The sequence below is a fragment of the Calidris pugnax genome, unplaced genomic scaffold (assembly GCF_001431845.1).
Source record: "Calidris pugnax isolate Ruff unplaced genomic scaffold, ASM143184v1 scaffold206, whole genome shotgun sequence".
In the NCBI taxonomy this organism is placed as follows: Eukaryota; Metazoa; Chordata; class Aves; order Charadriiformes; family Scolopacidae; genus Calidris; species Calidris pugnax.
In genome coordinates, this window is record NW_015090957.1 from 350,436 (window position 1) to 421,715 (window position 71,280).

Here is a 71,280-nt window from a genome sequence, read left to right on the forward strand (position 1 = left end):
CTGCAGGATGATCTATGGGCAGGTTTCTGGGGATCAGCAGAAAAGTGAAATACGACGGCGGCTTCTCCGGCCGGCTCTAATCTCCCCCCACTCCCACGTCCCCTCCCCGCCAGCAGCTCCACCCGGCTGTCTGCCATCACCCAGCCCACGCCACCAGCACCACCTCAATGACTTCTCTGTGCCTCATGGATGCTTCTCTTGGGTGGCCCGTCAAGGAGCGCCTGGATGAGGTCTCCCCTCAGCCTCCTCTTCTCCAAACGGAACTGGGCATGTTTAGTTTGGAGAAGAGGAGGCTGAGGGGAGACCTCATTGCCCTCTACAACTACCTGAAAGGAGGGTGTAACCATCACAGAAAGTTTGCTCTCGCTGCAACGTTGTGTGGTGTAAATGTCTAGTGATGGACTTGGGGATGCTCCGTCTTAACCCGGCTTAGCCCTGAGTTACCAGCTCAGGGAAGTGTCCTCCTCACCCCAAATCAAAGGCAGTGAGGAGAAGCTACAGTCTGGGATATGGGAGAATTGACCTTTAAACCTGAATTTCTGCTAAATCCTGTCAGAGGTGGATAAGAGAAGTGAACCCCTTGGAAATGCTCAACTCAGGTTTGTTCTGTAAAGCTGGAAACTGGAGCAGAGTTGGACTAGATGATCTCTGTGGTCCCTTCCAACTCTAAAAATTCAGTGAAATTCAGTGAAATTTGTCTTTTGGCCCATTTCCATGTGAAAGATGGGGAAACTGACTGTAACGCTCAGCACGTGGGATGTGCTGCTCCATCGCCCGATATCTCTGTGGGGATGCAGGAGGCTCCTGCTCCTCGGCCGGGTGCTATCTCACTGGAAACCAGGGAAAGAAAGCGAAAAGTGAAGCCCCAAGCTTCCCCTTCCTCCCACTCAGCCTCCTCCGAAATCTCCGTGGTGCTCCTGTGCCTTGATCCCCCACCACGACCAATGGATCCTGGCTCTTTTTTTATGGAGACTCCCCACCGAGGTAGACGCTAGTTAAAAGGTTACTACCCAGCTGTGAAATATGTAGACAGGGTAACAGCTAAATGGCGGAGTGACCTCATATCTCATATTTATTGACTAAATGTGGCTTGAACTAGTCACCACTAGTAAAATAAACCACAGCCCCGAGTACTGCAGGAATATTCCATAGCAGACACACTCCTCGTTCCTTGTCACCCTCTTTCACTTGAAATTAAAAAGAGGGCAAAAAGTTTGTTACTAAATCTCATTTCATTTAGAAGGTAGGTCCTGCTGAAACCCTTTCGGTACAAGCTTACTTTTTCCTATGAGAAGAGCTGGGGATCTCTTTGGTTTTGCACTGAAAGAGAGGGAGATAGTGAGCCTCTGGATTATACTTTTGCCAACATTCCCCTCAAGAAAAACCTTGGTCAGACTAGGAGAGGCGTGTTGGGCTTTAACAGGGAGGGAGGGGGTCAGGCAGCTTTTTTGTGATGTCTTTTTCCATGTCACACGTGCCGTCGCAGGGATGAGAAATAGCTCTGAAAAATCAGGCAACTGCCTTAGGTTTTGTCTGCCTGAAGAAACTGATGTGGTTTGAAGGTAAAGTGATTAATTTCTTACTCCTGCCGTGAATCAAACCCGTTCAGCATCAGAGATGTTTTCCTGAGCATCCCCAGCTGGTCGCACCCCTCTGAAGGTGGGAGTCGCTGTGTCACGGGTATTAGGACCCCGGTAAATGCTCTGGAGGGTGCAGAGGGGAGCAGAGCAGATGAGGTACGGTGATAATTCTCCCAGAAATGGGAAAACAGCACTTTCACAGCGCTGTGGGGCCGCTCACCTTCAGCTGCCTTTGCAGGGCACCCAGCAGAGATGGGGGAGAGCTGGGAAGAGGTGCAAGGGCTTGTTTTTAGTCGCTTAAAGAAACAGGAGAAAGCTGTAACTGAAATGTTTGGAAGTAGCAGTAAGAGAGAGTTTGTGATTCTTGGTGCTGTTCAAGCAAAAGGAGACATTTCTCCCATTCCCTGGCACTCTATTTGCTCTTGGCATCTTTCTCTTGATGTGGCACGTGCCCTTTCCACCAGCTGAGCCAGGCCCGGGGGGCTGTGGGCAGGCACGGCATCGCCTTCCCTGGTCCCCCCCAAAATCGCTGGCCCGGGTGACCCGTTTCTTATTGCCTCGTGACCCAAAAAGCCTGCGGGGTGTTGTAAACCGTCTGTGTTTGGGGCTTATGAGCTGACGGCCGTCTGCGGGTGCCGGGGGGGTGTTGGGAGCCCCGTGCCACCAGAAGGGCAGTCTGGGCTGGAGCAGCCGCCGCGCGTTGCAGGTGTTGCTATAACATACTGCCCAGGATTACCTTTTTGGTCAAAACCCATGATGCAGTGTTTCCCTTTGGAGATTTACATGCACATGGGGGAGATGCCGAGTCTTGGAAAAAGAAAAAAAAAGTCCAACTTGGCACTGGGATGGGATACAGATGTTACAGCCGTGATCCCACGTCAACACGGGCTGGAGGCTGCAGGCTGGGAGCCCCACAGCTCGATGAGGCTGCCTTTGGGTAGGGTCAGGGTGCAGAAATCCCCTCCCTCACCCATCCTTCCCCTCCCCACCCACCTGAGAGGCTCAAAATTCAAGGGCTGGTTGATGGAGAGTGATTGTTTGGAGGTTCCTAGTGATGCGCAGGGTTGATATGGAGATGGGTCAAAAGTCTTCTTGGTCATGTCACCTGGGATCTTATGCTGATTGTTATTGTGGTTAGCTTTTCCAAGGTAATATGAGGATAGATAACGAGGGTCAGAGGAAGGAGAGGAAATTGCCTCGTTAATGCTCTGTAGAGATAATCATTCCTACTTCTGGCTGGGGGGAGCTTTGCCAGCAGAGACCAACAGAAGCATCTTTCCCTGCTGGTGTGACACCCGTTCTTCCCAAGAAAATTGCATCCCTGAGACTGAGGCCCTCTCCCTTTCCTCTTTTTTTTTTTTTAATAGAAAAAAAAAGTATGTCTCCTACTGTCTATGATAATATTTTGATAGGGGAATAAGCATTAAACTGCCATTATAAATGTCCTGAAATACCATAGAACTGTTGCAGAATTCTGCGTTTGGGGAAAAACTGCTCACAGATGGTGATGCTAGTGAATTGCTACCCTTCAATCAGAAAAAAATAACTTCATTGCTTGCTTTCCCTTATTATTCTTTGATTTGTTTAATTTCCCGTTGCTGACTCGGGCAGGACACAGGTTTGATTTGTGCATCAGCTACGTTTACTCACCACACGACGAGCAGGGTTTGAAGGCTTTGTTGGGAGACGTGTTGGTGCTGTTTAACTTCTCGCTGTCCCGGTCCTTCGGCACCCAAACCCCTGGGCTGGGGCAAAGGACCATCCTCTGGTTTGGGGCTGAAGCCATGGCCTTTCATGGTTTCCACCTGAGGTCGTAAATCACGCCTGAATTGGACTGAAGCTTGGGTTAGATTCCCTGGCAGTTTTGCTGTTTTCACTGAACCTTGCAGTGATTTGGACGTGAGCTGAAGATTTATGCGTATTTGCAGAGCCCACGGTTCCAGGTCAGAGCTCGGACTGAGGCATTACCAGGGAATCATTGCTTCCCCAAACGTCTTTGGTGGCCTCATCTGAGGCAAGAGGCATCGCTAGGAAAACGCATCCAGCGCTTATCTCCCTGCTGAGTCTCCTTCTGAGGAGTGAGAGACTCGATAAAACAAGCCCCCAGAAATGCTGATATAAACATTGTTCAGGAAAAATGTGATCTGCCCTCGTTGTTCTTCACTCAGGCAACATCAGAGCCTGCATGGAACGGCGCTGGGAAGAGCATATGGGCAGATCACGGGCAGAAAATTAAAAGTGGAACTGAACACAGGTTTTATTTTCCTTTTCTAATCTCCATATGTGCAAACGGAGTCATGGATGGATGGGATGTCTCAGGGAAACCCCAGCTCTGTGTCCCTGACATCAAGTTTAGTGGGCTGATATGATACTGGTGCTTGAACCAGGGTGATATCTTCCAAAATGTCCTGTCCCAGGTCCCTTTCTCCTGGGAAAGGTAATTTGGATGACCTGTTTGTTACAGCTGTTCCCTCTGGATTTGCGGAGCGGTTCCCTGACGTGATGCACATCGCCTTGTAAACGTGGCCATAATTTTCCTTTCTGTATTCATCTGGAGATCGTTGTCAGAGCTGGGACCACAGGTGAGACCTTGTTTCAGCCTGTGGGCAGGGGAGATTGGGCTTCACGTGTTCCCTTGGGATGCTGTGACCGGAGACCTGCCAGCCCAGGTACACGCACACGCCTTCCCTCGCCGGCCGATCTCCAAACCCGCTCTGGAGGAATTGGAGCCATAACAATATGGCAGTAAAAAATAATGAAATGCCATCATAAAAAAAAGATGTGGAGCAGCAATTATTTATTTATACCTAGGGAACTAGGAATAATACACCTGTTTCGTAGGGATGGCTGGCACAAAGCTGGCATTGCATAGTGGTACTTAATAATTTTTTACCGCACTTTATAGGCTCTTTCCTGCAATTAATGCTAAATAAAATCAACATTTCTCCAACTTGTGTTTCTGGCTCTCGTTAACTCCCCTCTTGCCGTTCACCATCTCTTTCCCTCTCGGTATCTTTTCTTCTGTCGTGTTTTTCTAAATTTTTCTTCGCTCTTCACTTCTCGTAAGCTCCAGTGTGTGGCAGCTTCCAAGAGCAGGACCTGCTCTCTAATTGAATTAACTGAGATTTCCCAGCCTGGTGCCAGATTGTTCCAAACCATAGGGCTTAGCAAGGGCAGCTCTTCCAGGTGGAGCAGAGATGTTTCTCCTCAGTGTGGGGATGAGCCCACAACAGGGAGAGCAGCAAAGAAGCTTGAACCACCAAAAAAACCTACGGAGGACCTGATTTACAGCCGGTGGGTGGCAATGCAGAAGGAAGGCTGGAAATTTAGACCATCAAATGCTATTTATTATTGTTAATAGCAAAATGCTATTGATGGTGGTGGGAGGTGATTTCAGGACAAACCTGGTTCTGAGCTCTGCGCTGAATTAATCATCTTTCTCTATTTTTTAGGAAGGAGAAACTTCAAGGACTCACAGCAATGGAGAGCCACCTAGAAGTGCTGGAAGCTCTTGGTCATGAAATGTTTGTCCAGGTCTCAGATGATGTGAGTCCTCTTGCTGTCCTGCTTTTGCCCCCATCCCCAAATTTCCAGCTGATTTCAAATTATGGGATTTCAACATTTTCCTTTGTTGTGAACCCAGAAGGCAATGCTCCCTGCCAGCAATGCTGGCAATGGGTAGGATGGAAATTATGAAGAAATAGAAATCTTCTTAAGGGTCCATTTCAGACTTTTTACATTTTCATGGAGGTTTCAAATCAGGGCAGGGGCAGGGCTGGGGATGCAGCTTTTAGTCCTTGTTACGCTTGGGACCATCACAGAAAGTTTGCTCTCGCTGCAACGTTGTGTGGTGTAAATGTCTAGTGATGGACTTGGGGATGCTCCGTCTTAACCCGGCTTAGCCCTGAGTTACCAGCTCAGGGAAGTGTCCTCCTCATCCCAAAGCAAAGGCAGCGAGGAGAAGCTACAGTCTGGGATATGGGAGAATTGACCTTTAAACCTGAATTTCTGCTAAATCCTGTCAGAGGTGGATAAGAGAAGTGAACCCCTTGGAAATGCTCAACTCAGGTTTGTTCTGTAAAGCTGGAAACTGGAGCAGAGTTGGACTAGATGATCTCTGTGGTCCCTTCCAACTCTAAAAATTCAGTGAAATTCAGTGAAATTTGTCTTTTGGCCCATTTCCATGTGAAAGATGGGGAAACTGGCTGTAAGGCTCAGCACGTGGGATGTGCTGCTCCATCGCCCGATATCTGCGTGGGGATGCAGGAGGCTCCTGCTCCTCGGCCGGGTGCTATCTCACTGGAAACCAGGGAAAGAAAGCGAAAAGTGAAGCCCCAAGCTTCCCCTTCCTCCCACTCAGCCTCCTCCGAAATCTCCGTGGTGCTCCTGTGCCTTGATCCCCCACCACGACCAATGGATCCTGGCTCTTTTTTTATGGAGACTCCCCACCGAGGTAGACGCTAGTTAAAAGGTTACTACCCAGCTGTGAAATATGTAGACAGGGTAACAGCTAAATGGCGGAGTGACCTCATATCTCATATTTATTGACTAAATGTGGCTTGAACTAGTCACCACTAGTAAAATAAACCACAGCCCCGAGTACTGCAGGAATATTCCATAGCAGACACACTCCTCGTTCCTTGTCACCCTCTTTCACTTGAAATTAAAAAGAGGGCAAAAAGTTTGTTACTAAATCTCATTTCATTTAGAAGGTAGGTCCTGCTGAAACCCTTTCGGTACAAGCTTACTTTTTCCTATGAGAAGAGCTGGGGATCTCTTTGGTTTTGCACTGAAAGAGAGGGAGATAGTGAGCCTCTGGATTATACTTTTGCCAACATTCCCCTCAAGAAAAACCTTGGTCAGACTAGGAGAGGCGTGTTGGGCTTTAACAGGGAGGGAGGGGGTCAGGCAGCTTTTTTGTGATGTCTTTTTCCATGTCACACGTGCCGTCGCAGGGATGAGAAATAGCTCTGAAAAATCAGGCAACTGCCTTAGGTTTTGTCTGCCTGAAGAAACTGATGTGGTTTGAAGGTAAAGTGATTAATTTCTTACTCCTGCCGTGAATCAAACCCGTTCAGCATCAGAGATGTTTTCCTGAGCATCCCCAGCTGGTCGCACCCCTCTGAAGGTGGGAGTCGCTGTGTCACGGGTATTAGGACCCCGGTAAATGCTCTGGAGGGTGCAGAGGGGAGCAGAGCAGATGAGGTACGGTGATAATTCTCCCAGAAATGGGAAAACAGCACTTTCACAGCGCTGTGGGGCCGCTCACCTTCAGCTGCCTTTGCAGGGCACCCAGCAGAGATGGGGGAGAGCTGGGAAGAGGTGCAAGGGCTTGTTTTTAGTCGCTTAAAGAAACAGGAGAAAGCTGTAACTGAAATGTTTGGAAGTAGCAGTAAGAGAGAGTTTGTGATTCTTGGTGCTGTTCAAGCAAAAGGAGACATTTCTCCCATTCCCTGGCACTCTATTTGCTCTTGGCATCTTTCTCTTGATGTGGCACGTGCCCTTTCCACCAGCTGAGCCAGGCCCGGGGGGCTGTGGGCAGGCACGGCATCGCCTTCCCTGGTCCCCCCCAAAATCGCTGGCCCGGGTGACCCGTTTCTTATTGCCTCGTGACCCAAAAAGCCTGCGGGGTGTTGTAAACCGTCTGTGTTTGGGGCTTATGAGCTGACGGCCGTCTGCGGGTGCCGGGGGGGTGTTGGGAGCCCCGTGCCACCAGAAGGGCAGTCTGGGCTGGAGCAGCCGCCGCGCGTTGCAGGTGTTGCTATAACATACTGCCCAGGATTACCTTTTTGGTCAAAACCCATGATGCAGTGTTTCCCTTTGGAGATTTACATGCACATGGGGGAGATGCCGAGTCTTGGAAAAAGAAAAAAAAAGTCCAACTTGGCACTGGGATGGGATACAGATGTTACAGCCGTGATCCCACGTCAACACGGGCTGGAGGCTGCAGGCTGGGAGCCCCACAGCTCGATGAGGCTGCCTTTGGGTAGGGTCAGGGTGCAGAAATCCCCTCCCTCACCCATCCTTCCCCTCCCCACCCACCTGAGAGGCTCAAAATTCAAGGGCTGGTTGATGGAGAGTGATTGTTTGGAGGTTCCTAGTGATGCGCAGGGTTGATATGGAGATGGGTCAAAAGTCTTCTTGGTCATGTCACCTGGGATCTTATGCTGATTGTTATTGTGGTTAGCTTTTCCAAGGTAATATGAGGATAGATAACGAGGGTCAGAGGAAGGAGAGGAAATTGCCTCGTTAATGCTCTGTAGAGATAATCATTCCTACTTCTGGCTGGGGGGAGCTTTGCCAGCAGAGACCAACAGAAGCATCTTTCCCTGCTGGTGTGACACCCGTTCTTCCCAAGAAAATTGCATCCCTGAGACTGAGGCCCTCTCCCTTTCCTCTTTTTTTTTTTTTAATAGAAAAAAAAAGTATGTCTCCTACTGTCTATGATAATATTTTGATAGGGGAATAAGCATTAAACTGCCATTATAAATGTCCTGAAATACCATAGAACTGTTGCAGAATTCTGCGTTTGGGGAAAAACTGCTCACAGATGGTGATGCTAGTGAATTGCTACCCTTCAATCAGAAAAAAATAACTTCATTGCTTGCTTTCCCTTATTATTCTTTGATTTGTTTAATTTCCCGTTGCTGACTCGGGCAGGACACAGGTTTGATTTGTGCATCAGCTACGTTTACTCACCACACGACGAGCAGGGTTTGAAGGCTTTGTTGGGAGACGTGTTGGTGCTGTTTAACTTCTCGCTGTCCCGGTCCTTCGGCACCCAAACCCCTGGGCTGGGGCAAAGGACCATCCTCTGGTTTGGGGCTGAAGCCATGGCCTTTCATGGTTTCCACCTGAGGTCGTAAATCACGCCTGAATTGGACTGAAGCTTGGGTTAGATTCCCTGGCAGTTTTGCTGTTTTCACTGAACCTTGCAGTGATTTGGACGTGAGCTGAAGATTTATGCGTATTTGCAGAGCCCACGGTTCCAGGTCAGAGCTCGGACTGAGGCATTACCAGGGAATCATTGCTTCCCCAAACGTCTTTGGTGGCCTCATCTGAGGCAAGAGGCATCGCTAGGAAAACGCATCCAGCGCTTATCTCCCTGCTGAGTCTCCTTCTGAGGAGTGAGAGACTCGATAAAACAAGCCCCCAGAAATGCTGATATAAACATTGTTCAGGAAAAATGTGATCTGCCCTCGTTGTTCTTCACTCAGGCAACATCAGAGCCTGCATGGAACGGCGCTGGGAAGAGCATATGGGCAGATCACGGGCAGAAAATTAAAAGTGGAACTGAACACAGGTTTTATTTTCCTTTTCTAATCTCCATATGTGCAAACGGAGTCATGGATGGATGGGATGTCTCAGGGAAACCCCAGCTCTGTGTCCCTGACATCAAGTTTAGTGGGCTGATATGATACTGGTGCTTGAACCAGGGTGATATCTTCCAAAATGTCCTGTCCCAGGTCCCTTTCTCCTGGGAAAGGTAATTTGGATGACCTGTTTGTTACAGCTGTTCCCTCTGGATTTGCGGAGCGGTTCCCTGACGTGATGCACATCGCCTTGTAAACGTGGCCGTAATTTTCCTTTCTGTATTCATCTGGAGATCGTTGTCAGAGCTGGGACCACAGGTGAGACCTTGTTTCAGCCTGTGGGCAGGGGGATTTGGCTTCACGTGTTCCCTTGGGATGCTGTGACCGGAGACCTGCCAGCCCAGGTACACGCACACGCCTTCCCTCGCCGGCCGATCTCCAAACCCGCTCTGGAGGAATTGGAGCCATAACAATATGGCAGTAAAAAATAATGAAATGCCATCATAAAAAAAAGATGTGGAGCAGCCATTATTTATTTATACCTAGGGAACTAGGAATAATACACCTGTTTCGTAGGGATGGCTGGCACAAAGCTGGCATTGCATAGTGGTACTTAATAATTTTTTACCGCACTTTATAGGCTCTTTCCTGCAATTAATGCTAAATAAAATCAACATTTCTCCAACTTGTGTTTCTGGCTCTCGTTAACTCCCCTCTTGCCGTTCACCATCTCTTTCCCTCTCGGTATCTTTTCTTCTGTCGTGTTTTTCTAAATTTTTCTTCGCTCTTCACTTCTCGTAAGCTCCAGTGTGTGGCAGCTTCCAAGAGCAGGACCTGCTCTCTAATTGAATTAACTGAGATTTCCCAGCCTGGTGCCAGATTGTTCCAAACCATAGGGCTTAGCAAGGGCAGCTCTTCCAGGTGGAGCAGAGATGTTTCTCCTCAGTGTGGGGATGAGCCCACAACAGGGAGAGCAGCAAAGAAGCTTGAACCACCAAAAAAACCTACGGAGGACCTGATTTACAGCCGGTGGGTGGCAATGCAGAAGGAAGGCTGGAAATTTAGACCATCAAATGCTATTTATTATTGTTAATAGCAAAATGCTATTGATGGTGGTGGGAGGTGATTTCAGGACAAACCTGGTTCTGAGCTCTGCGCTGAATTAATCATCTTTCTCTATTTTTTAGGAAGGAGAAACTTCAAGGACTCACAGCAATGGAGAGCCACCTAGAAGTGCTGGAAGCTCTTGGTCATGAAATGTTTGTCCAGGTCTCAGATGATGTGAGTCCTCTTGCTGTCCTGCTTTTGCCCCCATCCCCAAATTTCCAGCTGATTTCAAACTATGGGATTTCAACATTTTCCTTTGTTGTGAACCCAGAAGGCAATGCTCCCTGCCAGCAATGCTGGCAATGGGTAGGATGGAAATTATGAAGAAATAGAAATCTTCTTAAGGGTCCATTTCAGACTTTTTACATTTTCATGTTACAAATATCAGGCAGAAATGCCTGATGGTGAAAACATCCCCAGTTTGGGTGATACTTTCTGTGTTACTTCACTTCATCAGGCAACTTGTCTTTCTGCTGCTTCCCACCTCCACACCCTAAATAACTTCTATTAACTCCCACCCCTAAAAGAAAAGAGAGAATTTTTTTGCTTCCTTAATCCCTCCCTTCTGATTTTAAAATTGCAGATTTTCTGGCTTCATTTTCTATTATTTTAAACAAAAAGACTCCTGATTTTTCGCACAGAAAAGCATTTTGGATGAAATGCTCTTCTCCTCTCAAAAATCTCCTACCCTTAAATGCACGGATTTATTCCTAATGCCACTGAAATTATTTAATGCATTTAATATTTGTTTAAGTAGATAAAGTGAGCTGGGAGAGTAATTAAAAGGCAGGTTTTTCCTGGAAGGATAGTAAAAAAATTTGGGAACGGATCCTTAACTGGTCTAATGACTGCAGCCCTGAGCTGCTTTGCCAGTGAAGCCCAGGGGAGAAACTGGCCCAAAACTTCAAAGGCAGGAGAGACCCAGCTCCAAGGACAGACAGACACCGGAGTCACCCAGGCCCTTGGGGACGGTGTGGGGAGCCCTCCAGAGCCTTGCATTCATTACGAGAGGGGTTTTTTTCTTTTCTTTTCTTTTTTTTAATGAAGAGCAGTTGCAAACATGGCTCAGATCGCAGGATGACTTTATCTGCCATCTAATTCAGATGTGGGGAGGGTGGGGGGAAATAGGACCCACATGTTATCAGCTGATAGATGAAATAGAGAGAGGATTATTAAGGAGGATAAAGGCGATGAGGAAAGAGGAGCTGTGCCTGCTGCCGAGACCCATCTCTCCCTCCTCTCCCTCTTCCCCACAAACTCCAGTTAAATGATGAAAAGGCCGGTGTCAAGGCTTGGGGATTTATGTGGATAATGGCGCAGCGAGGCCTGGCATTAGAGAATTAGATCCACGTGTTGCTCCTGCAGGATGATCTATGGGCAGGTTTCTGGGGATCAGCAGAAAAGTGAAATACGACGGCGGCTTCTCCGGCCGGCTCTAATCTCCCCCCACTCCCACGTCCCCTCCCCGCCAGCAGCTCCACCCGGCTGTCTGCCATCACCCAGCCCACGCCACCAGCACCACCTCAATGACTTCTCTGTGCCTCATGGATGCTTCTCTTGGGTGGCCCGTCAAGGAGCGCCTGGATGAGGTCTCCCCTCAGCCTCCTCTTCTCCAAACGGAACTGGGCATGTTTAGTTTGGAGAAGAGGAGGCTGAGGGGAGACCTCATTGCCCTCTACAACTACCTGAAAGGAGGGTGTAGAGAGGCAGGTGTTGGCCTCTTCTCCCAAAGGACGAACGACAAGACCAGAGGAAATGGTCTGAAGTTGGGGCAGGGGAGATTTAGATTAGATATTAGAAAGAACTACTTTACTGAGAGAGTGGTCAGGCCCTGGAACAGCCTGCCCAGGGAGGTGGTGGAGTCACCATCCCTGGAGGTATTTAAGAAACGTATAGACATGGCTCTTCAGGGCATGCTCTAGTGCCCAAGGTTATTGGTTTATGGTGAGGTGTTGAGTGTGGGGTTTAGTTGGTGGGTGCGGTGTTTTTGGTGGGCGTTTGGTGTGGTGTGTTTTGTATTTGTTTGGTTATTGGTTTTTTTTTGTTTGTTTTTTGGTTTTTGTTTTTTTTTTGTGGTTGGACTCGATGATCTTAGAGGTCCCTTCCAACCCCTAAGAGTCTGTGATTCTGTGATGCTGCATCCCAGGACAGGCTGGACCCCATGGAGAGGTCGGGAGTCTGCACAGCACCATGGGGTAAGACCATTTTGAGCTTTTGCAGAGGCTATGGAGTTCCATCCAGCAGCTCTGAGAAGGGCTGAGTGTGTTTCCACAATATTTCTGGCAGCTGGGGACCACCACAGCCCCTCGTTTGCAGGAGTCCCTACAGCCAAGCGCACCAGGGAAGGGACCAGGTTTAGTGTCAGCATCTCTGGTGGTGCCCAGGTTTGATAGTGGATCTCCCCACCATCCTTTCTTCTTGGAGAAGAAAAGAAGGGAAGACAAGCTTGCAGTTGCACCATCCCCACGAGAAGGTGGGAGGGCAACCTGGTCCAGCCCCTTCCCACTCCCCGTGAGCGTTGGTGGGACCGCACGTCCTTGTTCAGCTCCCAGCATGAGGAGATGTTGTGCAACTGCTGCTCTTCCCTGGTGGGCTGGATTCTGACTGGCGGTGCAAGGCAGTGTATCCTGCCCCAGGACCTGTTTCCTTGTGGGCTGTGGTCCTCCTCCTGTGAGTCTGCTCGTTAAACACACGCCTCCACACATCCATATCTGAGGAGGCAGCAGGAGGTTATTCTATGTCTCTGGAATCTGATTAATCTCAACCTAGACATAGTATTAATAATTTAATATTCCCCTGCATATAACATTTTCTCTTGCCTCCCACATAGCCCGAGTAAAGGGTTAGAGATTTGCCTCAAATAATATTATCTTGCTGTTTTTCCACTCTGAGCTTTAACCTTTCCAGATTTTCCTGTTAAGGTACTTGGAGGGAAAAAAGAAGCAAGATCTTGTCAGAAAATAGCAGCCTCTCAATTGGTGACCATCAGCCCTTCATTGGAGTAGGTTCCCCGAGCATGGGATTTGGGATGTAGGTGGTTGCAGTGGCCTGTTTGAAGTCTGTCGTTACTGAAACAGTCCCCTTCCTCCTCCTCTGCCTTAGGTTAAAGCCCCCACATGGGTCAATCTGTCCTTCCCACCCTCCCCTCCGCTGTCTATCCTGGGCCACCGCGCTCTTCTAGGGTGGTGGGTGCTGGGAGCCGGGTCAGGATCCCAGGGTGGGTGGCAGGAGGGTACATCTTGTGAGGGCATCCTGGCCTGTATCAGGAACAGCGTGGCGAGTAGGGCCCAAGAGGTGATTGTCCCCCTGTACTCGGCACTGGTGAGGCCTCACCTTGAGTACTGTGTCCAGTTTTGGGCCCCCTACCATAAAAAAGACATTGAGGTGCTGGAGCGGGTCCAGAGAAGGGCGACAAAGCTGGTGAGGGGTCTGGAGAATAAGTCTTATGAGGAGAGGCTGAGGGAACTGGGGTTACTCAGCCTGGAGAAGAGGAGGCTGAGGGGAGACCTTATTGCTCTCTCCAACTCCCTGAAAGGAGGGTGTAGAGAGGTGGGGGTCGGTCTCTTCTCTCAAGTCACAGGCGACAGGACAAGAGGAAATGGCCTCAAGTTGCGCCAGGGGAGGTTCAGGCTGGATATTAGGAAAAATTTTTTCACTGAAAGGGTTCTCAGCCCTTGGAATGGGCTGCCCAGGGAGGGGGTTGAGGCCCCATCCCTGGAGGTGTTCAAAAGCCGGGTTGATGTAGTGCTGGGAGGTCTGGTTTAGTGATGATGCTCCTTGTTTGTTGTGTGGGTGTCTATTTTTGTCAGTTAGGTTGATGGTTGGACAAGATGATCTTTAAGGTCCCTTCCAACCTAGAAGATTCTGTGATTCTGTGATTCTGTGACTTTGCAGGCCATAATCCTGTTTATACCTCCTGGTCCAGCAGTTGCCTTTCTCCCAAGGGCAGACGACTGGTGACTCCTGCACATGAGCCCTGCCTTGCTTGCCCGGTGGTCAGCGGTCATTCCCCGTGCTGGTCATTCCCCTTGAATGAAATCCTTTACGTTTGCCCTTGCTGAACTCTCTGTGGGAGTGTTTTTTTCAGGACCTAGCTCCATTTTTTTTCAAGGTCAAGCTAAACGCCTGATTTTGGCATTGCTATTTAGGCATTGTCTCGCTCGGACTCTGCTTGAGTTTATCCATCTTCAAAATAAGGCTGACACTAATTGCCCATTTGCAATGCATTTCCAGACACGTGGCTGTAAAGTGCTATATGAAAAAAACAGGCATTGTTATTATGAAACCTTCAGGAAAAAAATTAATAGATTCATATAACTCCACAGTCATTAAAACAAACCGTATGTGGATGGAAGAGACCAGAACTGAATAAACCTTGAGCAAACACAGCCTTTCACAATGAAACACAAACTGGTTTTAATCAGCAGAGCCAAGTAAGTTTTATTTTCCGAGGTTTCTTTTTCCCCCATCTCCTTTGAATATTAGCAATTGCAGAAGAGCACACTGGCCTGACAAAAAGAGGGGAACTTTGCCCGACTCCTGGTCTTAATGAATATCATTTTTACAAAACAACAACAAAATACTCTGCCTGGGCTGGCCAGGTCTCAAGTTGCTTTTAGCTACACTAGGATTTCAGCCAGCCTTCCTGAGCGTGTTAGAGCACTGCTATTTGCCCATAGGTTTGGGACAAAATTGGGTTTAAGCCCCATGAAATGGTAAGAAGGGACTGATGATCACCTCCTTGGGTTCCCTTCCTTTGGGGAGGCCACGCAGCCATTTCTCCTTCTGCCTCACCAACATCTCCTGTGTTTGTTTGGGAGACAGAAATAGCTTCTGCAGAGAGGACGGTGAGGTTACACATCCTGAGATGTCACGGTGAGTCACCCACCTGGAGCTGGTGGGGCTGCCTGTAAGGTGAGGAGTGGGGAACACCCTCAGAGGGGAGCCCTGTGGTGTCCACCTCATCTCTGTCTGCACTGGGGACCTCTCCAGCAGGACACCTTTCACACCGGGATGTTCTCATTGGTTTTTAAGTGTCCTGGTTCCTCTATGAGGCTGATAGCTTGATCCTGAAAGAACCATCCCTACCATTCACCAGCATGAGACAGCCTCCAACTGGAAAAGGACAGGGTAATGATGTCTATCTGTCTGTCTATCTCTTTGCCTCTTCCATCCACACTTTAGAATCTCCACGGACCTTGCCACCACCTGCCTAATGACTGTTAGTTACCCCTATACAAAGTTGACCCTGTGCTGATCACCCAGCGTCATAGACTTTCCATTTTCATCCGTACCAGCTGACTTCAGTGTCCAGGACAAAAAGCTATTGCAGAAGGTTGTGTTGCCATCTATTTCTTGGTGTGAAAAGTGCTAGCTGTAAATCAGTGGTGGTGGGATTTGTTGAGGAGAAAGAGAAGGGAATGAACTTTCTCACTTTACTTTGTTTTCCTCACACAGAATCCAAACTCGTTTCTGGGATTAAGAAAGTGGAGACTTAGCATCTTGTGGGCTGTCAAGGAGGAAAAGATGGAAGAAAACGGCCTGGCAACTAGCATCCTTGCTAAGGCACAAAAGTTGTGATGTCTGCTTGCAAGTTCATTTGTAAGTACTCAATTTAGTGACATGTCTTGTAATGATGTACATGGAGGAGGGCTTTTGGATGATGCACGGGTTGGTCTCGTTCCTGGATGGGAAACTTCCCCTCTGTGCTGCTTCAGTGTCTGGAATAAATGAGCACCCTCCTAGTGATGCCATCAGACAATGGGAGCACCAGCCAGACCTGGAAATGTGCAGGTTCTTGGGAGCTGTAGGAGTGTGAGATTGTGTAATTTGTTGGCAAAAGTGTGTGTATCTATTTGCAATCTATTGTCTCCTGCTAACAGGTTTAGGCGCAGATCAGTAATGGTATTTAATCACCTGCCTCTTCGTAATGACATTCATAGGTAGACATTTAACTATATTTTGTCCTCAACTAAGCTAGGGCCATCGTTTTTCTTTTGTCACTGGCAGAGACCGTGCATAAAGATGTGTAATAACTTTTAAGCAGGTGCCAGTTCCTGGTGATGCTGAGACCTTCATTTTTCAGCTCAGTCACCATCTCTGTGCTAAAGCTGGTGATCTTGTGTCCGAATCTAACCCAGCCTGAGGTTCAGAGAAATGGCACAGTCATTGCACTGTCAACAAATGCTCTCAAACAGCAGCAATGACAGTCCCCTACAGCAATTTCCTTCTGACACTGCCTGTGACGATGACAATGACTCATAAAAGCTAGAAGCCGTCAGATTCTTTGGCCGGGTGAGGTGTCCTGCTGGTGCTCTGAGGGTCTCGCACTTGGGTGAGACTTTGTGTCCCATCAACCCAAAGGATGAGTGAGCGAGTGGTGTCTGGATTAGGCTGAGGAAAAGAGGCAGGGCAAAAACCAAGACCAGAACTGTTGCTAAAGCAGTGGGATGAGTTCTGGATTTTGCAAGCAAAACGCATGTTCCTCTCTCCATAGTTTCTGCAGGGAAATTTTCTTTTTTAATTTTATTTTCATTTTATGGTATTTCTGGAGACAGCAGTGCAGGAATATACCGTCTTGTCACTGAAGAGAGGGTGTCAGGCTACCATGTCCTTTCCCCAGTGTTCTACCAGGACAGAACTGGGCAGATTCCCCGGTGATGAGACAGTACCACCAGGCACACGTGTCTGTTGGGTGATTTAAGTTCTCAGTAGCTCTGCTGCACCATGACTAATGGGTGAGGCGAAGAGAAAGGTGTGAGAGGGGCTGCACAAATGCTAAGTGAAGGAGGGCCTCCTTGCCAAAAATGTGCAGCCTGCTGAGACAGGGACAGGGCAGGCAGCGAGGAGCAGCATAACCCAGTCTTGGACCCTTCCCGATGATGCTCTTCAAGGAGGTCCATCAACCCACGATGGATGATAGTCTCACCTGTAGACGTTTCTCCATATGACTGAATGTGAAGCACAAGCAGAACATCCCCCAAGACAATTCCTTGAGGCAGCTGGTGGCATCAGCCAATCTCTCCACGGCGTTTGTCACAAATCAAGTTATTACAGGCCGCATCCCGCGTGACTGCGGCGTTACTCACCGTGTTTACTTTCCATCCAACTCACCTCTTCTGCTGCGCAGAACCAGTCGTGCCAGCTACCAGATGCCATCTAAACGGTCTGGAATGGACTTCTCATGTGCGAGATACGTTAGGTCATGTAAGTCCTTCCCAAGGGGTATAATTAGGGATCGCCCCACCCACCTCACACACGTTGAGCTTGATGAGGCTTGTTGGGCTGCGAACCCCCCCAATAGCAGAAGAAAAGAGCTTGCAGTGAAGGCTGCCCCGAGGGCTGGTGGTTCCATCTCTGGGGCACATCACCCTCTGCCAAACCCATGGCCTGGAGGTGCTGACCCAAGGGTCTGCACACAACCGTGGTGGCATCCAACTGGGGGATGCTCCTCACTCACAACCCGGTCCCGTTTGCTCGCTGCTCACACGTTACAGCCCTCATGGGCTGGGGGGAAATACCCTTCTTTTTGCACAATTAGCTTGGCCATGAATACTTTCTGTTAAAAAACAATCAGGCTCTGCAAACTGAAGATATTTTGCTTTTTCCATTGCTGTGGCTTCCTCCCATTTTCCAGTAGCATAAATAGAAATGGAATATATATAGTTTTTTTAAATTCATATTCTTATTTTGTGAAAAGACCCCCCCCCAAAAAAATAATTGCAGAGGCAAATGCATCTGGCAAACCCTTCACCTATTAAAAAAGAATAAATCACCCAACTTGGCAGGACATTTCCAAGACAGTATGAGAAAAATATAAGATCAGTTCTATCTGAAAAGGAATTACCATCTTTAATTGACAAGTGGCAGAAAGGAAATTGTTATTCTTATTTAAACACGTCCCAAACCTGCAGCTTATAAACTTCCTGTTGATCTCAGGCTTGTGGTCCCTGATTGTTTTTGTTTTGCATTTTCAAATCTGATTTTTTTGTTTCCTTTTTATTCTCATGCCTGATTCATTTTCTCTCTCGTTTAGGAGGTCAGCTTTTCAAAACTGATCTTTCGTCATCTTTCATCCAGAGTTAGCATCCTCACATCAATTTCAGTGCAGGGAAGCTCCTGTCTCTGAGCTGTTTGTGCATCTTTCTCTGAAGTCCCTGGTCCAGGCCACACAAGCACCTGGGCTGATGGAAGCTGGAATTGCCCATGTTTCTACGTCAAACATCTCAGAAGAACTCAGGTCCTCCAGAAAGGAAGCCCACAGCCTTCAGAAGGTGAGGAGGATGCCTCTGGTTAAGCTCACAGGGAGGAATAAAAAATAATCCCATTTTAATTGTTTTTTTGGTTTTTTTTTAAACTCTGCCCTTCCAAAAAGGTATGAAACAGAGCAGGATGTTAAATGTACAACCTGCGTCAGCAAGGAGCTTGCTCTTAATCAACCATCCACCTGAGATACCTGGGGGCAAGGAAGGAGGAACGTGTTGGGACAGAGCGAAGCCACCGCCGAGGAGAGCGGCCACACAACCTGTGAGCCTTCGGAAGCCACTTGTTAAACGTCTCCCGTTTGATCCCCAGGGAACAGTGTGCCAGAAACGGGATGAAAATGTTACTTCCAAGAAAGTGTCCCCCCCCACCACCACCTCGCCACCTCACCCCAGCAGGTTTGTTCTCCTAATTGACTTACGGCGCTCGGTTCTCAATTAGCCTGCTTGGAAATGTGATCGGCACCGGTAATTTTCCACTTTATGACATACTTTATAACAAATAATTTAAAAAATCATAAATAGCAGTAGTATTAGATCACTGGTGCTCATGAACTAACCTTCGTTTAAAGTATGGTGTAGAAAAGAGGGATTTTTTTTTTTTTGATGATGAATCTTTAAAACCGTGTCTGTGTTACTCTTTTACCTTAATTAAATTATTGCTTATAAGAACTTTTGCTTGGTCAAAAAGAGAAAACCCAACTATAATAATTCCATTTCAGTGTTTTCCATAAGCTCCCAGCCAAGTTGGCCAATAACTAAGGCAAAGAGCAGGGGGAAAAAAAAAAAAAGGTATGTATTGTATACTCACTTAAAACTTGGCTAGAAATGACCTTTTATTGTCTAATTTTTTTTTTTTCCATGCCCAACTTGGCTACTTGAGGCAAACTCATTGCCAAGTTTCTATAGTGTGTTATTTTCCAATGTGTTCAAAAACATTTTCAAAAGCTGCCCTCCAAGTGTTGTGCAGAGGTTTTGCTGGGACGAGGGCAAGAGGAGGCCGGGTTTGATAGTGACACCAATGAAGATGCTGCCATTAAAAAGCTGGATATGTTTTGCTTGTTTGGGTTTTTTCTTTTTTTTCTTTTTTTTTTCCTTTTTAAAATCTTCTTTTTCCTCCTTTTCCCCATGCAGCCCAGTATGGCAAAATCTCCAAATGGGCTGGGCTAACGAATACAGCTGAAGACAGCCGTGTGATGTTAATGTAAACCTCCTCTGTCAGCTTGGAGAGGCACAGGGAAGGGAAGGGAAGAGGGAAGGGAAAAGGGAAGGGAAAAGGGAAAGGAAAAGGGAAGGGAAGGTTTCATGCAGTGCCCGTCTCTGCCGGGTGCCAGGCAGTGGCATTTGTCAGGCAGACCCTCTGGCTGGGTCACCGTAACATGTGTGGGGTTGTGTCTGAACACATCGATGACTTTTTAATTAAAAAAAGAAAAAGGAAGCAATCTTGGGTTGTAAAAAAACAACCCTCAAATCAGTTCCTCTCATTCTGGCTCATCCATAAGGATCCGGCCGTCGCTCAAGTGACACTTGAGTCATGGTAAAATAAGAACTACAGCTCTCCCCACATTTCAAGGGTAATTTCCCTTTGAGTCCCTCATTAAAAACACCACACTGGAATACATATAAAGAGCGGGGGCTCAGGCATATTCTTATTTGGGATCATTTAATTTTAGAAAGGAAGAAAAATTATTTTAAAGTTTGATGCGTGGTTTTTTTTGTGGTCGTGCAGTTTAAGTTTGCATTTTGCTGCATTTGCCTCAGAGACATGTTTAATTCCATTTATTTTTTTATATTTAACTTCATTTTCTGGTTTTTCTGAAGTCCCACCGTGTTTCTTTGTGGTGAGCTGCCCTGGTGTTACCAATGCATCTGAAATATTACAGCAGGAAGACAGCCACTTGAAAGCAATAATGAGGGCACGTCTGTCCTAGCTTTTATTTCCAATATGTGTTTTGTCCTTTATAAAGTTATACAAAGGGTGAAGCTTTCAGACATCCTGATCCTGCAGCTGCTTATAAACATATTTAACTTTATTATCCGGTGGCACAAGCTGGATACATCTATAATACAGAGGTATAACCTCTAGCTTTTGAACATAATTTATAAATCCAGCTATGGAAGAGGAAATAAAAGTGCAAATTTCAAATGTTTTACAAGTTTCCTCTCTGCACCTTGTCATACCTAACATCTTTTAAAACCCTACCCCAGGTGATTTAGGAGCAAAAGTCCCACTGACTGAGATAGGAACATAAATTGGTCAAATGTGGCAGAAGGTGATGATATTCCTGATGGGTCCTCTTCCAGTTTCAGGTTCATCTTATTTTCACAGGCTCGTTTTTCACTCTGATGTAGATGGGCTCCCTCTTCGTTTGCATGTTGGTAACCAAGGGCATATTTAACTCCTCTATGTGCACTGCTGGCATTTCCTATTTCCTGGGTTACTGAAATGTAGGTCAAATCAGAGAGGACTTGGAAGAAAAGTGACAGAGACAAAATTGAGAGAGGAAAGGTCGAGTGCAGCTCGATGCACACAGATGGCTTATTATCGCTAGGACCATGTGGCAGAATCCAAACTCATCCCACAGTCTGTTTTCATGCAACAAAACTCTTTCAGGGACTGCTGAACCTCTGAAAGTATCTGGGCGCGTTCTGCGTGACGTTCACACTTCCCTGACCTCGCAGAAGCCTTGGAGTAGTTACATTTTCAAATGTGGTTTTGCAAACCGAGAGGTTTAGCGCAATGCTGTGGTGGGATGGAGATCCAGCCAAGTATCTTGGTGTCTGGTGGTCTCTTAATCTAGACTCACCAGGGTTCTAGCAGGTCAAGGGGGGGCATCCTCCCCCTCTACTCTGCCCTGGTGAAGCCCCATCTGGAGTACTGTGTCCAGTTCTGGGCTTCCCAGTTCCAGAAGGACAGGGAACTGCTGGAGAGGGGACAGCAAAGGGCTACAAAGATGATGAGGGGCTTAGAACTTCTCTCTTATGAGGACAGGCTGAGGGACTTAGGGCTTTTTAGTCTGGAGAAGAGAAGGTTGAGGGGTGATCTGATCAATGCCTGTAAATACTTCAAGGGTGGGTGTCAAGAGGTGTCTGGTGACAGGACAAGAGGTAATGGGCAAACTTTAACATAGGAAGTCACATCTAAACATGAGGAGAAACTTCTTTCCTTTGAGGGTGGCAGAATGCTGGAACAGGCTGCCCAGAGAGGAGGTGGAGTCTCTGTCTCTGGAGACATTTAAAACCTGCCTGGACGTGTTTCTGTGCTCTAGGTGGACCTGCTTTGACAGGGGGATTGGACTAGATGATCTCCAGAGATCCCTTCCAACCCCATATCATTCAGTGCTTCTGTTCTATAGGTTTCCAGAGAGCAAATGGACTTTTTGTAGGTCCCACCTTGCCTGGCATCTCTACAGGACTGAAAATAACTCAACAGAAGCACTTCTCTGTGGATCCATCCTTACCTTTCTCCTGCTCAAAGAAGGTGCAGAAACCAAGACTCAAGCGCCTGAAGGATTTATGTTGGAACTAGATCCCTATGGATCAGAACACGAATAACACCTCCATCCCCTCCCACATCTTCCAGGCCTGACCTTTCACAATCTCCCATTTCCTGACCAATGACTCCAAAGAAAATAGAGCTGCTAGTTGGTATTTAATGGAAATCTGCGCAAAACTTGTCAAAATACACCGCCATGCCTGTCAGATGCCTGGGACAAGACCTCTACAGTAGTTTCCAGAAACCCAGCGCAATTACTTACATTTTAAATTATCTTTAATTGTCGCATGTGAGCTACAGCAACATTTTTCCCCACTCTCAAGCAAGACCTCGCTATTAAGAGTCACCCCATAATTGCAGCTTTAATAGGGGCCCGCAGCAGGTCGGCCGCGAAGGTTAGCGCGGGGCGAGAGCGGCTGCCGAGCGCCTGTAAGTGGAAGTGACACATCACAATGGTCCCATCAATTATGTAGGGGCAGTTTGGAGTGTAAACTTTTTAGTGAATCTAATTACCTCGCCAGATGTTTTAATCCAATCTCTTTGCTCCTCCTCCGCCATCAAGCGCCACATTGTTTGGCGAGTTCCTGACATGAAAAAGTCACCTTAACCATAGAATTGAGAATAAACTTGAAGGTTTTTTGTTTTTGTTTTTTTTTTTTGCAGGAACTGAGCATCCTTTTGCTACCCGAGAGATTAGTCAGGTTCGTGTGTGACTCGGTGCTCGGGGGGACTGCACTGAGCCAGAATGAACGCGCTTGTGAATTGAGAAGGGTGTCACGAAGGGTGCAAGACTGATGAAAAATAGATGAGCTGGTGTAAATGTGCTCAGGAGCTGAATGACAACGTGTTAGCCTTGGCGCTGCCGAATTCAGGCAGGGCCTGTCAATAGCATTAGAGATGCTGCACCAGATTTTTCCAAGGCTGTTTGCAAATCGACCTAATGTTCCTGTTGACACAAACCCTTGAAAGCGCAGCTCAAAGCAGCTTTGCTGAACCCTCCTGATTTGCTCACAGATTGCCGTCAGATGTGAGCAGGAGAGAAAGTACTTGCCTGGGCATCCAGGAGAGGGGAAAATAGGGAATTAACTGTGCACACAGATGTGTGATATTACCTTCCAGAAACGTAGAGCAGGGAAGGAACTTACCAGCATCAGGAGGAGTTTCCTCATTGTTCAGTGAACTGTGTTTCTTGGTTTGGAGGGAAATCTGGGTACGTGCATCCAACACGTTGACCAGTCTTCAGCGTGGACTGCAGGGCTTGGAAAAATCTCCATCTTTGACAAATTAAGACCCTAGTATGAAAAGAAACACCACAAAACAACCCAAATCAGAGTGATCTCAAACTGTTTTTTGTTAGAACTCCAGTTGAACGATTTGATGGTCTTTACTGTTACCAGCTTATCACATTAATAGTTGCTTTTCTCTCACCCTGGTGAGACTTTGTACCAGAGACACCATCAGTTGCTCACTCGTGGGATGGCAACGTGCAGAGCAAACAATGAGCCAAGGCTGTTTAGAAATCCTTCAACACTTCAGGCAGCGGAGAAGAGCCCAAGTTTCCACGTAAAGGGCTGAACGGACAAGAATGACGTGAAACATATGGAAAATATGGAAAATGTGGAATAAGTAATAAAATTATAAATAAAACAAATACAATAAATTGGGAATGCAGTTTTACTCATAATGATTTGTGTTCCTAGTAACCCAAGACTCCCTTACCTTTGGAAAATTGCATGTTTTTCCAACGGGGGAGCTGACTGCAGGTGACAGGCCTGAAGGCTCGTGCGGTGGGTTGGGTCGTTGATGGCTCCAGCGTTCAGCAGGCACGTGGGGCTCCAGCAGCTCTGCATAAACCCTTTCTCTGACAATGACTTGCATCATGATCTCAGGAAAAATCACTTAATTAAGCGGCGGTTAGTGTTAGTGCAGGAATTTTGGCCAGAAATGAATCTTGGCTTGTTCTGGGTAGAGAGATTTGCCTGGCGGAGTTACTCACATGTATTGTGCTGGGTTCATTTCTTTTTCCCCCTGGATTTTCTTGATTATTGGTGACAGCACTTCACACGCTGCCCTCCGTGAGCGTGCTCTCCCAGTGATATCCCATGGGTGTACTGGTGGGATGGTGACTCCAGGTTGTCATTGCCATGAAAGCTGGCAGGTACTTCTGGCGCTCATACTCCGGGATTGCCTGAAAAGAATCTCTGCTTTCATAAAACAGTCATATAGAGACTGTCTTTAAGAGCTTTGGTATCTTTTCAGCTCCAGAAAGCAATGCTCAAAAGCTGACTCTGAAAAAAATACAAATAAAGTGCCTGTCTGCTTTAACCATTGCTGATGCTCTGTCATTAGATTAACAATCACTAGTGTTAAAGAATAAGCTTATCAAATAATAAGCTTATACTCTTAATTAGCCAAAGGTGTGTCGGAGCCCAGGGCCAGCACAAGAGCACCTGTGGTAAAAGCCAATAGGACGTAAAGAATGATGGGGCTGGACTCATCTGCCTCTAACCCTTTGTCCCAATTAATTAGATAGAAATTTAGCTGTAGTCTATTGGGAATGGCTTTGGCACAAGCCAAGAATAAGGCTTACATTCATGGCTTTCAGCCAGAAGAATTTATATCCAAAAAAAAGCATCCAGAAGGGCAGCAGAAGCCCAGTGGAGTGAACAACTTACCCAACGTCATTAGGAGAAGCAAAGCGTGCACACAAAGCACAGTGCCATGGTCTGAGACGATTAAATGCTGACTTATCTGAGACTGTCCCTTTGCTGTATGTCAACAGCTTGGAAAAGTTTCCTTTGATACCACTGTGATGATTTGTTTTCCTGTGCTAGCAATAAAAGAAAAAAAAAAAAATAAGAGGAGGGAGGGGAGTATGAGCAGCTTATGAATTGCAGCTATTCTTCAAGGTGAAAGATCTGAATTTCCATTTCCCTTTGCCATTAGGACTGATATAGGTCTGACTGGCCACTGCATGGTGAAAAAGTCCCTCCGTGTGCCAGTATTGAAAACTGTTTGTGCATTAGTTGGAGTCTTTGCCAGTGAAATAATTTCGTCCCCTTTGTTTATTATATTGAAACTCGATAAAAGAAAGCGTCAGAGGGGGGAAAAAACATAAGTTTGCAGTGTGAAATGAATGTTCTCATCTGGGCTCCAGGATGCAGCCGTGAGTAACGGCTGTGGCATCGCCGGGCGTCCTACTGCAAAAAACCAGTTATTGGGGGGGTGCCAGGAGAGGGACAGGCCGTGCTTGGCCAAGGGACCCCCACACTCCCTCAATTATGGGGACTGTCCCCTTTTGGGGGGGGGCAATTTCAGCTGCAATTCAAATCAGCTCATTTTCTGTTTAGATAAGACCCCCCTGCCACTGACCAAGTGAAGTGTCCTTTTAAAATGAGAAAGGCAGACTCTCTGTGTCCTCCCTGTCCTTTCAAGTTGATGGGATCCCTTTACAATACATGGCAAGACATTACTTTAAAATGCAAAATCAAAGAAAAGCCAACACAAAACTTCCCAAGCCCATAAGGTCTCTGTAGAAAAAAGGACATATAAGAATCACACATGGCAAGATGTTACTTTTTAAAATACAAAATCAAAGAAAAGCCAACCCAAAACTTCCCAAGCCCATAAGGTCTCTAGAAAAAAAGGACATAAGAATCACACATGGCTGAAATATTGCCAGATTCTGAAAGAATGGGCTGGAAAGACAAATAGATGTTTCTACCCAGCCTTTGGAATGGGTTCCCAGGAGCGTCTCCAAATGTACAGCCCCTTAATGGTTAATGATGTGCAGCTCGAGATGCTGCCCACGTGTTGGAAACACAACTGCTGCTGGGCAAAGAGAGCCCAGAGAGGCCAGAGGAGGAACTCTCTCTGCCTCCTAACCTGGGCAACCCCAGTGATTTTCCACCTTGGCACGCGTGACCCGGGATTGCTCCCCACCCTTTGCTCCTGGGGCTGCTGCCAAGGCCCTCGGGACAAACCCACGGCCCCGCTGGCTCCTTCCCTCTGCTGCTTTGAGCTGCCTGAGCACGGAGACTCATCCTAGAGAGGGTGTTTAATGAGCCGTGCATTAACTGGGGACAGTTATGGGGTAACGCATGCGGCCAAATGCTCATCTGCTGCGTGGTGAGGTCTTTAAGCCTTTGCTCTGAGAGCTTTGCAATGAATAGGACTTCTGCAGCATTGCCAGTGCCTTATGCTTGCTAGTCCTTACTCCTAAAAACTAAACTCCAGTAGTCACAAGTAGCCTTTTAGTACTTATAGACATGTGAGAAGGGGGTGTGTGGCACGTTAAACAGAACAGAGATGGGCATCGTTCCTGCCTGCACCTCTCCCGTGCCCACGGGCAGCCTTGTGTCCCAAAACTGGGCTCTGCAGATCCCCCCCCTTCCAGAAACACCCTCTCCCTCCTGCTTCCACATCCCCCTCTCCTGCCAGCATCCCGGGAAGGACAACTCCAGCTTCTGGTGGGAGATCTCCAGCAGGGAATTAGCGGCCGGGGAATTGCCCTCCGCCGCAGCCGCGTGGGAGCTTGCATCATGTTCTAGCTCTATCACTCACATCACTCATATTTACTTCTTTTGGCCCGATTTGCTGCCTGCCGAATAAATTTGCAGCTGCAGAGGCTGAGCTGGAGTAGAAAGCTGAAGGATTTACTTCCAGCTATTGAAAGCTTTACAGCTGAGAAATGTGAAGTTGCACAGATTCTGCTGCTGGAGACGCATCCTCCTCCTCCTCCTCTTCCCCCTCTCCTCCCCCCCCGATGCCACTGGGTTAAGGGGAATATGGCATCGTGGCCTGCAGGCAGCTTCTTCCAATTTAAACAAATTCCACCTTAAACATTGTTTGAAGGCAGAAATTCAGAGGCAGAACTTGTTGCTCGTGCAAGGAGCAGAGCGGTTCATCACTGTGTGCACAGAGAGACACCTCATGGGCACCGTTTGAGGATGAGCTGGGATGAAAAATGCCTCCAGGTGTAATTCCCAGCCGTCCCTGTTGTCTCTGCCCCATTAACTTGGGGACTGGCCCAAACATCTTCCCTCTAAAGGCATGTGTTTGGGGAAAGCCTCACCAGCACCCACCGCAGCGAGGCACTGCGGAGTGCTTTGATTTGACTTAAGAAGGGTCTTTCTGTACAGCTTTCAAATTCACAAAAGGAAAATTATGAATATTTTTTTTCCTGTGTTTGATTTATCCTCACTAGGGAGAGTTGCAGGCAGCTGAATCCAACAGGACCAGCTCCTGTGCCCGGTTCTGAGCAGCCCCCGGAGGGGGGGTCCCCGTCCCTGTCCCTGTCCCTCAGTATTTAGCGCTGGGTCCCTGTATTACTGCAACCACTACAGCCCCTGCTTCACTGAATTGCCCTGTTTGGATCAATGCTACCCTAAAATAACCACCAAACCACAAAAAATAGAGTAAGACAGACAGTAGCACAGCCAGTATATAAACAGGGTATAAAAAGCAGAGAGCTGGGAGGGAAGACACATCCAAAGAGCAAAGCAGTTTGCCAAAGGAGAGGAAGAAGTGGCTGAGCAGAACAGAGAACTCGGGTATCTTTATCTGAGCCCAGCCCATGGCTCATCACCACCCATGAAGGAATGCCCCATGGGATGAAAGGTGGGTTTCTCACTCCTCAGCTCCGTGGGGCTCCCAGGAAACCCCAGGAGAACTTCTAGCTTTGCCCACATGGTTCAATGACACACGGCAGAGATTGACGGTAACAGAAACGAGATCCCTGAGATTGCTTGTCCCAAAACTCCCTCTTCACTGTCCTCCTGCTCTCCCCTCCTGGCTGTGGGACCCAGGGGTCTGGAGACACCTGGAGCAAGCAGGGCTTGGAGGGTAAGTGCTCCCTTGGTTTCCTTTAAACCACACTCAAGCCCAGCGGCGTCGGATGCTCTCTCCATCCTGCAGGACGCCAGCCCTCACTCAAGCTGTCTTTATTTAAGCAGTTGGTGCTTCACAGATTATTTCCAGGCCCCTTGAGGGTAGAAACTCTTTTACCTCTTCTAGCCCTGAGACCGTTCCAACAGCTGTAACTATTTCATTTTTAATTTACTTGATACAACTTGTCTCTGCTTAATCCATCAGGGCAACTTTGAGGGTTCCTGACCCATAAATCCAGAGCGAGGAGGGTGGTGGGGATTGGTGGGGAGGGAAAAGAGGGGAGAAAAATAAAGGAAAAGAAATGCAAAGGATTTTGAAAAATTAATCTAAACTGTAGCCAAATATATTTTCCCAACTTACTGCAAAGTGCAAGACTAGACCCAGTGAAACAGCCACATCTCCCCTCGGTGCTTGGGGGTGAGGCAAGACCTTCACTTTTGTCATGGTGACACACCCCCCCTATACTTAACTTTTTCAACAGCTTAAACCTCCTAAATTAGTCCAAAATGGACAAATGTAAGTGTTTTCTCTTGCTAACTAGTTCCCTTTGTTTAACACCATGCCTAAAGAGGAAAAACGGCTTCATGCTTCTTTATGTAAATATAAACAAATAAGTTTTACACCAGGAACTTTTAAAGGCAAAACATCCCCTCCTTCAGGTGCCGCCTCCCCCCCATTGCCCACCCTCAGAGGCTCCGTGCTCTTTTTCGGGTGGGTGGCAGGACTGCTCTAAATCAATCAGCTGACATTAGGCTAATGCCTAATTAGCTATGGGTGGGCATGTGCTTTGATTATAGGAAGAACCTCAGGCAATGACTCGTGTTTTTAAGGCCCACTTCTACGCGTATCAATCATCTTTTGACATGCAGAGCAGGAGGGAAGAAAAATAAGCTGTAATAATAATAATAAAAAAGAATTTTCAAGAAAGAATTTTGAAATATTAATGTGTACATGAGTGTGTGTAACCCTGTGGCTACACTGCAGTTAGGGCTGAAACGAAGAGCACTTTTTTGTACATTGGCATTAATAACGAGAGTTTTTCTCACTTAGGAAGAAGTCCAAGAACTAAATTTTCCCTTTACCATCCTCTGTGATTTTAAGCAAGGAGAGAGGTTTCCTTTTTAGGGAGAGAAAGGTGAGATGCTGCATCCCAGGGAGACCTGATGCTACGATTTTAAAGAGATGTCTCCCATCAGGGTAAGTTCTTTGGGATCTGTAAAATCGGGCTGCACTTCCCATGTTGGCTGCTGTGGTGTCTCATGGGTCTCTCTTTCTCCTGCACTTTTCCAACCCCCTCATGAGCCTGAGTTCCCCCTTGACCTGCTGGACATGCATTTATTTTTTTTTTCCTAAACAAGATCTTATTTTTCCCATGATGAGGGCAATTTCTTGGCTTTTTTTCATGGCACGTGCTGACTTACCAAGGCTTGGCCGTGTGGGAGTGTGCTCCATGTGTTCACTGCTCTCCATAACTAGCTCCATCTCGGTTGTTTGTAGTCACCCTCCTCCTCCAGAGGCTCCCCGAGCGTGGACAGCAGCGCCGTGAAGACAAAATTGATGCCAAGTGAGAACATTGCAAGTTGGAGAATTTTTTCTGCCTCAAAAAAAACCCACCAAAAAACAAAACCAAAGCTGAAAAAACCCTACCCCTCTTCAAAAACCAGCGTCTCCATTTCTCACTTTAATTGTTTCACTTCAGGCTGCATAACAATGCTTCAGTTTATTGGGAAAGACAAGAGGGATTTTTTTAGAATTACATGTAGATATAGAAACCGTATAGGAAAGGTTCTAATTATAACTATTAAACTTGGAGAATAAAGGGATACAGTATTCCTAGCTCGCTCGGCGGTTAGGAGTTATGCAATATTTCTGTGCCTTAAAATGTGTGGCAAATGATGTGATTTTTTTAAAGGAAGAATTATTTTTATTTTATTAAACTCACCCTCAAGATTGTTCTGCTTTGGGTGATTGACTTTGCCTCTTTCCTGAAACTTTCTGTACCGAGCAGATGGGAAAAAGGCTTTTTGTGAGATATGCCAGAGTTGTACTTTAAATAATAATAATAATAACAACAACAACAATAATAATGAAAGTCATCCTAGGTGCAAACTCTGATTGCTTTACTCCTGGCTCCCCCGTAACTCTCTGAGACCACATTTTAAAATTGTTGGGTGATGATTATTCAGGGATTAGGGATTAGCACGGTGGTTTGACTGCCTGTCAAAGCCTTAAAATAATACACAGATTAAAATAATTCAATTTTCTCATCAATAATGAAGCAGATGATTTTAAAGTCCACGTAACCTCTAATGGAAAAAAACCTGCGCTGGGTAACGAGAAGGGAGAGATTTTCTGAATGATCTCATGACCTCTGCCTCAATCTTAGTTTGGTCTGATTTCTGCAGAGATATTTAATAACGTGTATGGCACTCAATTAAACCTCAGAAGCTCATTAGGCTGGCAATCACATTTAGTATGCACATCTACTGGGAATATAGAGAGAAATGTAATAACCAAACATAATAGAGCAGATCACTCAAAGCAAGCAGCTTGCTCCCCTTCCAAACAAAAACCCCAGTGACCTTTGAAAGAGAACGATTAAACAAACGAAACAAATCAAGGTTTTCCACTGAAACTTACTCATCAAACCTTGGACTCCTCCCTTCCTTGTGGCAACTGGGACTGGAGGAAGAGGAGTTGCTGGGGAAGGCAGTGCTCAGCTCAGATCTCTTCTGAGATAAAAACACACATGTTTTCCCAAGGGGAAAAAAATATGTCATAAGAGGCAAGTACCAGGGCCCTAAAGTGCTCTTAGCATTAAAAAAGGGAGGGAATAAAAAGGAAAAGATGCTGAAAACACAGATAAGCAGGTACCTGAATCCTGTGCAGGGCACACGGACGCCACTTGTGATGAGAGCTTGTCCCACCTGAATTCAGCTGGTGCATCTGGAAATACTGCCCTGAACTGGGGGGTAATGGGGCTGCCCTGGACCAGCAACGGTGTCGGAGAAGCCACATCTGTACAGGAGGTAGGGTGGCTCAGAAGAAGACCTTGGTTTCCTGACAGACACATGGAGGGAGGAGAGAATTAAAAAACAACAATAAAAGAGCACTTACATTTTTAGAGAAGCTGTGCTGCAGTGAAAGGCTTCAAATTCTATGTTAATATCCCTCAGTGTAACACTAATATTTTATCATCATATCACATCACATCATATTAATCAATCATATCATACCTAGAAGAATGCCAATATAGCCCCAAGACTGAAGAAGAGACTGGACAGGAATACCAGAAACAGAGGAATGTTTTTTCTTATGATAATGCTGCAAAGGAAGATTATTTTTTGTAGAGTACCACGGTGCTGCTTTAAGCAGTTACTTTGTCCTGCAGCCTGTCTGCAGGGAGAACCGCTGCGGCTGGAAATGAGAGTGAAGACACCTGGATGATGTTAATGGTGCCGCCACTGACTTCGGGCTGACAGCTCTAAACGGGGAGGACAGCTCTTCTAAGTGCTTGTTGTCAGAGGCTGAGTTACTATTAAAGAGGTTTTCCAACAAGGATTTAAAGCAAACAGAGAACAGAGAGGCTTTATCAGACGACAATAAAATCCAGAGCGATGAGCCGGTGGCAGAGTCCAGCTCTCACATGTCCTGCATGTTCCCAGCCATGGAGGACATGGAGGAGGAGGTCGAGGTGATGACCACCCTACGGTAACGACCACCATCTGGAGGCAGAACAGAGAAACCAGGGACACCCTTGAGTCCTCGCAGCCACGCGAGTGGCCCTGGATCTGCTTTGCGTGTTGATTCACAGCTTGGAAGAAGGTCCCAAACCACAAATCCTGCAGTCAAACGCCGTACCGAGCTCATTTACTCAGACTTCGTGCAGGGAGTTAGACTTTTTGTCCATTATTCTATTTATTACCAGACGTGAAAATAATAACTCCTTCAGCCGAGGCTACACAACCACAATCAGTCAATTCAGTCCATGGTGTAGACGTTCTCCTGGACTTCAAACTTCACTGGACGGTTTCTGAGAACAACTTTTCCTGTCTTTGCTCAGCTAAGAAACTCCATCCCATCCTGGCAGACAACGATCTGGATGCAATTTCTCACATTATAGGCCCTCTCTGTGAGACTGCAGCAATAAATATGCCATGGGATGATGCTGTTAGCATGTGCAGAGCTCCAGTTGATGCAAAGCATGTATTTTGTCAGCAGTTCGGGTGTTGGGAGGCACCACACAGCTTCTGGGACTTCCCCATGAGTGGCAAAGCCTCTTTGAGGAGACTGGTCTTCATCTGCAAAGCATTTCACAGAAATGCTGGTCCCTGAAGCGACCTGTAGAGCTCGATGCTGAAACTTCTGCTGTGCCACACGTGTCCCCTTGGTAAGGGGACAGGAGACCCAGCAACAGGATGGATACCTGTCCCAAAGCTCAGCGTGCTTCTGGGAGACCTCCAGGCTCCATAGGTGACTAAATATAAAGAAGGACATAGTTCTGAGCAAGGGAATAGCTCTTGGTGTCTCTGGGTCTTAGATAGGTTTCTGATGCGTGGCTACAAGAATAGACCAGACTGACCTGGCTCGACGGCTACTTATCTGCTGGATGGGGCCTTACTGAAGCCTGCTTGTCTCAAAAAATATGCTGTCATGCCAGTCGTTAATCTCCCAGGTACAAAGTTGGCATTCAGAAATGCTGGAGGCTCATTGGGTTGCAAAATCTCCAAAAAAAAAAAAAGTTTGAGAGGCTTTGGTACAGGAGTGACTGGGTGTTTCAGAACTGACCACAGAGGCAGATTGTGGTGCGGCTCCACATGGTGGGCTTCAGCTTCCAGATGCAGTTTAACGCATCCCCATCACCAAGAAAACCACTAATGCTGAAGTATTTAAAGGAAAAAAAAAAAAAAAGCAGGCGGCCCATGTTTCCCTGCTGCCTGGGTTTCCTCTCCAGTTGCTAATTATGAACCCTACAAAATCAACCAAAATGCATTTACGGCTTTGAATGTGTCACGACTTTGAATCGCACCACAGAAAGTCCAGGTTGCAGCTTTGTTTCTCTTCCCAGATCTCATGTTTGCTCATTAATTAGTGCTAGTTTCAGGAGATTAGATGACTTTTTAATGTTTCCCATGTAAAAAGAACATAAAGTGAGTTTTTTGTTTTTTCCCTTCGCAAATGGAAAAGGAAAAGCAAAGAGACCTTTTTCATTTATACGCAGCTATTTTTTAATTTTCTTTTGAAAAATGTTGCCAGTACCCAGAAGTGTCAAATTCTAACACGCAGGGGGAATAATGTTGTTTTTTAGCTGGTAATAGTCTGTGTTTTTGTGGCTGACTATTGGGAAATTTTTAACATATTTCTTCATCCTGTATTTTCAGGAGATGAGATGACTTTTTAATGTTCCAGGGTAGAAAACCCCATAAAGAAAGTGCATCTTATTCTCAATAATTTTAAGGACATCTTTTACTTAGAAAGCAAAAGTAATTACATAATTGGGACAGCTTTTACAATTAACAACCAGAAACCTAACAATATGGCATTTTGTAAGGAATTGAGCTATTTGCATCCCTGCTGCCTGGGTTTCCTCTCCAGTTGCTAATTATGAACCCTACAAAATCAACCAAAATGCATTTACGGCTTTGAATGTGTCACGACTTTGAATCGCACCACAGAAAGTCCAGGTTGCAGCTTTGTTTCTCTTCCCAGATCTCATGTTTGCTCATTAATTAGTGCTAGTTTCAGGAGATTAGATGACTTTTTAATGTTTCCCATGTAAAAAGAACATAAAGTGAGTTTTTTGTTTTTTCCCTTCGCAAATGGAAAAGGAAAAGCAAAGAGACCTTTTTCATTTATACGCAGCTATTTTTTAATTTTCTTTTGAAAAATGTTGCCAGTACCCAGAAGTGTCAAATTCTAACACGCAGGGGGAATAATGTTGTTTTTTAGCTGGTAATAGTCTGTGTTTTTGTGGCTGACTATTGGGAAATTTTTAACATATTTCTTCATCCTGTATTTTCAGGAGATGAGATGACTTTTTAATGTTCCAGGGTAGAAAACCCCATAAAGAAAGTGCATCTTATTCTCAATAATTTTAAGGACATCTTTTACTTAGAAAGCAAAAGTAATTACATAATTGGGACAGCTTTTACGTATCTCTTTCTGTTCAATTAACAACCAGAAACCTAACAATACGGCATTTTGTAAGGAATTGAGCTATTTGCATACTTTGCTCAGGATTTCAGTGTGTGCTGTCCATCCCTGGGACAGGGCAGGTGGCTCAGAGGCCGCCCCATCCACAGCACCTGTGATTTTCTGTGATTTTCAGAGCATTGGCAGGGCTGGGTCATTTATGAAGACAATTGGCTTTGCTGGAGGTTGGGGAGGTTTCAACCCTGCCTGGCTGAACCTTCCCAGCAAAGGAAACTCAGAACACGTTGGTCCCTGCACCTTCCTACAGAGCTGGAAAATAACCCACAAACTAAAGAATATCTCATGGTGCAACCTTGAGGCTGCTCCTCTGTGGTCAAGGTAGCATGGAAGATATATTTCAACTAGGGCAGGAGGTAGGCATCCAAAAGATGCACGGGCACCCTGACACTGACCTGGCTGCTCCACTCAGGGCATTTGGTTCCCAGCTGTGCCTGAAGGGTAAAAGCTCATTAGCTAACGAGCTCACGCCCGGTGCTGTGCTGGTCTGAGCTTCAGAGCTGGCTGGGGGTGGAGAGGGAGGTCTGCTCTGGGCTTAGAGAACCTGACTCCCAGACCACACGAGTTTGACTTTGTGCGCGCAGGAATTCATAGCGAATTCCTAGAGCTCCTGTGCCGGCGCTTTCCACCAACCCTGAGCCGGGATGTTGGGGTCTGATTCTGCTTACTCTTAACCCAGCAAAGCCCAGGAAAACCTCAGTAACTCCATTGAGGTTTCTGCTTTGGACACTGCTGTGAGAAGAGAATGAAACCCTGGTGGTGCAGCTGGAGCAGCCCTGCGAGCCAGAGATGCTCTTTCTAAGCCCTTTGGACCAGCAGACAGGCACGGATGCTTGTGGAGATGCCCTTGTTCCTGCAGCTCATCTCACTGAGCATCTCCTGTGTGTCCTTAGCCTGGTCAGTGGAGAGACCAGAGGGGCTGAGGAAGGTGAAGGTCCCAAACATCCTACAGGATTTCATCCCTTGATTTTCAAACCACCGAGTCACCTTCTCAAAACCGAGAGCACCGCACAAGCCTGGGGACACAGAGCCACCCCCTGTGCCCTCCTCTCCATCCCCACACCAGTCACAACCCTTCCCAGCAGGACAGGGATGACCCTCGCTGCTGCAGCTCCCTCCTGCTGCTCCGTGACATCCCTCAATATTTACAGACGTGACTAAGGACACAAGCCCAGGTCTATTTCTTGATCCCTCTGTGCCTATGAAACAAGCCTCCCTGGGCACTTTCCTTCTGGGAGTAAACTGTCATTTTTCACCACATAAAATTTTATAAGTTTCAAGCGAATGGAAAATGGATTTTATTATTTTATTTTTTTATATCTTTTTTTTTTCTTCTTCTTTTTTTTTTCCCCCTGAATGTTTTATGGCTGCGAAAACAGAATTTGTGGTTTGAACTGTTAAGGTTTGATGCAGAGGGCTATGGAACCTTTTATGTAACCCGCTGGCCTGAATAATTATCAAAATATTTTGCTTTCCACTCTTTCTAAGCCTCTGCATCAGAAAAAAAATAGCGTATGCAACCTTTTGACCACAAAATAATAATACTAAGAAAGCCCCCTTCAGAAGCCGCGCTCGCGGAGCTGCCCCGGGGAAGGCCAGTAGCTGCCGGCGGCCGTGGGGCCAGGGCTTATCGGTCCTGGGGTGGGGAGAGGGGACCCGGGGGATGCAGGGATGGACCTCACCTCCAGAAGGACTTTCACACAAAGCTGCTGGTTTCAGGGGGTGAGGAAACGGGTCTTTGCTGGGATTAGAGACACGCGGGAGAGCCACGGCTGGCTCAGCTGACAGCAGGGACAACTTTCAGGTTTTCAAAGCATCAGGTTTTCATATGCACATCATGTATGATCTAGCTCTGAGAAGCCCCTCGGAGCTACTTCAACTCCTCTGCCCTTCATTCAAATACTATTTCTATTATTATCATTATTAGCCTGACAGAAGTATTCAAAATCCATCACACATAGTGGGGTAAAAGGCACTACCAGCAATTAGAAATCCTCTAAGGAGAGATGGCTTTGGCACACACTTACACGGTGCCAGAAACGGGGACAAATCCAGTGCCCAGCACAGATTTTCATAATGGAATGAACAGTTATCAGTGGGGAGGGATTTGTCTCTCTGCTCCAGGACAGGGCTGACGCTGGGAACTCCATCCTGGCAGGATGCAGTGCCCTTTCTGCCCGGATCCTGCTGCTCCTCTGCCCTGAGCTCACAGGGATCGATGTAGCAGGGAAATGGGAACACTTTTCTAGCAGGCACAGCATGAAGCATGAAAAAACTCCCCCATCTCCAGTGCCTGGTTGTTATTTTACCCCCAGAAAGAGTACAGTCTCTTAAAGAAAAGGCATCGCACTTCCACCCGTCCCTGCAACTCTGCTTTTTACTGTTTTATGTTTACTTACAATTCTAGATGTTTAAATATAGAATTTTAAATGCTTTTAGAGTGAAGGTGTGCATTGTGTATTTTCACATAGCAAGTAGGGAATTGCTATTTCCAATCTGACCCATTAATTTAATCTTTAAATGGAAAGTTAGGGGTTTGATTGCATTAATGATTTTCTTACATCTTTCCTTTCCTAGAAAATACGTTGGATTTTTTTTCTTCCATTTTTTTTTTCAATCCTCTGATCTTTCAGACAACATTTTTATTGCTAGAAATCTGAAAGAAATGTTAAAAACATTTTTTTATAAAAAGTAAAAGCGGCCAGCAAGGGCATTCTTTCTCATCAGCTCACACAGAGATACAGCAGTTGCTTCTCCTAAAGCCTGAAGATGGCAAAAGCTATTTTAAAAATGCTGCATCAAAGGGAACTAAACTCAGGCAATTTCAACATTAAAAACTAAGGGATGCTCTGCCTGTCCTGGGAACAGCAGGAGGATGCCCCATCCTCAGCCCAGCTGATGTGCTGCAAGTCTTGGTCTAACCCCACGAGCAACGTTCATGCCATTTTGGACAAGATTTAATCAGGAATGGCTCAGTTATCGCTGGTTTTACCTTGGGGCAAGGGAAATGGGCTTGATGACCTCTAAGGGTCACTCCCCATCCTAGAGCTCGGGATTTTTCATGCCTCCAAGGGGGTGAAGGATTTTTGCTCTGGCCCCTGTGAGCCCTCCCTGCATCCTCTCCTCCCGGCTACCTGCTGCCCAGGGCAGGGAACACCATCTCCTTCTGCTTGTGACAGCTCTCAAACACACACAGCCTCACAGGAATCAAACATCCTCTCCAACATGAAGATACCTGCTCTCTGACCTTTGCAGAATTATCTTTTTGTTTGTTTGTTGGGTTTGGTTTTTTTGAGAGAGTTCAGTGCCGGCACTCTTTGTTTCCATTTTTTGCCTTCAAAACAAAATAAACCCCAAGAAAACGGTTTCTCTTTTTCTGTTGAGCTCTCCCACAGCGAAAGGTGGGCTGAGGACAACCAGGAGTGTGGAGGTTACCGAATCCCTTCTGCACACGTTGAGCAGATGTCTGCTCTGCATGGAGGGTTTCCTCCCAGGACACTGCTTGGTCCCACACACTCTGCCATGAGGCATCTTCTGGAGTAAGTTTTCTCAGCCCCTCCCTTTCCACGTGCTGAAAGTAAGGAAATTATGGGGGATTATGTGATGGGTTGCCCTTTGTGTGTCCCCTGTGGAGCAGGATGGGGAAGAGCTCAACCTTTCCTTGGTGTAAATCAAAGCAATTCAGTGAAATTCATGGGACAGCAGCAGTTCAGCTGAGAAGAAGACAGTCCAAGCCTAAGGTTCCACCCTTGCACCCAGGGTCAGGCTTTGGTCCATCTTCTGCCTTACAGCACTAATTAGACAGGGTTGTTAGGGAAAGGTGATGGTGGGGGAAGAACGGGAAATTTGTCACTGATCTCATTCTTGTGAGCACCCACAGCAGGATGAGAATGGACAGAAATCCCAATTAGATGATTAATTTAGCTCCTTGAGCAGATTTTAGCCTTTGGCCCTGGAGCCTGAAGCAGCACTTATTGCTTCAGGTCTGCCATGCTTGGCTGATTACTGGCTAATTGAGGCTTTTCACTGAAAGGCCTGGAAACACCAGCTAACCTGGAGGAATGTGTCTTATGCCCTGGAGTCATCCTTGCTGGCTCTGCCTCCCTCCTGCTTCACCCAGCAGTTAAAAAGAGCTGAAAAATAGAAAATAGCTGGGGGAAAAGCCTCCCAGGCAGAGGAACAGGGATCCCAGGGGAGGAAAAGGGACTTCAAAAGGCTGGTGTCAGCAGGATGCTCCCTTCCCTTCTGGTGGCTGTGCCAAAAACCATCTGGCTGAGCAGAGCCAGAAAGCCCTCCTCAGAGTTTAATAAGAGCACTCAATGAGGGGTCCCAAAACCACCCCCCAGCACAGGTCCATCCACGCTGGAGCTGTGATTCCTGCCAAGGTGAGGAGGTTTCCAAAGCCCAAGGGTCCCTGAGGCACACGCAGGCGAGTGATGCTGCACATGCAGGGATGTGCTGGGAGGGTGGCATTCCCACTGTCCACGACTGGGACCAGTCCCCACACATTCACCATTCACACAGCCCCTACAACCAGCTCCCAAATCTCCACGTGATGCCTTGTGTCCTTCCTCCCTCCCCTCTCTCTGCAGGTCAGCAATACTCAGTTGCTATCCTGAAGTATTTAGTGACGTTTTGCAGAATCCTATGAAAAAAAACCAAAACAACCCTCTTCGCCTCCTTTCTGTAGGGAATGTTCTACAGAAATGGCTGGTTACAATTTCCCTGGATTTCAGGTACAAAACACTGTGCCTTCCCTTGCCTCCTAAATCAGTCAAATGCTACAAGTACTTCTCGCTTCAGTGGCAGAAATGCATTACACCTTGGGCAATGTCCAGAATAAGAGCATTTTCTTCCTTTACAGCACTAATTGAGAAGTTTATAAGCCTACAAAAAAATATTCCATAGCTCCTAGGGCTTCCTATAGTGTTGTACACCTTGAAGGTCTATTTTCTGAAAAATCACACCGTGACTCACTGCAAAATGGGGACCAGGGTGTAGAAGCAGGGGAAGGGGACAGGTCTCCTCTCAGACTAGTTCATCTGTGAAAAAGCGAGGCTTTGACTCAAGGGAATCCAGCAAAGATTTTTATACTTGTCCACCAGACACAATGAAAACCTTCACTTCCAGCCCCAGATGTGCCCAGTTCCAACTGCACCTCAAACAAGGCTCCCTTGAACATCTGCCATGTTCCTCTACACATGAAAACAGTGATTTCAAACAGTGGCTTGATTTTTTTTTAAATTAAAAAAACCCTACTCAAAAATGACCAGCTGTATTCACTGGTAACATCAACCCTAAGCAACACTACGCATTCAGAGGCAAGCTGAAAACCACCCACTTCTATGAGAAAACAAATGCAGTGTAAGTGATATTTTTCATAGCACCAGAGAAGGGTTTGGGTTGGAAGGGACCTTAACGATCAATAGTCAACAGAAGATTTTTCACACCAGAGCAATGAATCCTCTGAGCTTGCACACCTGATGCTCTTCATTAACCTGCACCTTTGTGAGCCTTGGATGAAGAATTCAGATTTTTGGGACCATTATGAATAATCATGAAGACCAGAAATAAGCCTGATTTTTATGGGAAAAGCCAAAAATTTTTCCACTCTTGCTTACCTCCAGAGCAGGGACTTCCAATCATAACATGGCATGCTGGGAAGCTCGCAATTAGTAACAAGTGCTGGAAATCAGGCTGCTCCTCCCTCTCAATCACGGCGGGTCGATGTCAATCCCCGTGCAGCTGACAACTTTTAGCAGGTTCCTTGTAACAAAGCAGTCTTACAAGGGCAGAGCTGAAATAGCTCTGCTCCACAGGCTCACGAGGTAGGGTTTTTTTTTAGCCTGATTAGTGGGGGTTCTTTTTCACCAGTGTAACTGGATTTCATCCCTACGCAGCACTGCCCAGTTAGAAGTGGGTTGCAAAAATAACTACTTTTGCCAAGATATCCTAAACACCATTTTTATAGGTAGAATATGCAATCCAGACCCTCAGCTGGTGGAATTTGGCATTGCTCCACCACAGCCAGTGCAGGGACGCTGATTTACACCAGCGAGGGAGCCAGCCCGTGAATTTTCTCAGCCTATTTGGTTATCTCCATCTTCCTCCAACACAGTGTTTGGGTTTGTTTCAACCCTACTGTAGGACCAGACCTGGTTTGGAGCATGGAGAGTGATTAATCTGCCTCTGCATAGGACCCTACTGCTGCTTCAGGGACTCAGAGGATACTTTTGATTCCTGTTTGCAAAGGGACAACCTCAAACTGCTGGAACTGGAAATCCCAGCCTTGTTCTTCTGTTTCTTTCCTGACCTTGCTTCTCTCCCTCCTCCACAGGCAACAGGGAAAAGGATGAAGATGGGTAAAAAAAAAAACAACACCCTTTCCTTTTTATGGAGAGTCTTTAGAGTATTTCAGGAAATAATGATCTCAGTAAAACCCAGACCTCACCGAATTGATGGACAGCCTGAGGAACAGGCAGGGAGGTGCCAGAGTCAGAATCCTAGAGAGAATGAGGCCCTCAATTACTGCAGTGATATAATTAATTAATTTATGGCTGTAGCCAGACAGCAGCGACAGCAATATTGACTGACTTCACTGCAATCTACATTGCTGACTAATGCTCATATCAACACCTACAGCAACAACCAGCCACCAGCCCCTTTGCTGGCTGAGGTTTAGCTTGATTTCTCCAGAGAGAACCTTTCCAGATCATTTGAACTAATTGAGGTAATGGAGAAATTGTTCTCATGCCAAAACACTTTCTTTTTTTTTCCCTCCCCCTCTTCTTTTGGTAAGATGATAATATTTAGAAAGCTTCTGGCTACTACTTAAAGGAGCAGGGCAGTGCCTTTAGGAGCAGCTCAGTGCCTTGCTGCCACGCTTCATCCTCTCAGGGTACCAGCAGCCAAACTGTACCCCAATTTCTGCTAAAGCAACGGGAAACACCCCTTCAGGATGAGTGTGTTGCCCACTGATCGTGACAATTATCAGGAACCAGCATTTACAGCCTCTCTGGACATGGGGGCCGAGGGTGGCAGCAGTGTGGTTTCCATCAGGGCTGTCAGAGGGGGGATGTCCCTCGGATCTTCACCTCCCACCTTGTGGAGAGGGTCTGCCCGAGACAGGGGCTCATCCCTCACGTAGGGATGCACCTCAGGCACATTTTTAGACACCAAAAGACCATTAAATTCTTGTCCTAAATCAGTGCCTCAGTTTACCAGGCCGCTTACTCCAACTTGGTGGCTCTGTTTGCTGGGGTATCGCTAATATGGCACATTTAACCAGGACACTCTGGTGTTCTCTGGGACTTCCCACATTGTCCCACACTTTGTCATCGGTTGTGTAACTCTGAACACACCGAGAATGGGTTGTTCTGGGACAGCACATTGAATGGAAGCTGAAAAATTCATCTGTGACTGGAATAGCTGCTGTACAAAAAGCTACCCAGATGGGTCCTACACAAGCTTGGGATCTCAGTAGGACAGCACTTTCAGAAAACATGTTGCTTCTTGCAAGTTGGGTAACACAGGGATCATTGCCAGGCAATCTGGATGGCTCAAGGTTTTAACAGACTGATTGCTCCCAGCAGGAGCCTCAGCCCTTGGAGAAATGCTCCGTAAGCAAGTGTCCTGCGTGTCCGAGCCAGACTCATCAGATGCTGGGGGAGGGAAAAGGAAAAACTAGAAGAAAACCCAGGATTGGACAATGCTGGGACAGCAAACTGCCTTTTGGAGCAGATCCCCCAGTCCAGGCAGGCAGCAGCATGAAGGGTTTCCTCAAAAATACAAAGGAGGGAAATCTTTTCCTGCCTATAAGGGAACCAGCCTGAAGTCTCCAGGAGAAGAGCCTGGAAAGCAGTGGAGAGGGCTCCTCCCCAGCCTGCTCTGGGCAGCACCATCCCCAAAGTCCTTTGCCTTCAAGATGTGTGGGCTGGTGGAGTCTGAGGACAGAAATGCAACACTGGGTGGGCCAGCCCAGGTTTTAATTTTTTTTTTTTTTTTTTGAGAGTCTTAGGTGACTTGAGCAAAAACTGTGCAAGGGACTGCTCCATGAAAGAGATTATTAAATTCCAGTGCCTGAAAATTTACTTTTAATTTTTTTTTTTTTTTTTGCTATAACACAGATATAAACCACTCATTTTCATGTTTCATAACTTTTTCTTAAAGCACATTTTTGATTTGTGTCCAAAGACGTAGCCAGCCCCCAGACGAAGCCTGTGTGTGCTCGTACACGTGTGGATGGTTGAGAGAGAGACATTAACCCCCATCTCTGCAGAACCAGCTCCCCCAGCTCCTGTTCTCCTGTCCCCTGCCTGCTCACCACGTCCCCTATTAGATATTGCACTGATGTTAATGGACAACATTTGGAGAGGAGAGAAAAATCAGCTGAATGCTGATTTTGCTCCACGTGAACGTTAATTACACCAGCATTAATCATAGCAGAGTGTCTAGAGGCCTCTAGTGTCCAGAAGCTACAAGAACTAGGCCAGCACCTCCATATAGGGCAGGGACACTCCTGGTCTAGAGCCACACTAAAACAACCAGGAGCAGGATGGGGTGGGGGGACGGAGCAGCAGGAACCTGATGGAAACTCATTGCTTCTCTTTGCTACAATAGATGGTTTACCCAGGAAAAAAAAAAAAAAAGTTATCTTCATGGGTAGGGGCTTTTCCAGTACTGACACACAGACTAAATCATTCAACACACAGAAGGCTGTAACTCCATGATTACACATTCATGTCAACATGAGCTACCTGTGCTCCATTCCCCTGTGGGTGATCTCTGCAAAACCCCACTAAAACAGCACGTTTCTTGGTGTCTACTAACATATGAGGCAAGAGAAGTCCTTACCTTCATCATATGGGAGTTCCTAGACACTCAGAATTCCCCAGGGTGAGGCCTTTGACACTGCAAGGATTTGGATGCTCACTCTTGGAGAGAACAGCACTGAAGGCAGAACCATCCTGGGGCAAATGCTTCCACCTGGGGAACAGGGAGAAAATGGGAAATTAGATTCTTTTGGTTCCCCATGCAAATACCCTAGCTGTCAACAATATCTGAGATGAGGGCAGCAGAGGTCCCCTCTCCTCCCACTTGCCCATCCCAACAAATTGTGCTCCCCTTCTCCAGTGGTCCCACAGGGAAATGCAAATAATCAGAGGCCACTTTCTAAGGAGCAGAAAAGGCTCCTGCTTTGCCAGTAAGTCAGAATAATGTGAATTTATAAGAGCCGGTGGGGGATGGGACTCTAACAACTCACTGTTTTCCAGAACTGCTTCAATTAGCAAACATCCCATACGGGGAGAGAGAGAGAGAGAAAGAAAAGAAATTTCATGCACTGACACAGCCCCAGTCAGCGGCGATTGCTCCCAGCTCCTGCACAGGGGGAAAAAAAAACTTTCATCTCCCCTCCCTCCCTCTTGGCATTACATCAGCCAAGAGCATCCTGGGCAAGATTGTTATGCTAATGGAGCAGCCCATGAGACTGGATTCTCCTGCCCCGGGAGAGACATTCCCACCAGGTCCTAGCACTCCAGCTCATTCAAACCGGGCTGAATTGCCTCCAGAGAATAAAAGATGCAGGCTTAATTAACTACTGCTCTGGGTTCCCAATCCCAGCTCGATTGTTGTGCTGGTTGCTCTGGTTGCTAAAGAGGCAGTGCCAGGATGCCCGATGCTGGGACTGGCCCCGGCACTGGGGCTGCTGGACCATCCCCTCCTCTCCTGGGATTTATGGCTATTGTGGGGCTGCGGGTGCTGCTTTTCCGTGCCAGTGGCTCGCAATGCTCAAATCAGTCATGGAAAAAATTCGGGGCCCTTGTGCCAGTTTTATTCCCCTTTCCTTGTTTTCACTATTAGGTGCCTGTCTTTTCCGGTTTGGATCTTTTTAAGAGCTTTTATGACTCCGGACAAAAAAAAAAGAGCCAGCTTTTACATCCAACAGCATCTTTAATAGGTTTTACTAGCTGCCTATGCTACTGGTTTTGGAAAAAAAGCTGCACGCTGTAAGGCACAAAAGCAGAGAAGTACCATCTGGCCTTCCCTGACCCTCTCCCCAGCCCTCCTTGAAAGGAAAAGCCTGGCAGGGGATGGAGACGAGGGATCAAACAGCACAGACAGGGCAGCCCCGGGGTTTGGGAGGGATCCACAGTCTTCCAGGGCAGTGAACTGGGCACAGGGAAAGGAGCCTGGGCTGAGACCCTGCAGGCAAAGTCCCTTCCAGCAGCTCAGGGAAGGGGTTGCAGTCCTGCAGGGTCCTCCTGGGGACCAGCCCTGTAGCAGGGATGGAGCTGAGGTTTGTGTGTGGCTCCCCATTTCTTCAGGCTGGGCTGGAGGGAAGGGAATGGCAGGGGAGCAGCTGCTGAGATTTGGTGGTTTTTTTCTGCTGGTCAGGAAGGTGACAGTTCAGCAAACAAGTCTAAAAAAACCACAACAGGGCAGACATTTAACATTCAGAACTGCAGTTTCCCTCCTGTTTGCTGCCTGGCTCCCCCGCAGCCTCTGTTTTTTCTCTGCACCTTTACACTGTTCAGAGAAAATAAGGTTTTAAGCCCTGGAACTGGGCTGCCACCTTCCCCCCAGATCTGACCGAGATGTGACAGCCTTGGACAAACTCACACAGGCTCCATGAAAATAGGAGGCTGGGAAAAAAGAGAGAGCACGATGGCAAGGGCACCGCAGAGGAAAGCACAACTGCTGTTAGCCACCAGAGAATCTACCTGTGGCAAACTGCATCCTGGGAGCCAAGGGAAGGTCCTCAGCCACAGCCTGTCTGTGCTGACAATGGGGAATCTCCCCATTTGACATAATGCAGGAAGAACTGAGCTGCTTGCAGAGACTTTCCCCCAGCAAAGGGGATTTCCCTGCGGCAGAGCCAGGAGATGTTCACAGCAGGCACCGGGTCCGAGCTGCTCAGCATCCCCCTGGGAGCTCCCTTGCATCCTCCTGCAAACCCCCCCAGAGACCTACCCTCAAAGCAGAGGCTGCAAATAAAAAAGTGGAATAGCAGGGGCACGGGCTGTGTGGGAGCTCAGGGGGTTCACAGCAGGGTGAGGGTCCTGGGGCTGGAAGTTGTCCCATCCCGGAGGATGAAGCTCTCCCATCTGCACAGATGGGGCCCTGCCCCTCCAGTTAATCGGCAATTAGAGCTGGAGAGGGCACTTAATGGTGCTGTGTATTAGCTTATCTCAACTGGCAGATCAAGGAGGAGACCACTTTAACCATGAAGCTGGTTTATCTCCTAGGGAGAAGTGGAGTATTTCTTTCTCTGTCCCCTGCCCCTGTGATTTATAGCGACCTGACATTTGCATTTACACCCGTAAACCAGGTTCTGACAAGAATCTCATTAAAAGTTGCTATAAATCAGTTCCTCCGACAAGCATCTTTTTACTGCCTTTGGAAATGATAGATGTACCTTTTCTGGGACTTAGGCACACGCATGTACACACAGGGACGGACACACATACTAACACATGCTTTTAAAAAACCTTGGCTCAACACCCGGAGAGGTTTTTCCAGGGCTGAAATCCTAGTCACGCTCAACAGCGGGGGGAAAATGCAAGTTAAGAGTTATAGACACGGGAGAAGAGAGGCACTCAATGAGAAGTGAGATGGGTCACCTGCCAGAGGGATCCAGGGATCTCTTCCAGACCACAGAAGCTCCGGAGGCAGTGGCTTATCACACCCACCGGGCTCAAATGGCGTGAAAGTTGGGACGGGGCAGGAGCCAGATGGTATATGGATATGTATATTTTTAAGAAAAGCTAGAACTAAACCTTTTGGAGATTACATTCAGAAAGTACTCAGATGTTAAAATGAGAAAGAAAAGCCAGTTAAAGTTGGTCAAAGTACAAAATTAAAAGAAAATAAACAGTTTAGAAGCGGCAGCTACAGCCCTCACAGGAGAATAACTCCATTTTCAAATCCTTGCAGATGCTATTTCAAAGATCAAGCATGAAAGAGCCTGATTAAGGGGAAATTATTATTATTATTCTGTGTAAAAGAACAGAAACACACACAAAACCCCCCTCCTTACCACTTACCATTTGTGACCTAATACTAAGGACTTCTTCAAGTAGATACACGGCAGGTATTTGAAGTGAGCTGGACGTGCCCGTAGCCCTGGTCCCTCAGGAACACAGCAACTCAACATTTTTCTCCAAAAGCCTCTGCAATCCCACAGCTGCTGAGCATGGCTTTATTTATACACACCAGCATTTCCTGCAAGGCACTGGCTTTACCTGGATTTAGGTATCGAGTAAATAACTCTTCCTTGAGGAGAAAGTTCTACATTAATTTCACCTCTGAAATGAAGCAGCTCAGCTGGGATGAGTGTTTTCAAGTGCTCCTGACCCTGGCATGGAAGGCTCTAATTCCACTCTCAATCGTAAAATGCTGACGATTGAGCCTTTGCCTGTTATCAACATTTGGCTCATGGTTTTCCTTTACAAAAGCTGTTGGATGGTGAAAGAAAGGATGGGCATTAATTCTGTCTATATATCAAGCCTTCAAGTCTTGGAGGATGTAGGTTCTCCTTCTAGAAGATTACCAAAGGCAACAGAAACAAGACACCTCCCTGCAGGACCTAAGACGTGGATGGCACTCGTTCCACTTGGCTACATCTTCTCACTTGCCAATCACATGATGCCTCCTGACAAAACGAGAAGGTCATTTCCCCATTTTGCCATCACAATGTGGTCTAAAAATAAACTCTTGCCTTAAAAAATATCTCCATTGGCCTTAAAGAGAGAGAGGGGAAAAAAAGAGGAAAAAAATTGGGAGGGGGAGAGGAGAAGAAAAAAAAAGAGAAGTCATAAGTTGTGCTGTTCTTCTTGCCAACATCCACAATCCCTCTTCCAAATAACCTCTCATTTACATGCATGTTTATTTAGTTTTCATGGCTGTCTGGAAGTCAGAACTTTTCCCTCCCTTCTTGTCTAAGACAAAGATGCAGAGAGGTAGAGAAATGTAACCTCCATTAGTCAGACACATCACCACGACCAACCACCATGGTCGGTCTTCCGAGTGACCAAACAACCAACTCACACGTGCTGAGGGTTTATGTAGAAGGAAGGGGTTTTAAAAATGAACTGATGAAAAACAAAACAAAGAAAGAGGGATATGCATGAGAAACAGCCCCTCCAGCTCCCTCCTAACATCCATGGCAATGTTTCCAAGATTTTTTAACCTGGCCTTGCTTTGTGGGAGGTGGTCTTTCCCCTAAAAAGCTCTGCATTGGTTTAATGAGATTTCCTTGAATACATTATTTTATTTCCCTTTATTAATTACATTGCAACTGTGCTAAATAACTCAGGGAGTCATTGGAACTAGATCATACATTACCATAGGGTCTAGGAGTGTTCTAAAGACACACTAATACTCTTACTTCTTGATAAAAAAGCTCTCAGATAGTATTTTGAAGGACAAACTGTATTCTTTGAGGATCCAGAAAGTCTAAAACACAGAATATCATTTAATTTCGAGACCAACAAAACCTGCAGTGGAGTGCGAAACGGAGTAGGTGCAATTAAATATTGAACAGGCTATTGATGTTCTTTCCCGGTATTTAAATCCCACCCCATGTGGCTCTCGTTACCCAAACACTCGCACACATGCTGAACTTTGACCATGCAAATACGCTGAAGTGGAAGTAAGAGAAATACGTCCATGCACAGGAGAAGCTGCAGTTCATGGGATCAGATCGTGTCTCTAACTTGCTGCTCCCTGTTTCCTTTTCCTGGAAGAAGGTGCTGATTTATGTGGTCTAAGAGATGATTTCCCAAAGCCTTTTATTATGGTTTTTTTCAGTGAAGGGGCAAAAAGCTTCAAATGCACGTGGGTGAGAGGGGCCAGACATGGTCGTTGCTGGTAGGTGCCACCTGTGGGACAGCTCAATGATGGAAATGGGTCAGTGTGCTCTGCAAAGCCTCAGTGGTCCTTCTGAGACTACAAAGAGCTACTGGGAAGAAAGAGTAGAGCTGTGTGTTTCTATCTATAGCAGTTATTTTTAAGCTTTCATAATTCTTCTTCTGGACCACCTGAGGGACTGAAACTGGGAAGTGCAGTCAGAACCTATCATAACCCTGGGGTATCAAATCTGGGCCTTGATTTATCCTTTAACACTGGCCTACACATAAAGAGGGAAGACTGGACTGTTTGGGGATGCCAAATACACAGGCAATTTTTTGACTTTTTAGGAAACCCCTTCCTTCAATGTCTTTAAGCTCCATCTGGCTGTGTCAGCCTGGGCAGTCAAGAAGTATTTTGGTTATCACTACCTACCTCTTAAAAGTTTATTTTTCTTTGGATGTCTAAAACTGTATAATTTCCCTGATGTGGGTGAAGCTCTACTAATATAAAAACACTTATATTCGTACAGCTTATTCCTGTATGAGAAAGGGGAATGAGCTTAGATGGTATAAGGCACCCTTATGCTGTCCACACTACAGGATATGCTGCTATAACTCCATGGGTAAAATATCACAGCCGTAGCCAACATAATTACACCAGCACAAAAGATACTGTGTGCAGACCAGAGCTACATGTGCCACTTCCTAATACTTTCATATGCCACTTTTGGCCACTGTTGTACCCCAAGTAAAACACTTCGTTCAGTCGGGTCCGAGTCGGATCCTGAGCAGCAGGGAAAAAACTGGCCAATTTACCTGGGTCAACAGATATTTCTGACATGGAAAGGCAGAGCCAGGGCAGTTGGCTCAGGGCAGTCCCCTCGTTGGAGCAAAGCGTCTCCCTTGCCTTCTGCTGATTGATGAATTTATGGTCGAGGACTCTGCTCAAGTGAGAGGTTGAGACTAGAAAGGTAGAGGTGTCCCAGGGCAAGAAAGCCAACCCATCTGAAAACCTGGATCATTTTTTGTTGTTTCTGGGGCTTGTCCTTCTCTGCCTGACAAGTTGCATGTCAACCACCATGTCAGCCATCATGGAAAAGAGAGTTTTTCTTTGAACAAACATTCAAAAGCCACTGCAATGGAGAAAAGGCCATGTGAGGTGGGAAGAGGAAGAAGACCCGCCTGCTCTGCTCCTCCATGGGTGGCAAATTCAGAACGGCTGGCACTGCTGAAGGGCTTTGTCTTTCTGGGAGAGGATGAAGGGCAACTTGGCATAAGTTCCTGCAAACTTGGGAATGAAGTGGCTCCCATTAGACTCCCTGTGAGCTTTTGGGCTGTGCAGGATTTTTTCGGATGTCTCTCCCTGTGCCTTCGTTCAACCTCTTCAAAATGGAGACAGTAGTTAAGTGAATTGCTTGGATTTGGGCCAAACAGGCCGGAATACACTGTACTCATCTAATCACGGAAGTTAAGTAGCCTTAGGCTCCTACAGTGCCTGGATGAAAGGCCAGGCCAAGCCAAGGGGTCATGGTGGAACATTAAACCAAATAAATCAAACCAGCTGGGAGACTCCATTTGCTCTCAGTGTTACTTTTCAGCTGACGGATGGGGAGGAAAAAGAAAGGAGGAGTTCATTTGCTGGCTCCCTGGGAATGGCAGCTGCTCACCCGTCTGAGGGGGAGAGAGAGCACAAAGATCAACTGCTACTATCAATCAGTCGGTCCCAGGGTGGGGAAAAGGCTGGAAAAAACCATATTGCTTCCTGAGAGACAGAAAAAGAGGAGTTTAGGGAAGGGTGGTTTGTTGTGTCCATAACTGCAGTGAGATGCAGAGGTTGGGGACTTCCTGGCTGGTTTGTGTGGCTCCTGGAGCTGCCCTGCAGGGCTGGACTCCTTGGGCTTCCGATGTCTTCCTCATCCTTTCCTGTAGCTCCAAGTGTAATAACGTGATGCTAGAAATGCTGAGTGCTCAAGAGCTGCCAGCCCAGCTGTAATGAAGGGCCTGAAGGACGCTCTGAAGACAGGCTCCAAAGTGCCAGGGAAGAAAAGGTCTAGCTTGGCATGCATCGGAGTGAAAGAAGAGAGTCTGTGTGTCTGAGGGCAAGAGCAGAGCAGAAACAATTGCTAAACTGGATTTCATCCCCGTGATATGTTCGGTCAGTCTCATACCAGCAGAGAAGCTGGTTCTGGTAACGTGCTCCTGCTGTAGGATGCTCTTATTCCCACAGTGACTTCCATACCACGGGTATGAAGAAGGGCTTGAATACAATGTTTAGTAAGACCCCATCCAGTGAGGACTCATGGAGGACAGTTGAGTAGAGTTATAATTCAGCAGGACAGGATACAGAATATGATATATTTATGAATCCCCAAAAAGTGAAACCCTAGAAAAACAAGCCTGTTGGAAATGGTTCTGAAGAACTAGGCAATGCTTTCATTGGGAGGGTCGGGTACTGTTTGCATCATAAAAAATAATCCTGAAGGCACTGTGGTGGAACTGAACCATGCAAGCTGGTAGAGCAGTAACAGCAGGAAATGTTGAGATAGTTCCTTTTCCCAGTCCCAGTTTGTCTTGTTATTTCTCTAGGAGCTGCTGAAATTATTCTTTGAAGATGTGTCTCAGGAATAACTTATTATTGTTCAATCTGAACGAGACAGAGCCATTGAAATCATAGTGCAAAGAAGAGCCCTGTATTGTCAGGGCAAAGACACCAGTGCCTCTGAAAGAGCTTGGGCTTAAAGTGCTTGTTGTATTTTGCCTTTAACTCCTCTATATGATGGCAATAATATCTTGATGTTGAAAGACACCCGTGGCTGAGAGAGAAAGTCAGGGTCCTTCATGCTGTCACACTCATTCAGATTTGTTTTTTTGTTTTTTTTTTTTTGCTGGAGTTGTGGCCAAGTTACTCCACTGGGTGGACGTACAGGCTGACCTAGTTTGGAAGCTCTTTATCCATACATCCACCCTTATCTCTTTTGGCATAGCCTTTTTGCTTTCTATTGAAGCTCTTTCCAGGTAAGTCCTATATTACTTTATATTCCCTTTATTCACCTCCACTGTGTATTTTTTTTATACTTCTTAGCATGGTGCCCTTCAAACTTGGAACGGTCCCTCTGATTTCCACTGCTCCTTCCTCTTTCCTGCATCTCTATCCGCTTTCTCCTGTTGTGCCTCTTTTAAGCTGGGAAAAATAAAAGGTAGCACATGTTTGCTTCTCCACAGGAGCGTCGCTGAGCTTGCACAGGAACAGTAGCTGTGTCTCACTCCAGCTTTCAGACGTGATAGCATGTAACCCCACGGGGGATGGACTCACACTGCAAGCGGGCATCAAACCCTGAACTGGCACATCTTCCCCGCCTTTGTCCCCTGGTAGCACTTCTTTCAGTCTCTCCTTAATTTTGCCAAGTCCATTTTTGGGGTTTTATTATCGCTATATGCATAAAAGAGAATAGTCATCATCACCAGGCTGGTTGCATGCACTGCACAAACCGCCTCCACCAGTGTACGAAGGAGGGGAAAATATTAATTCCTGCGTTAGCACACACTGCAAAAATTATGTTAAGATCACCAGGAAAAAGTGAGTCTAGTCCACATAGAGGCATAGGCACAGAAAAGTAACCCGGCCTTAGAATTCGGTAAGTTATTTGTGTGTCAGGTTTGCGAATTATTTCAATTTCTATGTTAATTATCCAATTGTTTGATCACAAAAATACGGACGCAGCATTTACCTTGCCTACTACTGTGAGGATCTCGAGTACAGAGTAATTAGGCTTGGACTCCCCAAGTGTGGAATTAACAGTATGTTTGGGTTAAACTCTTAAGACAAATCGTAGCCGGGACTTGTCTCAGCTTCCCTCTGCCCCCACAGCGTAACCAGCCTCTGCATTTGAGAATATTTTGGTCTCCAGTTCTGTTATTCTATCACTTCTTATTATTAGAAGTTTTTCTCATATCCTGATTGGTAGAAAACGTCATCATCGATTGCCAAGAATAACCTAATATTGTTTAAAAACATTATTGCTGGGGCTGACCCAGGGCATGTCGTGCTGTGAGCGGAGTAGACTTGGAATCACAAACTCCTTTCAGCTTATGGAAGCAACAAGGGCCGATGTGTTTCACGTGCTTTCTGAGGGCAAGCAGGAGGAGGAGGTTACACCCCCTTCACGTTGGTGCTTCCTGCCAGCCAGCAAAGCAGCAATGTCCCACGGCCCCAGAGAAGGCAGATGTTCCTCTTCCCCAAGGTGGGAACAGAAGGGAGAAGGAGAAAGCCCAGAGCTGAGGGAGACGGAGATGTTCACGCTTCTGTTTTGCCTCCCGTGTCGTTGTCTCCATCACCAGCAGGTCTCGCTGAGGGCTGGCAAACTCCTTTTCAAAGAAAATAAAAGCATCTCACAACATTTGCGTAAAACTCGAACCACATCTTTAGGGATTTTGAGAAGACCTGGATCGCATTAGGAAAGTTTTGCCGTTATATTTCCCCCTCATCTCCAGTTACTTCCTGCCTCTTGCACAGCTCTGCTCTTGCCTTGTGCTTTCTAGGACAGGAAACGTCACAACTGTTACTGCAGCTTAACTTCAACAAGACGGGCACCGACTGCTTCTGACAGGGCCATCTGATGCCAGGTGTCAACCCCCATCAATTCAACCCCTTCCTGGTGGTTTTATGTCGTAAGGATGACACGGGGACAGGAGGAAAATGCTGTAATTATTTATGCTTTATGTGCCCGACTGGAGGCATAGAGAGATCCACTGGTTTGCCTAAGTACCCAGTAGCAGAGCCAGAAGTCTTGAGAATGAGCCTTATATTCTAACTAAAATACCTTCCTGCTACCAATTCAGGGGGTAACAAGATGTTTAAACTATTTGGAAGGGAAGGGCGATACAATCACATCCATGTTGCGGCTAAAGGTGGTGGTGTTGTCTCCAAACTCCTTTACTTGACCCTCCAAAGAGGCTGGTCTTCCTCCATGGACTATTGAGTTAGTCCCACACGACGCTGCTCTCAGCCCCTGAGTTTACAGAAGAGCAGCTCTCTCCTGCCCTTCCCATGTCCCACTACAGCTATTGGAAATGGAGGTGTAAACAAACTGCCAGGATACAATTTATTTCATCATTTCCAGTAATCTCTCTTTTTTTTTTTCTCTTTTTTCTTCTTCATATCTGTGGTCCAGTTTTAAAGAATCCAACACGCATTTGGAAAGTTGGATATTCTGTGATTCATCCGTGACTATTTCATGGCAGATTAATGTGCTGTGATAGTGAGAAGACATAAATAATTTGGTGTTTGTTGATTTATTTGTTGCCATTAATATTTGTTCACAATTCAGGCTTTTCTTTTCTTGTCCGTGAATTGTTCATAACAGACTCGGGTTTTGTTACAATAATCATTTTTTTAGTAGATGTTTGACAGAGAAGCTGGAGGAAACCTCTCCAGATCACATGCAATCTGTGTGACTCGATCCTTTGCTGCTTCCTCCCAGTGTGTGGCGATCGCCTGATCCACAGGGCACGATTTCTGCTTCTGGTTTGGATCATTAATACTTGTTGGAACAAAATTTTGTTATTATTGTTTTCGCATGTCTTTGAAATATGTATATAGCCTTCACAAAAGAAACAAAATAAAGGCTGAAACCCTTACTGCACTAAGGAAATAACAGCTATGAGGGGAAAGAAGAGGAAAACAAGACAACGAGGTTACTCAGCGTGTTATACCTCACCTTGACTTTGTCTAACCTAGTTTGCCTTTCAGGTTCAACCTTTTCCTCTGCTGGCTGCACGGCTGCTTGCACTGAGCAAATGGCAAAGATCCTGGTGACAGAGGTGGGTTTCAGCGCAGCTGAAGAACAGGCACGACGGAAATCTGGCTCTTGCATTTGAATAATCTTATAGTTTGGGGTTTCAGGATATTTTCAGGATTAAAGCAATTATTTCCAACGGGCGGTTGTACTGTTATCCAGCATATTCATTGTTCTCTTCAATAGTTTGGTTGTGTAAATTATGTGGTAAGCAACTAAGTTCACACCTGGTTTGTCACCTGAAGATAATTTTTTTAACTCTTACTGAAGCTCTATTTAACATATGTCAGGATACAAAGATTTTGGAACCAGTGATTCTGCATCGTTTAGGAAAAGATGGCTGACGAAGACAGCATTAACTTCTACAAATAAATTACAGGCTCGTAATAGCGACAGCAATTCATTTGTCATCTGAGCTTGATGGTGAGACAGGAAAGAGCAAAAAGGAGAGTCAGGCCAAGGCTGGGAATTACAAAACATATGCTCACAGTGAGAGCAGTTTGGGGTAACAGGATAATATCCCCCAGGGTAGGCACAAGAATTCATCGCCGCGGAGATCCAGCAAGAAGCCATTACAGAGAGCGTTGCTGAGTGGCTCTGGGAGAGGCAGAGCTCAGACAGGACGGCCCACGGGACCTTTTTCTACTCTACTGTTTACGATTCCATTAGCTGAGGTTGCCAGTGCCAGTCTGCAGCGATTTCGTTTGAGATCTTGCCGTTTGCAAACCGAAACGTATATCAAAAGGGAACAAATTTGTATGCATGCGGAGTTTATAAACAGGAATTCCCCGAATTTGCTGCCTTCCTGCAGCAGCCTAAGCTTTCACACTGCGGTGGGCCACTCGTGCAGCTTCCCATCTTCGGGGACTCGCTGCCAAAGCTGCCACTGGAGAAGACACGTTTAACCGTCCGAGAGAGAGAGGATCCAGCCACATCACTCTTCAGATTCCCCCTGCCAACTGTTCCATGGTCAAACGATGCTATGGAAAAAGAGCCCCTTGCCAGCCCTAGAGGGAAACTTTAATGCTCCTTGCCAGGTGAATGGAAAGAGAATCACGCAGCCGACAGAAACGTTACACTTCTGATAGCGATAGAAAAACTTCTCATACTTTTTAGGGTTTTTTTCCATTACCTGTTGATCAAAATTCCTCGCCCAAGTTCTCTCCCTTGATGTTGAACGTCCCAATGGGATGGTTGTTGCCAAAACTAATGCATTGGCTCAAACAAAACCACTTTATGTCGTGCTCTTCGTAGGAGCAGAAAGAGGGAGATGGGTGGGGAAAGCTCCCAGCTGAATCAAATATAGTTAAGTGAAAAGACAAATCTTAAAACAAACTGGAAGAAAATGGAAAGACCTGCACTGTGTGGATGAAACCAGCTGGAAGAGCTGCAGAGAGAAAAGGCTGAGGGTAGGCACTGGTTTTCATTTAGGGTGTGATCTCTGCTGGAAGGGAACTAATCCTGAAGTCCTCCATCGGCTTCAGTGGGTTTCAGCATGGTGTGACCACGAACTCTCTCAGCTATTAACACTTGGTGGATTAAACAAAACCTGGAACTGAAGACCAAAGACCACTAGTTGCTTAGATGCTGCTGTGATTACTGACAGGTAATGTCTCTCTGAAACTGTAGCCTCTGAAGACCAATTTTTCATGAGCTCAGTTGTAAGTTTGGGTAATTCCAGGTTATTTCTTGCTTTCAGAGCATCAGCCCTAGTAACAAGGCTAATATTCTATCATATTCTCAGTTTAGACGGCTGTGTGACAAATGCTGGACCATACGTATGCTTAATCTTTTCCAGTGTCTGGAAAAAATCTGACTTTCCTTATGTACAACACAGTAACCGTAGTGTATGTGGCTTGTTTTTCTCTAGTGATGGACTGAGAGAAACTCAAACTCCCCAGCCACGTGCTGGTCCTTTAGCAAAGGGTCGGGGGGTTGTTTGTGTCCACATTCAGGGGGACACAACCCTCAGCCCAGGAGAACTGCAGAACAGAGATTTCCAGGCATGCCTAAAGCAGGGAGGGGAGGGAGGGGTAGATCTAGGGCTGCACAGGAAATAACGCTGGTTTTGCCCACTGCTGCCAGTGTTTTGTCTCTGTCTTTGCAAGGACTGTAATTCCCATGATTTATAGACAATGGCTATCCCAGTTCGAATGATAATTAAACAAATTGGGCAGGTGACTCGAGCCATACAAACAGCACCAGCTGATCCATAGCTCCGTTTGGGCACCCCCGAGCTGCGCTGACCTTCTCCCCCCCAGCAGCCCGAGCAGGCAGATGTCTAACAACCACTGGCCTTGCACCAAACACCAATAATAGAAACTGGGCGGTTTTTATAAGAAAACCTTTCTGAAGCCATGGTAGGATGCTGGCAAGCCCAAACCGCAACACAACAGAATCCACAAACAGGCTCCTCGAATCAAAAGGAAACAGGGGCAGATACCAGCATGGGGCTACGTCCTTCGGTGCAAATTGATAATGAAACATTCAAAACAATGCCCCCGTCTCCCTTTAAGCTGACGGATTGCATTTGATTTCTTAAAATGCTAAGAGTAGCATTCTATGAACAAATATACCAGAGAATATAATTTTCTTTTCCCAATGGGAACAAAGTGTCCCATCTAAATCTTAATCGGTGACAGGGAACGGAAATCACCCCATGCTTTCCCAAGCTTTGTTTGCATTTTGTATTTGAAAACAGAAGTTTCAACCACTGGGAAATTATCTTGCAGAGGTTTGGTTGTTTTCAAGATGGTTTTTTATCCTGTAGCTTCAAAACTAAAGATTCATATAAGCCCTCAGTCCTTAGTACTGGCATTGCATAACTTCTGATCAGTACTGCCATCCTCAGAAATTCACCTCCATGCAGTTAAAGAGAAATAAAGACACTGCTAAAAATGTTTACAAGCACTTAACACTTCTCAAGCAGCTAATGTCATTAAACTCAACAGAATAAATGTGTAAAATTCAGGACAATCTCTGTGCTTAGGAAATGGAAGCCAGTATTTAAACAGGCCAAAATAGTCATCAGACAGATTCTCGAGAAGATAAAAGGAGAAGTATCTCCTATCAGCACTTTAATCCATTGCTTCCAGAGTGCTACTGTGCACTCTTGACCTGGGAAAGGAATGAATCCTGAAGGGGAATACAATCATTGCAGTGAAATTGGAGTTCACAACTGGAAGGTGCTAATTTCTCTTAATCTCATTCAACCCACTTAGAAAGTAACAAAATATTAAAAATAACACTTTCATTTCATAAAAAAGATTGGCAGCTCCAAAGGTGAGAGCCCCTGTGGCTCCATTACCAGCACAACAGAAAGTGTGCAGATCAGATAAGGGGATTAATCCAATTTGAAACTCCTGGGTGAGCTGAAAAGACTGAATTTTTCCCATGCACCTCGTGGGTTTCCCCTGTGCCTAAAAACTTGAAAATCAGGGTGAATCCTGAAGAGCACAACGGTGTGAGAGTTTCCCTTTCGCACACTCTTGTTCATAGACAAGACAATCAAGGTAAAGATAAAACCAGCTCGTGTGATTCAGGAAACTCATCTCCTGTGTTGCTCTAATTGAAAACATTGGTCCTTGGAGTAGTCCCTGCCTCTTGCTTGTTTAGATGGTATGTTCTTTAGGGGAGAGAGTGGGTGTTTCCATAACACAGGCTAGTGAAAGAACTTGGAACAAAACAAGCAAAGTCATGGGTAGCTGATGATTCTCCCAATTTTTTGCTGATGTTGAAACAAGAGCGTTTCCCTTTCCATTTTTCCCTCAAAGCCTGAGGGAAGCTGGCAGCCCACCCATGGCCGGGGGCTCTGAGTGAAAGCTGGAGGCTGAGTATTAATTTTTGTGCTCATCAGTCCCTCCTGTGCCAGAGGACAAATGCTGTGTTTGACCATCCATCCTCTTCCTCAGCTCCCAGGAGGCCACAGGCACCTGCAGGGAGGCGAAGGGCTCTTGGCTGCCTCGTCCTCAGAGAAGAGCAACGCCTCGAGCTTTTCCAATTTCCCCTCTGTCTCTGCCCAGCTGCTCGCCTCTGGCTGCAGATAAGCACTTAATAGGGAGAGGAAATGAACAGCGATGGAGCCCTCTTGGAATGACGGCAGAAGACAGTTGTTTTAACAAAGAGCTTTCTGAAACTCACCAGCTTCAGGGATCCACCGGCCGCTATCTCCTTCGCTGCCCTCGCTGGGAAGCGATCTGATGACAGGGTAGCCCGTCTGGCTGGGTTCCCTCCAGCTGACCACAAAGCAGCTGGCAGGAGAAAATGGCTTTAAACAGCTCTTGTTGTCAGGCCGCAAACAAGACGTCTGTTACGCAGGATGTAAACCTCAAACCAAACAGATTAAACAGCAGCGACAGCGCTGCTGCCGTCGCTAAGGCATCCCCCAGTGAGCAACTGGGAAGGCATGGAAATCACTGGTTTCCAGCTCAGCAGCAATTTAACAATTTAACAGCACTCTTAAGGATATTGAAACTATACTGAACATCAAGCAATACAGTGTCAGGCACAGCAAAACAATTTAACAGCACTCTTACAGATATTGAAACTATACTGAACATCAAGCAATAACTCTTCGAGTGCTAATTCATTTCCTTTTGGGTGCCCTACAACTCAGAGAGCGGCGGTGCGCAGGCATCTTCATCCTTCATGCTTAGCACCCTCCTCCCCCCAAAAAATCTCCTCCCCTTAAAGATCTTTTATCCTCACCAGCCAAACCTGCTTTATGCAATTTTAACTCAAATAATATCTTTGATTTATAGACACACAAAAATCATATAAAAGAAGCCTACCTGGGGCAGTTCTTGAAAGGCTTTTTACAACTGCAGCATGAGCAACAATGATTATTTTTACTGCAGAGACAGATCTTAATAAAAATATCAAAATCTAGCTGTCAATACGTTCAGAAATTTTTATTCTCCTTTTAACATCCGTACTATGGTAATATGTCTTTATTTTAAAGCTGTTTTTTGTTAAGGAAAAGTTAGCTCTAAAAGTTAGATCCAAAGGAAATGAAAAGCAAGCCCTTCTCTGGAAATCCACCCAGGAGGAGACAGTCCACTTTTGTTTAGCGGCGTTTCGAACACAGCTGCAGCTCCATCTCGGCTCAAACCAGTTTTCTGCGACATCCTAACAATTACTTGCACATCCTGACCAGACTGTGGTGAGAGGAACAAGGTTCTCAGTGTGTGGGGTGGGAGCCTGTGCCCACACGGAGGTCTCCAAAGTGGTGGGGTCGGGGGCTCTGGATGAACACGTTGGCTCTGCCCTGTCCCGGCCGTGCCTCAGCCCACTGCCAGCCTGATTCATTGCATACCATGAAGTGACCCATGGTACACCGCCTGCTTGCCTTGGCTTGCCTGAGGAAACCACAATGCCTGCCTTACCCAACGTGCCTACCAGAGAGGCAAAAAAAAAAGAAACACCTCGGCAAATCTTTCTTCCCACACGTACCCCCAGATCTTCCCCCATTTGGGCCATTTTTAGGGGCCACTGTATCAGGGCAGACTCCTCCAGAGCAAATGAACAATGTCCTTTTAGAAAAAAAGCATAGGAAAAATGTACATCAGGTCTGGAAACTTTACTGACCTGAGCACCGGAGACGTGACCAGTTCCTTGGGTGGTTGGCTGAGTATCAGCTGGTTAGTTCCAGTTCTGTAGTTCCCTATTCCCTTGCCTCAAAACCATCCAAAATCCAGGCTGGCAGAACAGCCTCTAATCTGTGGAGCTCAGAAGTCAGATGGCAGCACGGAGCAAAGCAAAGCATCTGCCTGGAGGCACTTGCACACCTTACCCAGGCCCATGATGAAAGGTTCTGAGGAGCTAAAGAACAAAAGCCCCAAATGCACAAAGGTACAGAACCACTTTTCTCCAGCTGAAGGACAGGTAACATGAGATTAACAATGGGTTACTGGAAGAACATCTCATAGAACATAGAGTCCCATAACTTGCATTTTTCATCAGTAAGAGCAGTGTGGAAGTCTAACAGGAAAAATCTCTTAAGTTGGCATTCCCAACTCTGACCATGCCAGTCATTAGGCAGCAGCAAGGTTTACTAATAGATAAAAATAATTAAAAAAAAGGACAAACTTGACTCACCAGTCTTATCAGAGTTGTTCTTTCATCCAAAATGCATTACTCTCAACTCTGAGATGTCCTTACCAACATCCATCTGCCTTCCCTGGCTCGTTCTAGGGCATTTGACCCCTCAGACAAACCGCTGTGTTTGCATGTTTTGCTCCTTTGATCCCGAAGTCCATGGCTGCCCAAATATGCACTTCCATGGGGAGGAACGGCATTCCCTGTCCAAGCCAGCCCAGTGGGAAAACAAACAGTGAGGGAGCAAAACAAACCTATAGCATCAAAAAACATCAATCACCCAAGGTGTCAACTCCAGAGGCATTTGTACTCGCACCATCAAAGCCAAGCAATTGTTTTCCATCCAGCAAATTTGGAAGGGTTATTTGTTTTACTCTATAATTTAAGCAGAAGTAGTTGTGAGACAGGGCTACGATGACGTAGGTTTATCTTTTAAACATCTTGAGAATCCCACAACTTTGCTGCTAAATATTTACAGAAGATAAGGAAACAGGCACAGAATACACAAGCGCTTCTGGGGAGGGAGGGGGAGTTGCTTAACGCCTCCGTGTTGGAGCACAAGAAACCTGCAGGTGTACTCAGAACTTTTAAAGCAGCAGAGATGGGTCCCTTCAACACTGCAACCACACAGGGAGATGTTCAGAGTCTGGAGGAAGTCGATTCAGAGATAAGAGGCTGCTTTTAAAGCACTGCTGTCATGGGGAAAGAAGCTGGACTCAAGCTGCCCCCCACAGCAGCAGGCTGAGAGGAGGAAGGGGCAGTGGAAATTCACTCTGGTTACATTTGAGATTGAAGAAAAAAATTCTTCAGGAAAGTTTGGTTCCTCATTTTAAAGGAACGGCCCAAATGCAGCAGTTTTCAGTAGTTGGCTTCTGTTCATACTTTCTTCCCACCACTCCATAACGGGAGACCGGGAGTTATCACCCTTCTAAGTGCTTTTGCTTTTCATCAGCACGGTTTCCTCCTCTTGGAATTTCCTCACTTGTAAAACACTGTTTAAATACTTAATCATGCCATGAAAGTATCGCAAGACCATTAGGGTGGAAGGAGCATTGTCAATGCAAAATCATACCCGTTCTGTTATTTCGGACGTGCCAGCCAAGGCTGTGGTTACCTGATCACATCGGAGCAGACAACACTTTTCTTAGAAACACAGCTCTTGGTGAGGATGGGAATGGATCAAATTCAAACCATCCTGCTCCATCCTGAGTTCCCGTATCTCTGAGCACTTTGCAGTCCCAGGAGGACCTTGTGGAGCAAGGAGGAATGAGGAGCTCCCACCTGCTGGACTCTGACCAAGTGGATGTCCCCTCCTACCAGCTGATGCCCAGGACAAGGACATTTCTAAATTACACTCAAGGGAGAGGCTGGGGAAGGAAGGGATATTGTTTGTTTCTCTTACATCTCCCTCCTGCACTAGAAATTTTAAATTGGTTTATATGAGTTGCAGGCTAAGCTAAACATTTTAACTTGTCAATCAACCTCTGTTTGTTGACCCAAGATTGGCAGATATGGGAGACAGTTATTAGGAAAAAAAATGAGCACAGTGGAAAAATCTTTTCTTGGGCTTTGTTTCAGCTATATCATCTTGGCATCAACTCCAAGTCTCTTTTTCTTACTCAGTTAATAATGCTGTAAAAATAAACACACACAATCAATTCATCTCCTTAAAGAGACACGTGTGTGTTTAATAGTGTTTAACTTGTTTACTGCAAGGAACTCACAACTCTTCACTTTATTTCACTGATTAAAGCCTTCTTTGGAGCCAGTGAAAGTTAAGGAGATTTGACATCTGCATTTTGCTGTGCCTTTAGCGTACCCCGGAGCAAAACATTTTTTCTTTGGGGGAAGGGAGCAGGCAGCTACTGCTGGGGAGCTCCTCGCAGTTGCTTTGCAGGGGTTTTGTGTGAATCTGCCTTTCCGTTTTGCTCCAGGAAGTTCTGACATAAGTTTCAGGAAGAAGCAGATTAAGGCAAGAAAGTGGAACCTCAGTGTTTGTGTTCACCTTTCCAGATCAGCTGGTCCTCAGCATTAGTCAAAGTCAGACACCAAATCAGACACCTTCACATCAGGACCAAGCACGGCCACAGGTTTGTCACCCACCCAGTGGATCTGCTGGCAACTCAATGCCTATTTCTCTGAGCTGCTCACAAACCTCTACAAGCGTTGACCAATCAAGCATGGGTGACCACACATGGTGACCCATCCCAGTCCCTGAGGCCACGTTACAGGACACAGAGAAGTTCCCCTCACTCTGATTATTCTGTCTGCCAGCACGATGGCTTCTCATGGTCCAACCTCTTGTTAGAGAACAGGAATAAAGCTCAGGGACAGTGGTTGCAACCACAACAGGCTGACTCCACTTGGCTGAGGGTATAGAAAGACAATGGGTATCATCATTTTTTTGGGGAGCTGCTATTCCCCAAAATACAACACTTCTGGTCCTCAGGTTTTGAAGCAAAAGGATGAGAGAGAAACCCCAAAGCACAGTAAAATTGATGTAAATAAGAACACAACATTCCCAACAGCCCTTTCCTCCTTAAAAGCGAATTTAAGCTACCCGTGGCAGTTTATTTAAACCCTGGGCCACCAGCAGAGCTGGTGTAGACCAGTGTGGTTCTCTTGAAGTCAATAAGGTTTATATCAGCTGAAGATTCCCTCCCTCGATCCTTAATTTCCAAATATTACTTCTTCTTCTGGCAGGCATTGAAATTACATCATAGCTGGACGAAAATTGACTTTAAGGTCTCAGACAGGCAATTCCCACAGGCCAGAGGTGTCATAAATGTGGTTGAATATTTAGCAAAGGGCCACTGCTGGCAGCAGGCTTAGAAATGCCTTTCATACTTGGACACATACTGTACATAAGCAGAAGATGACTCTACGGTTGGTGGTAACCTACCTCCACTGCATTCCTTCCATCAGATTTAGCAGCAGGTCAGTTCCTAAAAATCTCATACCGCTGGTGAAGAGACCGGGTCTGATCCATCTCCCCCATCAATCCGCTGTCACAGAAACCTGTGCAAAATATTTCCAGGTGAGAATGGCTGCACATTACAGATCACCGATATCACTGCAAACGACTGCAGGAGGTATCAGGTGGTGGAGGGTTAGGGTGAAGGTTTTGGTATCAAGGAGATGCCTGAAGGTCACCTCATAGGAAATGGTGATGTGTTAAAATAAAACACAGAGAAAGAAAGTGTGATCAAGTCTGCTTCTTGCCAAAAGGCATTTCTAGCTGCCTGGCAGTGTGAAAGGGTGGGTGTTGGGCTGTTATCTCCAGCCACCCCAGGAAAGGCAGCGTGTCAGCCTCTGTACAGCACAGGAGATGCAGGTTCTGCGTGAGGATTTTAGCTCCAAAATAATGGGCTGTGTGTTGCAGCAGCCAGGTCTCCTCCTTGGGAGGTTTATGTGAGCTAATTAGGGTCATAAACATTTAGGATCTGATTGAGCTCCAGCCACTGGCTGAGGCAGGAGGCAGATGCCTTTTCTGCACCACTTTCCTCATTTATAAGATGGGGACAACAGCTCTTAGGGGCAACCTGTCCCACCCACCCTAAGAAAGGCAACACCCAGGGGATGGAACACTCAGGTGTGTTTGACCAAAGAGAGGGATGTTCTCAGTTTGCTTCTGTATCACACACACATCCTGGGGTTGTATCTGGAGGTGGTGGGTAGAGACACCTCCTTGGCCACTGGAATCTGGCCAGAAATATGAAAGAAAACATCTCCACCCCCCAGCTATTCATCCTGCTAAGGTTTAATTACTGGAACATGATTGTATAGAGACTGCTGGGATCCTCCAGCCAACAGAGGAAGACACCTATTGCTTTAAAGCCGTCCACGGCAGAGAACATATTCTTCCTATTATCCCAGCACTGCATGGGTTTCCAGTTGGTGTTCAGGTGTTTATGTGGATCTATAAAATCCCACATAGTTTGGCTTCTGAAACCTTAGGCATGTTCTGCAGACAACGTTGCATTCACATAACTCCAGCCGTGCCTTTACACTCGTGTAATTAACTACGGGATGCACTCACACACACACTCATACAGGAGCTTAAACCTCTATTTTGCTGGCTTGATCTGCACCAAAAGAGCTCTGAGACACAGATGAAACAGAGACACAACTTTGTATCGTCCTCCCTGGTGTCCATTGAAATTGTTGCTCTTATTCCTCCCCAACTCCAGTTAATGTTACTTGAGCTTAGACTTCAATGAAAGCGTAAACGAGCGAACACAGCTGAATATACTGCTCTTGAAGTCATATTTGTGCATGTGCCCGAAGGCTTAGGGACAAGCACATTTTAGATATTGTAAAGATATTGACCAATCAAGCATGGGTGACCACACATGGTGACCCATCCCAGTCCCTGAGGCCACGTTACAGGACACAGAGAAGTTCCCCTCACTCTGATTATTCTGTCTGCCAGCACGATGGCTTCTCATGGTCCAACCTCTTGTTAGAGAACAGGAATAAAGCTCAGGGACAGTGGTTGCAACCACAACAGGCTGACTCCACTTGGCTGAGGGTATAGAAAGACAATGGGTATCATCATTTTTTTGGGGAGCTGCTATTCCCCAAAATACAACACTTCTGGTCCTCAGGTTTTGAAGCAAAAGGATGAGAGAGAAACCCCAAAGCACAGTAAAATTGATGTAAATAAGAACACAACATTCCCAACAGCCCTTTCCTCCTTAAAAGCGAATTTAAGCTACCCGTGGCAGTTTATTTAAACCCTGGGCCACCAGCAGAGCTGGTGTAGACCAGTGTGGTTCTCTTGAAGTCAATAAGGTTTATATCAGCTGAAGATTCCCTACCTCGATCCTTAATTTCCAAATATTACTTCTTCTTCTGGCAGGCATTGAAATTACATCATAGCTGGACGAAAATTGACTTTAAGGTCTCAGACAGGCAATTCCCACAGGCCAGAGGTGTCATAAATGTGGTTGAATATTTAGCAAAGGGCCACTGCTGGCAGCAGGCTTAGAAATGCCTTTCATACTTGGACACATACTGTACATAAGCAGAAGATGACTCTACGGTTGGTGGTAACCTACCTCCACTGCATTCCTTCCATCAGATTTAGCAGCAGGTCAGTTCCTAAAAATCTCATACCGCTGGTGAAGAGACCGGGTCTGATCCATCTCCCCCATCAATCCGCTGTCACAGAAACCTGTGCAAAATATTTCCAGGTGAGAATGGCTGTGTATTACAGATCACTGATATCACTGCAAATGACTGCAGCGGGTACCAGGTTAAGGTGAAGGTTTTGGTGTCAAGGAGATGCCTGAAGGTCACCTCATAGGAAATGGTGATGTGTTAAAATAAAACAGAGAAAGAAAGCGTGATCAAGTCTGCTTCTTGCCAAAAGGCATTTCTAGCTGCCTGGCAGTGTGAAAGGGTGGGTGTTGGGCTGTTATCTCCAGCCACCCCAGGAAAGGCAGCGTGTCAGCCTCTGTACAGCACAGGAGATGCAGGTTCTGCGTGAGGATTTTAGCTCCAAAATAATGGGCTGTGTGTTGCAGCAGCCAGGTCTCCTCCTTGGGAGGTTTATGTGAGCTAATTAGGGTCATAAACATTTAGGATCTGATTGAGCTCCAGCCACTGGCTGAGGCAGGAGGCAGATGCCTTTTCTGCACCACTTTCCTCATTTATAAGATGGGGACAACAGCTCTTAGGGGCAACCTGTCCCACCCACCCTAAGAGAGGCAACACCCAGGGGATGGAACACTCAGGTGTGTTTGACCAAAGAGAGGGATGTTCTCAGTTTGCTTCTGTATCACACACACATCCTGGGGTTGTATCTGGAGGTGGTGGGTAGAGACACCTCCTTGGCCACTGGAATCTGGCCAGAAATATGAAAGAAAACATCTCCACCCCCCAGCTATTCATCCTGCTAAGGTTTAATTACTGGAACATGATTGTATAGAGACTGCTGGGATCCTCCAGCCAACAGAGGAAGACACCTATTGCTTTAAAGCCGTCCACGGCAGAGAACATATTCTTCCTATTATCCCAGCACTGCATGGGTTTCCAGTTGGTGTTCAGGTGTTTATGTGGATCTATAAAATCCCACATAGTTTGGCTTCTGAAACCTTAGGCATGTTCTGCAGACAACGTTGCATTCACATAACTCCAGCCGTGCCTTTACACTCGTGTAATTAACTACGGGATGCACTCACACACACACTCATACAGGAGCTTAAACCTCTATTTTGCTGGCTTGATCTGCACCAAAAGAGCTCTGAGACACAGATGAAACAGAGACACAACTTTCTATCGTCCTCCCTGGTGTCTGTTGAAATTGTTGCTCTTATTCCTCCCCAACTCCAGTTAATGTTACTTGAGCTTAGACTTCAATGAAAGCGTAAACGAGCGAACACAGCTGAATATACTGCTCTTGAAGTCATATTTGTGCATGTGCCCGAAGGCTTAGGGACAAGCACATTTTAGATATTGTAAAGATAAAAATAATACAAGCCTTGAAAAAAAAAAATGTTTGAAAAGTTCACAAGAAATACATGTTATTTCACATGGGGCATAACTGCAGTCAGTAGCAAGATAGGAGTTTTTTTAAGCATAGTGTTCAGAAGCATTTCAGACGTACGTTTGCCCTGACTTAAATACTCATCCAAGGTGCTGAAATTTTGGTCCAGGGAGACAAGAACGGCTGATTTCATATCAGACAAATGATTTCTGGGTAGGTCTGAGCTGAATTAGGTGCAAGTAAAAACATGGTTGAAATATCCAGCCAAGAAGAACTTTCGATGCGCCACCAGAAACTGGGTTTGGATCTTTCTTAATCAAAGTGCTACAATTTGAGAAGATCAGATAAGACATTTCCTTCAAGATGCTTCTCCCAAGAGAGGGGAGGGGAGAAGGGAAAAGGCAAATTATGGTACAGCCCCAGCAAGGAAAGGAGACCGAGGGCAAAGCATTTCAGTGGAACTACCTTAAGTTCTGATGAACTCCAACAAGCATCCCCCTTTCCGCTCAAATAGCCAAAGGGCCAGAGGTGCTGTAATTACCCTGCAAACCCCTATGTCATTTGCTGGACCACAATATTTTTCTTGCTCACTGTGCTCTCTTTCTTAAAGACAAATTTGCTCTGTTGATGAAGACATGAATTATCCTGGTAGAGGCTTTCCAAAAAAACATCTTATTTTAAAATGGCTGGGGAAAAACCTGAACGATGCCAATGCAATCTATTTATTTTGTTTTAGAGAGGTGGTGTCCCTCCTCTTTATGCCAGCGACATTTAACTGCAATATATATATTAGGAGCCTGATGAAAGCCTCCATGTGTGAGGAGGAAGGTCACAAGGGAGATGAGTTTGCAGTCATTAGCCCTGGCCGCAATTGCAAATCTCCCTCAGAGGTTAACACACCTTGTTACAGTGGGTTTTCAGAAGATGGACTGTAGGATTAAGTAACCCCTGGGTGGTCCTTCAGGGTCAGATGAAGGGATATTTCCAGTAGCCATATGGTAGGAGGACTGGTTTTAAAAGGGCTTCAGTTTCCACTGATTTGGCACCAAAGCTGCTCGCGGGCTGCCACCCCCGGGTGACCACAGGGACAGGTTACAGCAGTTGCATTGGAGCTACCAGGAGCTGAAAGAGTGGGGAGCAAGGAAATGAATTGGGGCTGGAAACTGGCCCAAGTAAGGGGGAGAGCAGCCCTCTGTGTAAAAAGCAAGAGAATAAAAAAAAAGAGATGGATACTGCGTTTGCCCGTGCAAACAAGACAACAGGGAGCAGAGGGTAAGATCTGGGTGGTGTTTCCACCTCAGGTCAGCTCTGCAGCTTCCCCTTCAGTGGCTTTTCACCCACGGGGCAGCCAGGACCTGCTTCCCCAGCAGACACACACCACGTCCCTGGGATTCAACCCTTACAAGAGAGCTCTACTGCTCCCGGCATCTCCCACCGTGGGTCAGAGCAGGGCGGGATTGGGTTGGGAAACCAACAGCAGCAGGAAAGGGAAAGGGGTGTCTGTGGGCTCTGATGTCTCCTCCAACAATAAGACACCTCTTTGGGCTTTGTGGCTTGGAGGCAAGAGGTTTGAGACTCTCTCCAGAGGGCAGAGCCTTCAAAGCCTTCACAGGATGCTGCTTCCCGCCTCCTCACTCCCTGGAGCTTTGTCCTTTCTTTTCTGGGAAGTAAAGTATCAGCTCCCTGCTCAGCCTCCCCTGGGAGAACAACCAAAATACCCCTGAGAAAGCATCTACAGTGTTCTCATGTGTGTGCAGGGCATGATGTCCAAACCTCATGCCTGCAGCAAGGAGGAGCCCTTCTTATCCGGGAGGGTAAGAGGAAAGGAACTCTGGAGCTGGGACATAGTGTCCTGAAAAGCCAGGATGGTGAGTGTGGAACAGGACAGGGTCTGCCTTGCTGGACTCTTCCTACTGGTGAGATGCCACCACTACTGCTGAGCTCTGGACCGGCTATGAAGAAAATCACAGCTACTACTGTGTCCCCAGGGAGCTAGACGGGCGCTCCAGGGCTGTGCAAGCAGTGCTAGAAGTGAAGGAAAGAGACTTATTTTCACTCACAGGAAGAGGAACCACCTCTGGAAGTGAGAATAGCAAGATAGGAGTTTTTTTAAGCATAGTGTTCAGAAGCATTTCAGACGTACGTTTGCCCTGACTTAAATACTCATCCAAGGTGCTGAAATTTTGGTCCAGGGAGACAAGAACTGGCTGATTTCATATCAGACAAATGGTTTCTGGATAGGTCTGAGCTGAATTAAGTGCAAGTAAAAGCATGGTTGAAATATCCAGCCAAGAAGAACTTGGCTGATTTCATATCAGACAAATGATTTCTGGGTAGGTCTGAGCTGAATTAGGTGCAAGTAAAAACATGGTTGAAATATCCAGCCAAGAAGAACTTTCAATGCGCCACCAGAAACTGGGTTTGGATCTTTCTTAATCAAAGTGCTACAATTTGAGAAGATCAGATAAGACATTTCCTTCAAGATGCTTCTCCCAAGAGAGGGGAGGGGAGAAGGGAAAAGGCAAATTATGGTACAGCCCCAGCAAGGAAAGGAGACCGAGGGCAAAGCATTTCAGTGGAACTACCTTAAGTTCTGATGAACTCCAACAAGCATCCCCCTTTCCGCTCAAATAGCCAAAGGGCCAGAGGTGCTGTAATTACCCTGCAAACCCCTATGTCATTTGCTGGACCACAATATTTTTCTTGCTCACTGTGCTCTCTTTCTTAAAGACAAATTTGCTCTGTTGATGAAGACATGAGTTATCCTGGTAGAGGCTTTCCAAAAAAACATCTTATTTTAAAATGGCTGGGGAAAAACCTGAACGATGCCAATGCAATCTATTTATTTTGTTTTAGAGAGGTGGTGTCCCTCCTCTTTATGCCAGCGACATTTAACTGCAATATATATATTAGGAGCCTGATGAAAGCCTCCATGTGTGAGGAGGAAGGTCACAAGGGAGATGAGTTTGCAGTCATTAGCCCTGGCCGCAATTGCAAATCTCCCTCAGAGGTTAACACACCTTGTTACAGTGGGTTTTCAGAAGATGGACTGTAGGATTAAGTAACCCCTGGGTGGTCCTTCAGGGTCAGATGAAGGGATATTTCCAGTAGCCATATGGTAGGAGGACTGGTTTTAAAAGGGCTTCAGTTTCCACTGATTTGGCACCAAAGCTGCTCGCGGGCTGCCACCCCCGGGTGACCACAGGGACAGGTTACAGCAGTTGCATTGGAGCTACCAGGAGCTGAAAGAGTGGGGAGCAAGGAAATGAATTGGGGCTGGAAACTGGCCCAAGTAAGGGGGAGAGCAGCCCTCTGTGTAAAAAGCAAGAGAATAAAAAAAAAGAGATGGATACTGCGTTTGCCCGTGCAAACAAGACAACAGGGAGCAGAGGGTAAGATCTGGGTGGTGTTTCCACCTCAGGTCAGCTCTGCAGCTTCCCCTTCAGTGGCTTTTCACCCACGGGGCAGCCAGGACCTGCTTCCCCAGCAGACACACACCACGTCCCTGGGATTCAACCCTTACAAGAGAGCTCTACTGCTCCCGGCATCTCCCACCGTGGGTCAGAGCAGGGCGGGATTGGGTTGGGAAACCAACAGCAGCAGGAAAGGGAAAGGGGTGTCTGTGGGCTCTGATGTCTCCTCCAACAATAAGACACCTCTTTGGGCTTTGTGGCTTGGAGGCAAGAGGTTTGAGACTCTCTCCAGAGGGCAGAGCCTTCAAAGCCTTCACAGGATGCTGCTTCCCGCCTCCTCACTCCCTGGAGCTTTGTCCTTTCTTTTCTGGGAAGTAAAGTATCAGCTCCCTGCTCAGCCTCCCCTGGGAGAACAACCAAAATACCCCTGAGAAAGCATCTACAGTGTTCTCATGTGTGTGCAGGGCATGATGTCCAAACCTCATGCCTGCAGCAAGGAGGAGCCCTTCTTATCCGGGAGGGTAAGAGGAAAGGAACTCTGGAGCTGGGACATAGTGTCCTGAAAAGCCAGGATGGTGAGTGTGGAACAGGACAGGGTCTGCCTTGCTGGACTCTTCCTACTGGTGAGATGCCACCACTACTGCTGAGCTCTGGACCGGCTATGAAGAAAATCACAGCTACTACTGTGTCCCCAGGGAGCTAGACGGGCGCTCCAGGGCTGTGCAAGCAGTGCTAGAAGTGAAGGAAAGAGACTTATTTTCACTCACAGGAAGAGGAACCACCTCTGGAAGTGAGAAGAGAGCTAAGACCTCCCTGAGGCTTTACCTCCTGTGCTTGTCACCACAGGCTGAACGATTGTCCCGTGCTGGCAAAGGGCTGTGTGGCTTTGTGAGGGGTCAGGGTACGCTGGCTTGGCAGCTCCCCCCAGTTCCCTGGAGCACTGGGTCATCGAGCAGATCACAGGCAAATATTTAGACACCAGTGCACACAAACGGGCATTCTCACAGCTCTTTCACACAGGGATACAATATTTAATCAAGCCCTGGGCAGAAAACAGCAGCTCTGCCTTGAAGGATCAGTATATAAAAGACTCCGCTGGCTTCTGGCTACGGAAAGGAAAGTGGCTGCTGTATCACGCAGATGTTTCCAGCTTATTCCTGGGTGTAGGTCTTCTGGGGCTTCCTTATTTTCTGTCTCCCTTAAAATCTCCCATATCACCACTTGCAAAGCTCAGCCGACACAACTGTAATGGTCTCTTCCAGTCTTGAGAGCAAGACTTTTCTCCAATTATTTCTACAAACTCCCTGAAGTTTGAAGGGTCCTGAACGGCAGATGATGCCTGTTGTCATCTTAGTGTCTTACTGAAGCGATAACAGTAATTGAGACAAAGTCTCCTGTAATAGTTCTCCTGGTTCTGCAAAAGTTATAGGCACAAAACAAGTGAAAAAAAGGGGATTACTACTGCTGAGAGCCAAGCAGCAACATTCTTAGACTCAGTACAAACATTGGCTGATACAGCCAGCCCTAACTTCAGCCAAACGAGCAGGCGAGAACTGCAGACTGTTGAGAACTAAAAAAAAGAGCTGAAATGGAGGTAGGACTTGCCCCTACCCTTTACTCAAACACAGTTTGTCATCGAGGTTTGGTGTTTTTGGTAACACGTACACATGACCAAGAATACAGTGGCTCTGGGAGTTGTACAGAGCCTGCTCCCACACCAGGTTTCTGCTCCCCTGGCAGATGTTCTCCTGTGGCTGCTGGAAACACAGTGTGGACCTTC

The 71,280-nt window shown here is 46.5% G+C and overlaps 3 long non-coding RNA genes across 10 annotated transcripts; 1 reads left to right on the forward strand and 2 right to left on the reverse strand.

The window, feature by feature from the left end:
- The first annotated feature begins 15,200 nt into the window (after positions 1-15,200).
- On the forward strand, positions 15,201-23,483 carry LOC106893891. 6 transcript variants are annotated; one of them, XR_001413193.1, is made up of 6 exons: positions 15,201-15,601; positions 17,130-17,206; positions 18,036-18,273; positions 18,375-18,660; positions 18,984-19,053; positions 21,618-22,341. It is a non-coding gene; the product is annotated as an uncharacterized LOC106893891 (long non-coding RNA). The 6 variants fall into 6 exon arrangements; XR_001413192.1 differs by having other exon boundaries at positions 17,130-18,273; XR_001413194.1 differs by lacking the exon at positions 17,130-17,206.
- LOC106893890 lies at positions 20,274-29,650 on the reverse strand. Of its 3 annotated transcripts, none has more exons than XR_001413188.1 (6): positions 29,068-29,650; positions 24,433-24,587; positions 23,477-23,945; positions 23,186-23,328; positions 22,903-23,049; positions 20,274-20,729 (listed from the first exon to the last, which is right to left on the reverse strand). It is a non-coding gene; the product is annotated as an uncharacterized LOC106893890 (long non-coding RNA). The 3 variants fall into 3 exon arrangements; XR_001413187.1 differs by having other exon boundaries at positions 20,274-20,702; positions 23,152-23,328; XR_001413186.1 differs by having other exon boundaries at positions 23,152-23,328.
- Positions 29,651-30,286: 636 nt separating this feature from the next.
- Positions 30,287-42,873, reverse strand: LOC106893892. The gene is made up of 3 exons (XR_001413195.1): positions 42,710-42,873; positions 30,521-30,706; positions 30,287-30,378 (listed from the first exon to the last, which is right to left on the reverse strand). It is a non-coding gene; the product is annotated as an uncharacterized LOC106893892 (long non-coding RNA).
- Positions 42,874-71,280: the final 28,407 nt, after the last annotated feature.